The 71116-nt window shown below is 44.7% G+C and overlaps 5 protein-coding genes across 6 annotated transcripts; 2 read left to right on the forward strand and 3 right to left on the reverse strand.

Moving 5' to 3' along the window:
- Positions 1–1782: 1782 nt before the first annotated feature.
- irf10 (interferon regulatory factor 10) lies at positions 1783–6943 on the reverse strand (the record flags this gene model as incomplete). The annotated part of the gene is made up of 8 exons (XM_079273927.1): positions 1783–2151; positions 3061–3179; positions 3358–3744; positions 3833–3937; positions 4462–4519; positions 4999–5072; positions 5222–5417; positions 6779–6943. 8 exons carry the CDS (start codon positions 6941–6943, stop codon positions 2047–2049), a joined length of 1209 nt encoding a protein of 402 aa, XP_079130053.1. The 3' UTR covers positions 1783–2046.
- Positions 6944–8913: 1970 nt separating this feature from the next.
- bmp7b (bone morphogenetic protein 7b) lies at positions 8914–28683 on the reverse strand. The gene is made up of 7 exons (XM_079272802.1): positions 27989–28683; positions 15420–15612; positions 13577–13725; positions 11754–11957; positions 10620–10696; positions 9902–10012; positions 8914–9595 (listed from the first exon to the last, which is right to left on the reverse strand). The coding sequence occupies exons 1-7, from the start codon at positions 28386–28388 to the stop codon at positions 9446–9448; spliced, it is 1284 nt and encodes a 427-aa protein (XP_079128928.1). The 5' UTR covers positions 28389–28683; the 3' UTR covers positions 8914–9445.
- Positions 28684–35503: 6820 nt separating this feature from the next.
- LOC306781185 (5-aminolevulinate synthase, non-specific, mitochondrial-like) lies at positions 35504–46012 on the forward strand (the record flags this gene model as incomplete). Its single annotated transcript, XM_079273928.1, has 23 exons — positions 35504–35541; positions 35980–36093; positions 36725–36813; positions 37153–37219; positions 37334–37442; positions 37762–37848; positions 37959–37995; positions 38152–38261; positions 38335–38434; positions 38790–38827; positions 39162–39238; positions 39599–39710; positions 40165–40283; positions 42890–43095; positions 43174–43380; positions 43545–43676; positions 43770–43989; positions 44084–44268; positions 44411–44590; positions 44724–44888; positions 44975–45243; positions 45353–45515; positions 45852–46012. The coding sequence occupies 23 exons, from the start codon at positions 35504–35506 to the stop codon at positions 46010–46012; spliced, it is 2985 nt and encodes a 994-aa protein (XP_079130054.1).
- Positions 46013–49478: 3466 nt separating this feature from the next.
- LOC306781369 (dual specificity protein phosphatase 7-like) lies at positions 49479–53370 on the forward strand. 2 transcript variants are annotated; one of them, XM_079274196.1, is made up of 3 exons: positions 49479–50182; positions 50721–51149; positions 51708–53370. In XM_079274196.1, the coding sequence occupies exons 1-3, from the start codon at positions 49813–49815 to the stop codon at positions 52016–52018; spliced, it is 1110 nt and encodes a 369-aa protein (XP_079130322.1). In that variant the 5' UTR covers positions 49479–49812; the 3' UTR covers positions 52019–53370. The 2 variants fall into 2 exon arrangements, with proteins under 2 accessions (XP_079130322.1, XP_079130323.1); XM_079274197.1 differs by having other exon boundaries at positions 50721–51072; positions 51708–52032.
- Positions 53371–60630: 7260 nt separating this feature from the next.
- On the reverse strand, positions 60631–64241 carry tnnc1a (troponin C type 1a (slow)). The gene is made up of 6 exons (XM_079273266.1): positions 64133–64241; positions 62841–62871; positions 62513–62659; positions 62101–62215; positions 61464–61600; positions 60631–61293 (listed from the first exon to the last, which is right to left on the reverse strand). The coding sequence occupies exons 1-6, from the start codon at positions 64154–64156 to the stop codon at positions 61262–61264; spliced, it is 486 nt and encodes a 161-aa protein (XP_079129392.1). The 5' UTR covers positions 64157–64241; the 3' UTR covers positions 60631–61261.
- Between the last annotated feature and the right edge of the window lie 6875 nt (positions 64242–71116).

The raw sequence follows: 71116 nt of genomic DNA on the forward strand, positions 1-71116 counted from the left end.
ACATGCCGGTTCAGAACAGCTGCGGTGTTGCTGCTTGCAGCTTTCTGAAGAACCGCTCAACACCAACAACCTTCCATTGCTCCTGAGCAATCCAGCTACCATGACAGAGTTGCGTCACACACCTAAGGCAACTCACGGTCAGAAACAACAGTGAAATACACTCTGGTTCACAGGAGGAAACACCAGGGCCAGATTTTGCCAAGAGGCGAGATAAGCAACTGCCTGGAGCTCCCAACTAAAAGGCCCCCAACAGCAATAGATGTGCTATATTTATATGAAGTGTTGAAATATGTCACTATTCTAACTCATTATACTCCAATATAACTTACAAAATACAGTCTACTGCTTAGTGTATACTTCTACTTCAACATTACTACATTTACCTTTCATGTCACTGGATCATGACTCTAAAAACACAACAAATAAAATATGATGCATTATTATTTATTAAATCATTGTACATTGTGCCTAATGTCACTTTCACATGTATCCAAACATCTGGTATTGTGAGTTTGTATGAAGTAAAACTATAACACATTTCCAGTTGGAGACAAAGGGCGAAAGGTAATGACGTCAGTCTGGGAACACCAAATCCCGGAAAAACACACCCAAAATCGCGGTTACTCGCGGTGAGAGACATCGGTGAAATGGAGCCTTCGCTTAGCGGAGGTCATTTCCAAACAGTCCAAGTCGCTTGCTTTGATTTAACCGCCGCGATTTTCAAAGTAGAGCACTAATTTAAGTGGCGGAGGTATTTTTGCAGGCGGTAACGTCAGAGCGTTAGTGTGCTGAGGAAATACAATCTGACAGGGAAAAAAACAACACAAGTATCAGTTTACTCACGGTCACACCGGTGAAATACACTCTGGTTTGATGCTGCAGTTCATCCACCGTCTGTGTGAAGTATCCTGCAGCAACAGGGGACTAGTTTGTTTGGGCCCGTTGCAGGTGACATGTTGGACTCATTCTGGTCCAGGATCATTGTTGCCAGATCAGACTGACAGCTGTTTGGCCAATCACAACTTTAAAAACCCGCCCAATTTAATAAAAAGAAAGAAAGAAAAACAGCCCAAATCATAACGGTGCCGGAAATCCGTGTCAAACTGAAAACCATTCATCAGAAGCAGACAAAGCTTCATCTCTGCATCAAATAACCAAAGATAAAATGTGAGATAAATAGACTATAGCAGCCCACAAAGAGTGCAAACAAATCCACAAAGTCCCATGATTAATGATGATGATGTCATGTTAAGCAGGTCTTCATTTATCCCGAATGACGATTTAATGCAACTCCTGTCCATCAAGTATCTCCCGAATTAAATAATGTGAGTGACTGGACAAGAGGTTTACTGCATTGATCTGTTTTTTTTTACCATAAAATGACAGCTTGTTTGGTGATATTATTTTCACAATATAAAGAAAATGGCAAATGTTAACAAAACCAGCCCTAATTCAAAACTAGTCCATTTGGGGGGGGGGAAACCAGCCCAATCTGGCAACACCGTCCAGGAGTCAGGTACCCTGAAGTCCCGCCCCCTCCCCCCCCCCCCCCCCCTGCTGCTACACAGATCACTGTTCGCTTGTTTAATCAAACTTTATTCACATTGAATGAGTCAAAATTGAACCAAATTCATCAAGGCACTCCCTCGGGGTCACCAGCGATGAACCCAAGTGTGAAGTGGTTCAATCAGATGAGCGGGGTCTCCTGAGGACAATCCTGCACACACTTACATTTGGCCCACACGCTATATATAGACAGATGTTTTCAGCATGTTTTATTGGGTTAAAGAAGAGTTTTGCTTTAAGAACAGCTAATACCTATTGCCATTATTGTGGACAATATGTAATGTCCCTTTATGCATCACGAATAGGTCTACAATGCAACACCTCCGTTGTTTCGTCATCATGTATACATTTTCCACTGATGATGCTCTGTATTGTTTGCTCAGCTCTGAGGATGTCTCTCATGGAAAAAAGGGATGGAACTCCAGTCATCCACTTGTACATTGTTCATGGCGGCCCAGGTGCCAGGAAGCTTTCCCTGTCCTACATCTTCTCTCTCTCTGTGTTGGAGGTGAGAATCGGCCGCTTCTCCTCAATCTCTCCGAAGTTGAACCTCTGCAGCAGCTCTTCTGCAAACAAGGGCACCACCTGGCCAACGGGACACACAGCGTGGTACACCATCAGTAGGATTACGCGGACCTCTGCTGGTGTTTGGAAATACTACAGCTGTGCTTCGCACTGACAGGGAGCATTCACACCGGAATAGGAAGCGTCCGACTGGATTGTTGCACGTCAATGACAGGCATGCACCGATCCGACTTTTGCAGCCCGGGCTTTCAGTATCTGTCGATACGGAGAACCGACCTGATACCGGTATTAAATGAATAAACTGCATTCCTCACTGCTTACAAGAGACTGGGATCCTTCTTTTATGTGAAAGGCAACATCGGGCTTGACTTAAACGTTGCTTTCTTAACTTTGTAAAACAAACTGTAACAAATAACTACATAGATATTAATTTACGGAATTGTAATTGATTGAAATGATGGTGTCCAATACCATATCGGCCTTTCGTCACCGACACGTAATCCGGCTATTTGAGTCAGACCGATATCTTTGATCAGTATCGGGTGCATCTCTAATCACAGAGTTGGCATGTTTTTCAACATGTTGTAAAAATCAAATAGAACTTTGTGAGTCCAAGTAAGTCAATCATTAAATTACACTGACACACTGTTCACACCACAACATTACAATGCAAGATCATTTAGAATTCAAATGAGAGAGAACGAAAGGGAAAACACACGCACATCCTTTTGCACGGGTAAATCCACAAAACTGTGATCGTAATTCCACAGAATAATCTGAACCCGATGAGGATCAAATTCACTTCAGAATGTTGAACATATAGTTTGATGGGATGAAACAGAAATTCTTTAGGGAGCGTTTAACAGAGAGTCAATCATCAATTTAAACATTGTTCATCTACAGCCAACATCTGCACATATGCGTTCAGGGTAAATATGGAAGAGGAAAGGAATAATGAAAGTTGCCCACCTTCGCCATGATCAGCTTCCTGGTTTTAGGCATGTTGGGGTCTGGATACTCCTCTCCGAAGCAGAGCTCAATCTCATAAGAAGGCGTCGGCCCCTTCCCCTGTAAACAGCTCTGGAGCTCTGTACGCAAACATTTCATGTTGGAATATTCTGATGCGATCACACAGACATATTCCCTCTTTGCATAGAGCAATAATGTGAGCAATAAAGCATCGCAAATAATCGGCCTCTCTTTGAATAAATCATATTTTGCTTTTTTTAGTGGCTGACATTTGTGTTCATGCATCCACAGCCTTACCATTGAGAAATGTGGGTATATCGAGCAGTTTGAAGGTCTTTTCTCGCTCTAGTTTGTTGGGCCGGTCGGCGTGTTGGGCCATGGGACCGCTCCAGTACACCCTGCCCTGGCAGAAGCGCTTGATGAACACCCCATCCGGGGCCACCCACAATAGCACACCCCTGTCCAGGTGACACATGAGGCGGCTCATCGCTTCAGCCATCCATGACGGCAGGGACACGGAGCCCGGGGAGGGGAAGGAGAGCTGCTGGGCGGTGCACGGCCCGTAGATCCGTTCGTTTCCCAAGGGGACGCGGCCCTGCAGGATGAAGCACCCTTCTGGGCTCCTGGTGGTCACCTTCAGCACCCTCTGGCCCTGGTACAACAACGTCACCTGCATACGAAAGTCTGCACGCACAAAAGGGAACTTGTGTTCAGGTTCGTACAGCGCAAAGGCCAGTGATTTCTTTTTCTGTGCATAATCCCGTAAGCTTACCTGATACAGTAAGCGTGGGGCTGAGGAAGGTTATAGTAGCGGGGCTCTGATTTAGAGTCTTTTTTCCTGTGAGCTCACAATACATGTGCTCCCTCATCGGATCATCTAAAGCAGAATAGAGACATTATTCAATCAGAACTTTATCCATACTGTTTCTTTGCTGGGACGGACGACAGGCTTGATTCCGAAACGCTGCATTTTATATTTTAAAAGAGAGTGCTTTGGAGTTTCCTTCTGATTTTCCTGTCGACATGTATCCTTATCCAAAGAGCACCTTAAACCACCTCTACTGAGTCCAGGAAGCAACAAACAAGCGTCTGCAGCCATGTTCGCAACACTCACATGTTTGAGGTAAATGGACAAATGCGACCAGGCTCTGTTTGGACCGCTCAAATGGGATCCAAATGTCAGGCCAAAACAAAACTACGCCCACGTGGGTGTTCCAGAGGCTCAGCCATCGCTTTAAGCCACTGAGGTGCTAACTTTTAGACGTGAGCGCTAATTGGCTCCTCCGGGTGTATCGACCGGGATGGTGACCCTTTGATGACTTGATCGTTTGACCTTCCTATTCTTTGGATCCTCCTTAAACATGCTGTAGAACGGGATCAGTGTGTGTGCGTAACACTCACCAGTGAATGGTTTTACTTCTTCTTTCCTTCTGTGAAATGATTCCTTTTGACAACGAAGCTACAAAAACAAAATGTCGGTTAGCACAGCATGGAGTTAAAAGTTGAAGTGTAAGGATCAGATCTTTTGTTTTTACAGGATTACACCAGTTTGATTTTCCCGCCACATCCCAAATGTTTTCTGCTGCAACAGTCTGAAGAAGTCATTTTGTGGACATGAATACAAAGTCCCTCAAAGCAATTACATAAAAAATACATTGTTGAACGCTCCACATGTCGGGTAGGGACTTTTTGGTGACTCATAGTGGCAGTATAAAAAAAAAAGACAAAAGTCAAGCAAATTTGACCAGAAGACACTGGCAATAAATGGTCCTCCGCTAACCTTTTCACTGCCATTTTCTTTGAGACGTGGAGACATAATGAGCCCTATTTATGACAGACTGATTGTTAGCATTGAGTCACTGTCAGTGTCAAGTATTCAGCAAGTTCCAAGTTATTTTAGTCAATTCATAGCATATTGGCTCTGTGTTTTTAACTTACCTGTGTGTCCAGAAAGGCAGGGCTCCTTGGAGACCTCAGATCCTGGATCACTTGATCTTTAGTCTGGGGAGACTCTGAGGAGAGCAACAAGTGAGAACACAAATAAGGGCAATTCAAAAAGGGGCCACTTTTTTACATCGGCAAAAAGTTGACAACGGAAAGCTCATTCTATAAATGCAACCTTCCGATATGAAAGGAAAGGAGCGTTTGTCTTCATGTCTACCTGCTGGCCTGGCTGGCCCGTTGTCCTGCTGGATGAGGTAGACTTTATAAGGCTCAGTGATGTCCAGCTGGTTGCGTTCAGGGACCTCCTGGAAGTCTGTGCTCTTGTTGAGTGCACAGCGGAGACGGGTCTTCCACATGGTGGGGTCGGCTTTATCCCTCCCCTCCCTGTACTTGCCCTTGTATACAGCCCAGGCCTGAATGTGAACATCGACAGTGACAGTTAAATTATTTAAATGAAATTATTAAAAACAAATATGATTTAATGAAAAAACTGGTGAAACACATATATTTCAACACGTGAACACTATTTTGTTGCAGAATATTTATTAGCAGTGTCTTTTCTTTAAAGGGTATATATATATATATATATATATATATATATATATATATATATATATATATATATATATATATATATATATATATATATATATATATTATATTGTTCTTTTATTGATTATCTTTAACTAAAGCTCCACCCAGAGCAGTGTGAACGCAGGAAATATTAGTCACCAATCTTTTTGTTATCATCTGTTCCTTAAATTAATTTAGATGAACGAGTTGGAAATCGAGTCATTTTTACTTGATACAACTTTAGCGAATGCTGATAAGTTCTGAAGTGGCTCCGATTCAGATGACTTAAAATGTGAGATGTATTGAAACAAAGTAATTTAAATGTACTTAATTCTAAGATATAAAATGTTAGTTTTACAGTATACTGAATACCTTTAAGTGAATTAAACCAGCAGACTCAAAAGTCTTTCGAGCACATTCGTCTTCTTTCTTTCATTCCCTCGCTCATCAGCTGAAGCTTGCCTGCCTCCCAGTGACAAGCGTTTAAAGTCAACACTCATGTGCTATGAACAGAAAGGTGCCAGTACATTTCTTTTGACAGTGTTTCTTCCAACTGGTTGTTCTTGGAATAGAATCCAAACACTTACGCAACACAGCCTTGAAAAACAGCATTGCAAGAAAGAGGCAACTCCTCATTATTAAGAAACAAGAAAACGGAACTTCTCCAATCAACACACAGTCCAACTGAAGTCTTTTTGAAAAAGAGTGAAATAATAATACTGTTAATAGTTAACAAATGAATTAAAAGTTATTGGACAGAGGCAAATACATGTTGGTGGGGCAGCAAGTAAAATTGTCTTTGGGTTTTTTTTTTAAACCTTTGCAAAAGATCAGGAATAAAATCAAATCTGTGTTTTGAATAGTGAGGCAGTTCATGTTGCTTCTGTGTGGGAGACTTAAAGGAGACAAATAGGCACTTCTGCTTAACAGGCCAGAGCATAATTACTTAGTAATATGCATTTAGCCTGTTTCCAAAGTAAGTAGCTCAACGTGGTACAATCATTTTTCATCAGTCAATTTACGTACTTGTTCTGGCCTAAAATAAATAAATACATTTAGCTAAAAAGGGGGAACAATTGGTTTTATCCAACCGCCTTTACAAATTTAGACTGGCGTTCTGGATCAATTCCTTTCTCATAATAAATTCAAAATGTACTTGACCCAAAACTTCCACGTTAGAGAACATGACGTGAGCGCAGACCTTAAAGAGAGCCGCGTCCTCCGTCTGTTTGTAGTCCTTCTTGGCTGCGTGCTTCCACGGAATCCTGAACATCGCCTTGCGCCCGTCTTCCCAGCACAGCCCCTCATATTTCCCACTCTCTATCTGAGCTACCAGCCACTCTTTCATGTGCATCTTAGCTTCCATCTTCGACACGGAGACCGGTGTGTCTGACAGGAACAAGAGAAACCTTTCAAATGTCAGAGATGCGTGTGGCTCGACGTTCCCACCTTGCAAGCGAAACAAATCAATTCTATATTTGATTCTGATGCTGCTCAAGCTTCGAACATGGGGTTCATCGCAGTGCTGTAAACTAATAATTCAAAGCGGTTTATGAAAAAACAATAAAAAAAATAGACAGACCTCAAACTTCAACGGAGAAGTCGCAACTCAATTTAAATGCGCTCTTGGAAGCGAAAGCGAAAGCTTTTGGCTTGTTCAATACTTTCAGTTTCCTTCAGCGAAAGTTAATATTTTCCAAGTAAGGTGCGTGTGCGTGTGTGTGTGTGGGGGGGGGGGGGGGGGGGGCAGGGAAACACTGTCCTTAAGGGTAAAGACGTCATGGATACATGACCAGGTTTTTGTTGTGTAGAGGAACATTTCATGAAGCATGTCTTCACCCTTTGTGCCTGTTGTTACAATGATCAGAAAACTCAGCCGCCTAAATATTTCTTATAATAAAGTGAAAGAGTGAATCAATACAAGTAGGCAGTTAACCTGTATAGCCCACAGCCTGCCAAGTGAAGTGAAGTTATGTTTTCTTTTGATTTGAAAATTCTATTTTCATTTCCTCCCTAAACGTGTCACACACACACACACACGCACACACACACAGTCATACTCATACCGAAACGCTCATGTGAAAATGAATGTGGGTGTGAGGGATTTTGTTTTCCCCTCCATGAACTCCTCCTCCTCCTCACAGGCTTTAGGGTGCCAACTGAAGGTGTATGCGTCTCTTCAGACACTGAGCAGGCGGACAACACAACTCCAAAGTTCAGCTCGATCAGAAATATCTATAAAAACAAATCTCTCAGTGGGACACTTGCTGTGAGTAGGTTTCCCCAGCAGAGGGCAGTGTAAACGTGTGTGACCTGATTTAATGTCAACAAAGCAACTTTGCACGAGAGGCAGAATGTGTTGTGAAATGAGTCATATTAACACGCTGTGCGGAGGAGGATGCAAACACATCCAGCTTGTTATGCAAATCCAGGACTCATCTAGCATCGGCTGGAGGACCCGATCAATTCGAGAACAGTGTCAACAATTCAAAATCATAAAGACAAAAGGATAATTAGCACAGGACTGTTGTGTTGGATTTGTACTGAGACCCTCAACGAGGGCTTTTGAAAAAATTAAATACATTCTGTCACGTCAACGGCAAAAATAACATAACTATAAATGGCTTTATAGTAGACAGGAAACACGGAAGCTGTGCTATACATTAAAATGCACGTGCAAACATCCACCCAGCCAAAGACGTAAAAACCCACATCCACCTCACAAGTGTTGAGAAAGTGCACGACCAGCGTGTCAAATTAATTCTGCTCTTCATCCAGATGAAACACCTCGAGGAGGCTTTGTTGCTTTTCTCCCCGTTTATTGTTGTACCAGTTCAGCAGTAAAACATGGTTGAGACATTGGAGCACACTGTAGAACACCTTAGCCAGCTCTCAATAAATAGACCTTTTAAATATGACAGATTGTGTTACAGCAGAGGAATATAAACCTGAAAATGTCTCGCACACAGAACAAGATGCTCTGTACAAAGCCCCCCCCCCTCTCTCTCTGATAGTTCAGCTGATTGTTGCTGTAGAAATGTGCGTCAGGTACATGGAACAGCGTCGACTGATGAAATGTGCAGACATTTGAAGGCGTCCAAGTTGTCGTAAATTGCCTCCCGCTTTCCGCGTGCAGCGTACGTGCACTCGTGAGGCAGAAAGAGGCGCATCGGGTTTGAACTCGACATTCGTGTCAAAGCAGTTTTCTGTCAACTTTGTTCTTCTCAGAGTTTGCGAGCACGACCGTGTGAAAGAAAACAGGCGGCGTTACATACGGGAGGAAACACGACCCCAAGTGACAGTCTATGAAATAAATACAGCTCTTGCTTTGTTTGGAAAAAAAAATAAAAAATATTTACACAGTATTTTACATAGAAGAAATTCAGAACATCCATCTGGGTCATAAAAAATATATATATATGTAATAAAATCTACAGTAAAAGAATCAACTACAATAACAATTATTGAGATAAACAAAAGATTGTTGACTGTGAATGAATATACAGTACAATCACTGCTTTTAATGTCTTGTATACACAGTAGAAAGCACAAACGTGTGTGTGTGTGTGTGTGTGTGTGTGTGTGTGTGTGCGTGTTTGTTTGTTTGTGTGTGCACTGGTGTCGGGGAGTTTTAATATCGTTTTACACGACATCGTGTCGACTTCAGGACAACCTTAAACGTGTAACGAGAGTCTCTCCCACACAGACGGTCTTGAACTCTCAGAGCGTCCATAAAACATACATGCACTACACTTTGTAATCCACTCTCAATGTTTCAAATGGTGCCTGACAGCAAGAGGAAGCCCTTTCTACTCGAGTGTGTGTGTGTGTGTGTGTGTGTGTGTCTCTATGTGAAGATGCTGACAGTCTAGTGGCAGCCACAAGCTCTGACCACCATGTTGCGGTATTTCTTGAGGATGACGTTGGAGCTGTCGTCGAAGTAGAGCACCGAGATGGCGTGGAGCTGTGTGGGCGCACAGCAGGGCTTAGGAACCGTCTCCGGGTTAATGAAATGAACCTGGGAAGAGCAGGGGTGGGGGGGGGGGGGGGAGTTAAAATGTTAAAATTCATCATTACACCACGAATCAATGTCGACAAACGGTTAAAAAGGATGCATCGCGTACACTGACTCAAAGGGAATAAAAGCCTTTAAGCTGTCATCCTGTGTCACATCACCGATGACAGTTTACTCTAAAATACAATCTGCGTCTGCTTGGGATCATTAAATGCAGAAGTTCCAACAGCGGCGACATTGTCTTGACAGTTGATGAGATGATGAGACTCTTTACATGACTGCTGGGGTTTTTTTTCTTTGGTTACTCACTAGGGTTTGCACAATGGCGTGGTTTGTGGCGTTCATGTAAGAGTTCAGCGGGAAGGCACACTCTCCCTCGCAGTAGTACGCCGCATAACCTTCTGGAGCGATGATCCAGTCCTGAGAGGGGGGGGGGCAGAGAGAAATTCAGTTTGGAGAACTGGGAAAGTGGTATTTTTTTTCATCCCCTGATGAGCCTTTTTCTAATGATAGATTATGTTGTAATTGGTCCTTTACTAAATTAAAAGCAGAGTACATTGTCAGCTGTTCATCAAATAATGAATTTAAAAGGTGCGAATACCAAATATTGTCATTCGTTTTTAATCTGCCCATTTCTTGGTTAATGGTCTGTACAATGTCAGGAGAATGTGGAACAATGCAAGTGGAAATATTTCAGTTGCTTGTTCTGGCTGACCAAAAGTCAAATTGACTCCCTTAGAAGACAAAGACAACCTGGGGCTTATTAAACCCTGAGCTTATTGCTCTGAGCGTACAGTTACCAGACACGAGAGCGCATCTTGTGTGGCAGCTGGACAGTGAGAGGACAGAGTTCAGTGAGCACATCCAGCTGGAAATAACACGCTTGGACTCTAGTATTATGTGGACTGATTCTAGTCCGCCATTTATCAGGTTTCTTGGATAAGACTTTGCAACCAGAAGTGACGGATTTAGGCTTCTGCTGGGGCGAGCGAATCTGGGCTACCTGGAAGAGGAGTGCTTTCCGTACCTGCCACCCCAAGTCTCTGAAGCTGACGTAGAGCTCATGCTTCTTACAGGCCTGCTTCTGATCAGTACTGCTGTTTTCTGAGGAAGAAGACAGAGGGGGATTTTTACTTCAACACGTGTGCTATTATCCATTCATCAGCTACAAGAGTGACAATTCTGTGGTCAGACCCCAATTAGAGATGATAAAGAACAGACCAAAGCACAGCCAATATCCACATATAAAACATCAACATTTAAACAACAGCTGAAGGAAATCACCTCCAGATACAGCAGCAGTTTGGTAATTGTTTCAAATGAACGGGCCACCCTGCTTAAAAGGTCACTCTGCTGGGCTTTGACTTTCCACTGGATGAAACAGATGTGCAACACAGAGTAGATTCGTCCCCTTTTTTTCATAACCCAAGTCTTTACTCATTCTCCCTTCTTTCTCTTCGCTCGTTTCAAACATTTCTTTTCCCCTTTACGCCCGTCCACGTGTTCAAAAAAACCCCGTCTGTTTTCTATCTGTCGGTATCTCTCGCTCGCTTCCTCTGGTGACCTCTGGGGCTCTGCGCTACATTAAGTTCCTGAGAGTGGTTCACGTTGGAAATGATCATGAGCAACTGGTTCTCGTCATCCAGTTAAAGAGCGCTGGTATCCAAAGTTCCAAACAGGCCCATTTGGCCCATGTGTTGTGGCCCCGGTTGCCCTACAGTGCAACGCAGATGTGTTCTTGCCATAAAAGCCTGCGCCGCCTCACCTCCACGCAGGGAACTTGGCCCCGACGGCTCTGTAATGCTCGTGCAAATAAACAAAGACAGCAGAGGGATTTCTGAAGCTCAGGCATTACAGTCTAATGTTTCAGCGCTTCACGTAAACACAGCCCTCTCACACCTCGGAAACAAAGCATGCATCACGTGTTTTGCAGTGCGAGGAATCGCATCAGGTCCAACTGCGTGCTGTTGTTGGCCCGGATGTGTTGCGTAATCGTGGATGCTTGCGTTTGCGTGCCAATGAGTTTGCACTGTAAGTTTCTCATGTGGACCGACCAGTCATCTTCACACAGTCAACGACAAACAGATTAAACACGAGCGTGAATCAGCGCTGGCCGTATATCCGACGCGCACACACACACACACACTCTTTGCGTGTTTACCTGCAACATTGGCCACTCTCAGTGCCTCTTGGTTCTTCGTCCCTTTGGAGCGGTTGGGGTTACGCTGCTTGGCCCCCCCTTGCGCTGAGCGGATGCTTCGCAGGTGCACCTCAGTGGCTTTGAAGAAGGCCACCATGAAGGGCTGTTTATTCTGAGGCCCACTGCGACCGATCAGCCCCGCCACACGAGGATTGATGCTCTCTCCTGCAGGGGGAGACAGAGAGATGCAGTTCAACAGGTGTTGGCGTCCCACACATCTTGATTTTAAGCATGGCACTGCGCTTGAAATCAAATAAACGTGTGCCCACTTGGCGTGTCCGCGTACATTTTGCATGTGTGTGGTCTTTCCGCTTTTTCCTCACGGCAACCACACTTCCTGTCTGTTTCACCAATGAGATTTCCCTCTGTGAATTCCTTTCCTTTTTTCCTCATCCCTTCTCCACCTCTGAAATGCCGGGAACTGTGGGTGCGTTTGTGTTTGTGCATGCTCGTGCATGCGCTCTCCAGCAGTGTCTATCTACCTCTCGCATTGAAGAATGTGTGCCTGATATGTGTGGTAACGTGTGGTAAATCAAGGCTTCTGGTCGCCTCCGGCAACGGGATGTCCCGTGTGCCTGTCTGTGCATGCTCACCCATAACCCTTCGTACAAACACACACACACACACTCGTGGATACAGCCTCTCCAACACTCCCCTCCCACAACACGAAAGCAATACAGTGTCTGTTTTAATCACCTGACATGTAACATCCTGCCATCCAGCGAGAGATAATATTCTCAAACGGGCTTTTGTACCTCACTGTTTGTTGATAAAGTTTTCCACTGACTAACAGCCCAAGCCTTGTGATGACAAACTCCAGCTGAGATGTTATCCTTAGGATAACGCAGCGTGTTTTCTGAAAGCCTGCTGATGATGCTGAGGGTGTCACGGAGGAAGACGGGGATGAATGGCTGATGATGAATGATGAGGAGCAGGGTTTGATTTATCTTTGCTTGCGGAATGAATCAACTGATTCTGGGGCCTTTCAGAGAACAGCCACGATGTCAGTGCATGTTGCATTATAATGCAGACCTTCAGGTTTGTTAAGACCTGCAAACCTCACATTTTCTTTGAGACTTTTTTCTTCTTTTTTTTTGCCGTTCTGAAGCCTCAAGTTCGGCATTTCGGCCGTCGCCATCTTGGTTTTTGGCAACCGGTGAACGGAAGTGACCATATTTGGACGATACGGAGGAGTGACACTGTGGTAGAGACGGCGTATATGGCTCTGGCAGCGACCTATCAATCACAAGGTAGCCACGCCCTAAAGCATACCCTGCTATTTCACTCCAAATTGGACCATAGTTTACCAAGTGAACATCATGCAGTATTGAAGAAGACTATTGAGACGATTGAGACGATAAACTCATGTTTGCAATGTTTCCTGGGGTAATAAATGAATTGACTAATCGGGTCATTTTCTCATGACCTTCTTTACAATAGGTCTTCTATTTCAGGCCAGAGGAGTCGCCATCTGACCGCGTATAGAAAGAATGCAAGTTTAAGGCACTTCAGCATTGTCTTCACTTTTCAGAACCAGAGGTTGCCGCATGGGCATAACTCCTGGTATTGAATCAGCAACTTTAATTCAAATTTAATGGTGGCCTACTTAATGGGGGAGAATTTCAATTCTGCAATTACTGACAAGATCTTTAATAAAAGACGACAAACAAATGCTTGTTATTTGAAAACGTTCTATTGTATATAAGCCGCCATCCATTCCAGCGTCAAGTCCTGTCACGCCAAAGAGCACCTTCCCATGTGCCAAGGGAATACCCTGATCTCACCCTTTGTGCTCTCCAGGGCAAGCTGTAGACCCAGGTTCCTGCCAGGGTTCAGGACCCAGTGGTTACTGGTGGCCGTCACGTCAAACACCAACCAGCCCTCCTCTGCTGCCCAGATCACCCGAGAGTCCAGCAGAAACAGGTCCGACTCTCTGGAGAAGGACACAGAAGAGAAGTTCACTTTTAAAGTCAGAGATGAACAGAAGTCAACAGGGATTATATGCACAATTAAAAAAGATAGGTTGAAGACATGTGACGGAGTGTAAAGCTAAGTGACCGGAGCGCAAAGTAATGGAGTGGAGAAAGGGAGTCGGAGGAGTGTGACGGAGTGAGACAAAGAGAGAGAGATGGAGTAAGCAAGAGAGCGAGGGAGGGAGGGCTCCAGATGGTGAGGCCCAGGGGAACACTTCATTTTCTTAATTGACAATAATGGCTTTATAAACGACGGGTCCTTTCATACACTACACACAGTCCATCACTGGCTGGAATTTTGTGGGAGAGCCACAAAGCCAAAGAGAGAGAGAGAGAGAGAGAGAGAGAGAGAGAGAGAGAGAGAGAGAGAGAGAGAGAGAGAGAGAGAGAGAGAGAGAGAGAGAGAGAGAGAGAGAGAGAGAGAGAGAGAAAGAAAGAAAGAAAGAGAACAACACAGCTGCGAAAGAGAGAAAATACTGTGTGAAAAGTAGCAAGTGAAATCGTGCATATCCAATTCAGTCCTATTGTCCGACACTGAACTCTGGATTTTCTACCCTTTTACCATCGGAGACTAAAATCCCTTGTTCTTCATGCGGCCATTCATGTATCCCGACCTATTTTCTGACTGGGCAGATAGTGTGTCACAGAGCTCTGGTTCATTCATGTACCCAGGCCCGTCTCTGGCAAAGGAATAAATGCCTGTGTTGTTCCCCCTGGACAAGAGAAACCTTCAGGACGGGTCGAGGAGAGCAGGACATGGGCCATTCCTGAGTTACATACACCTTCTGCACAGACCAGATTACAGACACATGGGCTCAGACCTCCTTCGATTGAAGACATTTCCAGATAAGGGCTACAATTTATGCTTATTTTAATCACTGATGAATATCTAGATTTTTTTAACAATGGTATTATTGTCTATAAAATATGAGCTGGGTTGTGGGTGGGCTGATGTGGGTTTGGGTCTTGGTAACGTGAAAGCGCTTACATGGTGACGTTTAGGCACATTATTATGTTTAGCATCTTAGTTGGGTTCAAGTCATAGACTGTATCGAAGAAGTGGACGTAGTCGTCGGGACGTATGTAGACTCGACTGTGGTTTTGAAGTCTGGACTGTGGATGAGTGACGTAGAAACGCTGTACACGGCTCTGGTAGCGGTAGCAACCTGTCAATCACAAGGTAGCCCCGCCCTAAAGCATACCCTGCTTTATGGTCTATTTGACGAGTGATTGAGACCATAAACTCATGTTTACAATGTTTGCTGAGGTAATAAATGAAGTGAAAAGTAGAGTAATTTTCTCATACATTTTTGAACAAGAGGAGACGCCCCCTGATGGCCATTAGAGAGAATGCAGGTTTAGGGCACTTAAAGTAAAGCATTGGCTTCACTTTTCAGATCCAGAGGTTGGCGCCTGATTCAAGCGTTAACACGCTAACATTTGCCAATTAGCACTGAACCGAAACTTACACTGAGACTGACGGGAATGTCATTAGCTTTGCAGGAATTTGGTCATAAATAAATTCAAGATAGTTCAAAGTGTATTCCAGAGAGTTATTGCTTAGAAACATAAAAAAAAGATCTTCATGTTGGTTTGCAATATTGAAATTGGACATGATTGACGGACAAACACAAACCCATATAGCCATGCTCACCTATCAGTGTGTTCCTCCAACACCTGGTAGATGCTGATGCGGAAGGTCTCGTTGTCAAAACGTTCGTGGATGAAGTCTTTATACATACGAAACTCAGTAGCAGTGACCGCCTCGCCCTCCGGGATCCGCGATAGGTCGAATCTGAACTCTCTGTGATGTCGCTGCACCGGCAGCAATTCCTTATCGTGCTCCACTGCAAGATGAAAAATAAAAAGTGAAACACCAAACCACAAAAAATGAGACGGATTGCATGTATGCAGAGAATGCAATCTCACATTTTCGACATATTATCCTCACAGTCCATCAACCACGGCTGTCAGCAAGGAGCTGATAAAGCTTGTCAGACTGTGGGTCAGTCCCAGACTAAAAACATCTATAGATGTGCAGTACACATGTTGGCTTATGATTGAAACATTCATGAGGACCGGCACTATGGAGCAATGCATGTGGCGCACACTGAGCCATGATAGAGAGATGCAGGTGGACTCTGACAGCTTTATGAGCCCCTCTCTTCCTCTCGTAGCCCCAGAGAGTCATCCAGTCTGCCCTTCATCTGGTTCTCATGAGTTGGGGGATCCATGTTTGGTGCACACCATCCCCGTCCCCTCCTCTCTCTCATCCGCACATCCCGGCTTTCTGAGCCCCCCCCCCCCTTTGCAGACGCAAGACGTGGCCCCCCTGACCCTGCTCCTCTCATGTCCCAGCAGGACATCCCAGGGGTCAGCGCCTTGTCTCTCAACATCTCCTGGCTGTTCCTTCACCTCCGTCTTCATCAACTGTCAGACAGACCGCCCGCACATATACAAACAGATACATACACACAAACACACTAAATCATTCATAGGTTTGCTCAAAAAACATGATAACACGACATCATCTACCCAGACCATCTGTGGCTTTTTGAGCTGGTGTTTCTTGTCTCGATTGTGTCCAACTTCTATAGGTTCGACGTGAAATTCCCTTCCTCCATTATTTGTACAGCACCAATCAAAACTAGACATCGCAAAGTGCTTTAAAAGGGAAAAACGATAGTACAGCGATCCAAATTATATTATTGCAAATTGAATCTTTTAAAAACATCACCCTAGGCCTTGGGGAAATGTGATTTTATTTTTTTTAAATATCATCTGATATTTGTTTACCTGACATTTATATATCCAAATGATTGATTACATGAAACAAGAAACACAGTCAACAGCCACACTCCCTCTGAGGCTGTAGGCACAGCGGTGCTTTGAGATAAATGCTCAAAATCAGCAAGCTAACGTGCTCACAATTAAAATGCCAACATGCTGATGCTTAGGTGGTATAACCTTCAACATGTTTTTACCATCTGGCTAATTAGCGCAAGACCTGATAATAAAGCTAGAAAAAAAGTTAAGGGATAGCCAACGTTACAACAGTTCATCCTACAGGGAACATTACTACTGGAAAAACTGAATGATTAGGATTCATCCTCTGGAGACCATGAATGTTTTTACATTTCATTGCTGTCGCGATACTTCTGTTGACAGACTGACTGACCAACAGACTGACAGAGCCATCCCTCGAGCCATGAGAATGATTGTTTACTGCGTAATACAGTAAAGACATGACTGTATGAGGACAGCCCCCGACCATCGACCATCCATTGCCACTCCACAAGTTCTTTATCGGAGTCGACTGTATCTGAACTCGGCAAGATCTTTGCCGAGCTATCGTCACACTAGTGCGCGCACACACGTTACAATTCCAAAGAATTTTCTGACCACAGCGTACCAGCTGTTGGTAATAGAAGTGTGCAATGATGTGAATGTTATGCGTGTTTCACTGCACTTTCAGTGCGTGTCATTTCTTTCACTGCACACCTGCCTCTTTGTCTTCCTCGGCCCCGTTTCCCTCTCTTCACTCTCGTGTAGTTTTCCCTGTGGACTCTCTCCCGTACACCCCCTTTCATTTGTGTCTCTATTAAACCCAGTTGCTGAAGGACATTGTACAAAAGGCAGCACTGAGAGACGATTGGCCCGAGCAGGAGTAAAGAAAGGATCTAGTTACTCTTCAATGAGGGACCGCTCTTCTGTCTGTTGGCTCTTAGCTTGAGGCTCCCACTGATGCATTGGACTGGTTTGAAAAGCTGTTCAACTCTGGAAACAATGGAGTTTGACCTCTACCAATCATTCTGTCCACAGTTGTCCCAAATCTGTGCTGTGGACCACTCCATCAATCACAGTTTTCATCAAATCCCCCTCCTTCTCAAATGTTGCCCTGAACAACATTGGACTTGAACACTTGTCCACTGGTTTCCAACCTTTTTCTTCCACCACACCAGGGACCTCTCCCTCCTCCTGCAGCTGAGCGCAGGTGCACTCCCTCTGGGGAGAAAGCCAGACCTGCCGCCCCTTCACTGTCAAAGCTCTTTATTTTTCGCTTGTGAGAACAGCTGGATGCCGCGGTGCAACTCCCACACTAACTATTCCTCTTGCATCGCTTTCCATTTCCACTCCTCATTGTATGAATTTCATCTCTACAGTTTGGGAGAAAAGGAAAGTGTGGCCCATAGAGTGTATCGCCTCTGTCTCTCTTTCTCTTACAGGACATTATAGCAGTATGGCAGTCATTAGATGAGGGGGAGAGGCACAGTCAAAGCCAAGCGGGTGCATTTATGACTTCCTCTGGGAGGATGTGAGTAGCCATCGCCCCACCTGTGTCGCGAACATGCGCACACCACAAACACGCCCTCTCATGGCTTATGAGCCCTTCATTCTGAGGAGACGGCGTCCGGATCGGTTGCTGCTCCTCACACACACACACACACACACACACACACACACACACACACACACACACACACACACACACACACACACACACACACACACACACACACACACACACACACACACACACACACACACACACACACACACACACACACAAACAGCTATCACAAAGTGTTTCCTGTGAAGCGAGAGGCCTTGTGCGTCACAGCGCGGTAACTCAATCATTATGGCTTTCTGTAATCCATAATTAGAGATGCAACACACACACACACACACATGCAAAAGAGACAAACACACCAACATGCAGACACACATGGAGCTGCTTTTATCATTTGGTCTGATGCCTGATTTGCTTTTTATACAAACTGCTGACAGTGCACAGTTAGCCCACATCATTTGAGTTGTGTGGGCCACACATGTGCACGGCAGCGCACATCAGAGATGTTGGGATGATGACGACCTCTCGGTCCTTTAAACCTGCAGTGCACCTGGTCTCCAGAGGGTTAGGGTGTGAACACTGCGTTAGCATCTTTCATGATTCACGCTTTAAGGCCTATGGCTTCCTCATCACGTACTTCACTGCTGAGAGTCTCTGCCTGCGAACAAATCTGATCTTTTTCCAGAAAATAATCAACAAACATTTGAGGTTCACTATTTTACAGCCATTTTTTTTTCATTAACTGTATATTATACATATTTTTTAGTGATCAAAATCCATCTCAACATGTCTGTTTTGTATATTATACTACTTACAAGTATTGTTATTGTAGCCAAAGCATGATAGAGCTTATTTCTCTTGCCAAAAAAAACAATATATATATATAGTGGGTGACGAGTTCCTTGATTTTCATGATTACGCCACCGCAGTTTGTTGTTCACCATTCTACTGCTGTAAAAACCCGCTAACGCACCAAATATGCAGCTGAAAATGGTCCCCAAAAAATACACGATTTACTTCTGTTTGAGTAACATTTGCTAAAATACTGTAATTCTCATTTGTGTAGGGAAATCATCTGGCCTTTTAAAAAAAAAAGCTAAATCTATTCTTTGATGAGAACAAATGCAGCATGAGGCCACTGACAAGCTGAGGATTTCAGAAAGTATTCAGAGACACACAAACACACTGTTGGTTTTAGTTTTATGGAACTTACAAAAATATAACCCTCCTGTAACTCCCTTTTCTCTCTACTTGTATCTCCCTCTCTTCCTCCTCCCATCCCACCTTCAGTTCTCTTGAGATAACTGTGCAACCATTATCTGCACCTCATTCCGCATCCCTGTAGAGCCTATTAACTCCAACAGCACACCTGATTCACAAACCAGAAACTAGAAAAGCAATAAGTCAAATCGGGGTCAGATCATTGCATTTGGAAGTAAATGAAGCGTATGTAACACTACATAAAGTCATGCAAAATTGATTGATGCACCATAATAATCTGTCTTCCTTTCAACAGTGTTTTAAGCACAGTGTTGGGAACAAGTAGAAGTCATAGTTTCCATAAGCTAAATGGAGAGTGGGGAAGAAAAACGGAGTGCACGGAAGGAGCAGAGTGCTCAAGATGTTTGTCCTACAAAGAGTACACACAGTAGGGCGATTACCACGTTAGGAAACATCCTGCCCACTGGCGACTACTGATGACATCATGGCTGTGTGATGGATTTGTGCTGCTGCAATTTCAGACTTGTGGTCAAACAAAACTTTTCGGGGTTTTCTAGCTTGAGGGCCAATGAGAGGCCTGAGGTTATCCTCTGAGCAGCTTTGGTGACCTCTCTCTCTCGCTCTCCCTCTCCCAGCAGCCATCAAACATGCTCGCCCTCTGCACCCGTAAACTGTAGTGCTGGGCATCATGGACCAGAGATTTATACTGGATACGCAACAGCCTGGAACTCACAGGAATGTGTCCGGCTGTAGAGCCTCCACCTCAGTCCTTGACAGAGCAACCAGCGCAGCAGCTGTGCTGAAGTGTTGATCCATCCAAACCCCAAATGACCTTACTGCTACCTAGCCATGCAGAATCATGTCACTGTAGGAAATACGCGTAGTCGCTTTCTGGCAGAGACTTCGATAAGAAGAGCGACGCCACTCTCATACCAATCAGCTGGTTAGCTTAGCTTAGCACAAAGCCCGACTCTGTCAAAATCTGCCTACCAGCACCTCCAAAGCTTACTAATAAACAAGTCATATCTTGTTTGTTTAATCCGTGCAGAACAGTGTAAAAACGATTTGCAGGGTGTTTATGGGCTGAACTTGCCAGGCAGTGGAGACTCCAATAAGCCAAACCCGAATAACACAACACCCTATAAAGAAACCCAAACTGTACAAATTAAAACAAATGAAACATGACGTGTTAATCTGTGAACTTTAGAGATGCTGGCAAGCTAATTGTGTTTCCTAGCGATCCATTCAGGCAAGTTATCTGGCTGCTGGCTTCATATTTCACGAACAGACAAGAGAAGATTACCAATATTCACGTCTAACTCGAGGCTTCTTTGACATCATTCGTGGTACGTTTTATGTTTTTTAATGTATGGGATGAACCTCTTCTTTACTGTAAGCCAAAGTGGTGAGTCTGAAGAGCCCATTCTACGGTGATTGAAGGTCCTGCAGGGCAAATTGAGTCATCTCCGAGATTGGAAACTTCTACTTCATCATGTTCCCTTGAGAGGGCTGTCAGGGGAGACTTCGCTTTAGTGAAAGGCAACCGGTGACAACAAAGAAGACCACATCCTAAATCTTCAGCGGTCATTGTTCTGTGGCGCGGTAGAATGTGTTGAGAGAAAGGGATGAAGGGGTGTGGACAGATCTGTGCCAAGCAGCGAGGCATCTCTCTGTGCTCATGCCACAGTAACCATCTGCACTTCCTCTTAACTAAAGGATAAAACAACTCGTGGAACCACAGCCGTTCCGTTTCCCCCTCTCACTCTTCCCCTTGTTTTTTTATGTTCTTTAATTTTGTGGCTACAGGGGCCACACCCTCCTCGACCAGCCAAGCCGCCTCTTATTATAGACCTCAGGAACATTCACATACAATACGCACATCGGCACAAAGAGAAACACACATTTCCCGGTGTCGACATTAAACTTTTTATACAATTTCCTCCTGCATCCCAGAATGGCATCATGGGCACACACGACGGCCACATTGGCACCCTGATTTTTAACAGCTTGTTGTTTATTTTTGTTTAATTACAGCCTGTTTCTTTTCTTTTTAAATAAACAATATAGCTGTGGAGGAAACACAAGAGGAAACACAGCTGTACGCTTGCCTAAATAAACAGACAACTGCCACATGCAGTTCATATTCAACGCTGCACAGACGCAGAATTTCATCACTTATTAAAATCACTTAGTTGTTGCTCAACTTTTACAAGCTTTGGTTTGGCTGTTGGAACCTGTTGAGGAATCTGGTCAGTGTTACGGGCTTCCGCCAACGCAATCTTCCGCTAGGACGACTAACACACATCACACAGTGCAGCTGGTGGCTGGGCAGGGTAAGTGGCACTAAATTAGTGTTTTACCACGCACAAACACACACATAACGAATGCTCTGAAGTACATTACGTTCCCACAAGGACAAGGAATAAACACAGAAATGCACTCGCTTTAAAGAAATAAGTGGCATACATTCCTGATCCATCTTTCCTCTCTCCTTTCCTGCTTCTCTCCTCTCCCCTATGCCCTTTCAGTGCCCCAATACCAAGCACAAAGTGCTGTATTTGTTTTTGCAGCAGTGGAGCCGTTGGTCCCAGGATCTCTGGCTGCGCTCTGGCCCACATCTGCTCTCTGGGCTTCACTGCTTGGTACCCGCCGTCACAGAAGTGCAGGGGAGTCTTATGGGCTGCCGGTCACTGATAAGGCAAGGCCAAAGTAACCCAGATGAAAGAGAAGTGGCTAAACGGGTGGGAATATTATTCATTCTGTTATCTCACAGCTGACTTTAAAGTATCAATGCTCTCTCTATGCATTCTGCAGCGGTCGCATACTGTCTAAAGGACAAATGATGTGAGTTTAACACCAAATTCCAGCTACGTTTGGAGACAGACAGAAACGAAATAAAAAGGAAGAGCAGGAGAGTGAAATCATTAGAAAAACTGAAGCGAGCCCAACATTCCTGGCAGCGAAGGAGCTCCGTCCATCACAAAGCTGGAACGCTCGCATGCTTAGTACATCTGGGCCTTTTGACCACTTGCCACATTGTCAAGTCCCACCCGCAGAGTGTTTCATCATCCCTCACAGCAAGGGCCTTAGCCTGGCCAAGAGCACAGAGGCTCCGCTATGTACATCCAGACGTCATTCTGGACTCCTGGGTTCAACAGGTGAGTCTGAGAGACAATGAAGGGAAGAAAGAAACCAGCGTTTTCCTGGATCTCTTCGGCTGAGGACTTTGTAAAGCTGCCTGAAGCTTAAGAGAGATTCTTTGTCTCCATTTGTGCTATTTATTTCCAGCCCAGACTTCAGCGTAATACATCAAACTGTGGAGAGCATTAAGAGAAATCACCTGACAGGAAGGCTAACTGTTACATTCCTCTGCTTTTGCTCACTCCATGTCCAGCCGAAGGCAATAAAACATGCACTCAATAACACTAATTAGCTCCAGAAGCATTCCTCTTGGGCAAAACAAAAGAGCGTGTGCGTTTCACTCCACATATGAGCAGGCGCACATACACATGCATGTGCTTTGGGTTCACTAGGAGTGTATACAGAAGCGATTATATAAATCTACAGTGTCAAGGACAGGCTGCACACAGTGGAATGACTGGCCTTCAACACTACTCGTGTTTTGATTTGCTCTTCCTCATGTGATGAGAACTCTAACATAGTCGGGGAAGCAGCTTCTAGTTTAAGACACAGAGAACGAGACGGACAAGTCCACCAGCTCAACGATGGACAAAAGAGTGTGCGAGTGGCTTTATGGGAGAGGGAAGGAGTGAGGAATGAAGTAGAGAGGAAGGACAAGCTGTGTTTTTGGGTTCAGAACAAAATGTGTGTGTGTGTGTGTGTGTGAGAGAGAGGTGGGGAGTGGAAAAACACACAAAAGAACTTGAGAAAGTGTTGAAATGTTTTATGTCTGGAAGCACGGGAGGTTCAAACCCCTGGAGGTTGAGGGCCTGAGCAGGAGGTTGGAGACTAAACACCACACAACACCACTGGGACCGCACGATAACTAACTAATTAAAACTGGGAGGCCGGTGCTGATAATCAATACTGTTTGTTCAGGAGGGTAGGGAGGGGAATTTGGTATCAGATGGTCCTGCGTGTGGGACGGATTGGAGACAGGGCCAGACGCTGATGGTGGAGGTCGAGATGAGTTGGAGTTTCTCTGCACAGCTGCTTTGGCCTGCAGCGAGAGGGAAACATCTGCATTTGCCTCAGCACCACGTGAACAGGAATGCGAGGAGCACCAGAGAGAATGGTGGGGAGGGAATGAACGGGAGATACGAGAATCAAGCTGCGTGCCTCTAGCGTGACTGCAGTGTGACAACTGCGTTCAGAGCACTGCGAGTGTGTGTGTGAGCCGGTGACACAACGCTGCCAAAGCCTCGAATAAATTCAAACTAAACATTACAGCTCAGGTCTCCGTCTCCTTCCTGTCAACGCGTTCTGTAGAGCAGAGACAACTGGCAGACAAGCTGTGTGGCGGCTCCTATACGGGAGCAGACGGAGGGGCCGTGAACGGTGGAGGGCCAGGTGGTGCCCTGTCAGGTCACCAAGGTAACGCAGAGGATAATTACCTGCTAGTGCACTGAGTCACGCAGCCAAGTCTGCTCTGATACCTCTCCCTTCTCCGATCACAGCCTCAACTCAACAGTTGAATAAGGGCAAAGCTTCGACACGACACAACGCTGGAACTATAAATTGGTCACCATGTGCAACATCGTGGCTCCAATTTGGTGAGAGAGCGACCATAATGTTGCATTCTGCAACAGTGAGAGACAGAGAGCTGAGGAGCTTCGTTTGTGCGCTGCTTTTCAACTCTGTTTAGTGAAATGCATCACATCTGGTGCAGATTAACAGCAGCAACACAGCAATTAAATGCACCCGGGTAGCGCACTTTTCTTTTTTCTTTCAATGGCTTGATATTTTTTTCAACACTTTTAATTTACAACATTGTGATGGCAATTGCACACTGAACGCGACCAAACTCTAATTATGTAGGTTTGAAATTACAGCCTTGAACCTTTAAAAAGTCTGATGATATTCTATATGTTCTCTTTTTGTCAACAAATTATTCCGGATCAGAAACGGTTTATTGCCAAGTAAGCTTTACTTGGTGTTTGCTGCATGACAATAAACACAGAGCAACAGTATAAAGACAAAATAACAACATAAAAAATGACAATAGAATATGATAAACAAACAAACAATATAAGAGTATGTTATTAAAGTGTGGAATGTCTAATTAAAGTGATTTATTTCCTTTATTTCAGTAGAAACAAATGGTATTTGGGCTGAATGCCAGAGATTAAGAGTACTAAGTGACAGGCAATATAATAATATACATAATGTACACGCAATATGTATATTGTTGCTTTCTTATCCTTTAACTTAGAACAATATCATTATAAGATCGCTGAAGATGAATGAGCCATATACTTAATTAAGGACCAGCCCAATAGGTACACACACACACACACACACACACACACACACACACACACACACACACACACACACACACACACACACACACACACACACACACACACACACACACACACACACACACCTCAAGCTACGTTAATCTGTGCCAGACTGCATGAGTACAGACAAAGTGAGGAAGCGGTGACTAACACATCTCCTGCTCACATTTTACTGTAAAAGACTACAAACCCCTCCTCCCACACACACACACACACACACACACACACACACAGGTGTCGACGCTGCTACCGTTTCAGTCATCCAGGATATAGCAGGAAATAGCAGACGTCCAAGTCACCGCCGTGTCCTGTGGTCTGCGAGGTGTAAATGGGAATTTCAGGTTGGGCGTTGTGAGTGTCTGTGCGTGCTCCTGGATGGTGGCTGGCCTGAGAGAGAGTTTAACTTGAACTGAACTGAACTGTAGTGCAGCACTGGCAAAAGAAGTGGCCAAAAACCATGGAAGCTGTGGTTTGTTAAAGAGGAAATGCCTTAATTCACAGTGGCTGAGGGCTAATGCTGCCAGAGACCACTGGGACTACATTAAATATCGTTACAAGAAGGATGCGTATGTGTGTGTGAGCATAGATGTGTGTGCAGACAGACAGATTTTTTATAAATGTGGCAAGTGACATGTTAAAATGCCCCCTTTCATGATTTTATCTTCGTCTTTTTAAAAATACTTTTCTGTCGCCAACTTGCGGGCCAGGGAATGTGCGTGTTGCGTTCACTTGCTGGCGTGTCATCACAGCACGTCCGGCACACACCCAGTGCCACAGCTGACTTGTGTTTCGTGTATAGCAGCGAACATTGTGAATGTATGCTGGAAGCCATTTACACAGCTGGGCTTTTAAACTGAGGTGACTCAGTGAGAGGACGTCGCTGGTCTGGGGTCTGTCCCAAAGCCCCACGCCCGCCTCAGCTGGCAGCAGGACTGGAGTCTGCAACACTCAACAAAGTGTAGCAGTGGCACTCAGGAAGGACGAGGAAGATTAAAAATATTAATATCAAGTGTGGTGGACCGAGATATATTCTTTGAGTTAGTTTACAATCTATCACTGTGGCTTTATGATGCATCTACAGAAAACATCAAATATATTGTCATGGTATTCAGCCTTATATGCAATTACAAGTGCTAGAAAGCAGGCCTCTCAGGAAGCAGCAACCAGTGGACAAAGTCTGAGTAATGCACCTTGGCACGGCAGTTATGGAGACATGCAGAGCTTTTGAGGGACAGCTTTTAAATAAAAGCCACACTCAGTTTGCTCTCAGACGACCTAAATAAGAAAACAAACCCGCAATGAGCAAATGTGGAGAGGAAGGAATTTTGGAAAGGAAACAAGTCAATCCATTCGATAGCCATTGCTGACTTCTCTGTGTCTCTCTCTCTCTCTCCTGTGAAGGGCAATGAAACAGAGTATCTGCTGTTTTGAATCAAGCTGCCTGGACACACATTTGATGAGAAACCTAACAATGAACCCTACTGACAGATGCAACACGTGGCAGATAGTGCACACACAATTCAATGACAAAATGCCCACTTTACATCTAAATCAGTGATGCATTTTTAAAACACTGCACGTGTGCCATTATGAGGAAGCCTCAGCCTGGACAGGACAAGTGCCATCAGTAATTACATTCGCCACAAGACTCGACAGGAAAAAAGCTCTGTGACTTTTCTTTTCATGATCCATCTAATATATGAAATGAAATGTTCTCTCCAGCTGATGTGACCCATCTTTCCTCTCATCATCCTTGCAAAAAGAAAGTTGACCGAGTCCCAACCATCTGTCGTCTGTCTTTCTCTCTTTCAAAAGCTCCCCGCTTGCTTGTCAGCTTACTGTGGCCCCGGCCCTCGACTTTGCGAGTCTCTGTGGTCAAATCCATCTGTGTCACAGTCAGAAATAGTCAGAAATAGTCACAATGCAGCAGCTCCCGCAGTAATTACACAGTGCAGTGAGTGGAGGAACCGGTGTCACCTCCCTCCCTCTAGCCAAGACACTCCAACAACAATCTTTCCAGGATTGAACGCAAACTTCAAACTCCTCGGAGAATTTCACCAAACACTTAAAACGCAGAATACCTGCTCAGAATTGCATTTGCTATTTTCTCTGCCAAAATATAGCAGAGGTTAATACACTAAAATGAAACAGCTACTTATCTGGAACATAAGTGGGGCAACGATGTGTTTATCCATCTATAAATCTGACACCGCCTGCTAATGTTGGGATTATTTTGCTCTTAACAACCTCTGATTGTTACCGGCAGCAATAAATTCAGATTGTTTGATTTCAATAAACATAATGAGATAAGCACATTGGTTCCGGGAACAACATTTAACAGCCAATAACGAAACAAAACCATTCAATGTGAGTGATGTGCCTCTCACGGCCCAACAGTGGACAATGTGACCAACTCAACTACCTTTGCAGCGTCATTGACTTGCATTATTTTGGTCTTCTGAATGTCTAAAGGGATGTCTCCAGATTAGAGTGGAGGGGAGGACCCAGTGCACTTTGAATCCATTCTGCTGTTGACTTACTCATTCTTCAGATAACACATTGACATGTTAGCTGCTGGCTGGTTCATCATCTGCAGCACCTGGACATTAGCTGGTTGCACAGCTGTTTAACAGAGACGGACACTGGAATGTGACACTCTTGGCATTATTATTATGTTGTAAAGGTGGTTGTTGCTCTGGTCTCCTGTGTGTGCATGTATGAGAAAAACACAAGTGGAAGTAACAAGATAAAAACCAACAACTATCACCTTTGACTCATAGATATCCTTTGACAGAATGATATGTCCTAAAGACCAGCAGTGTGTTTACTGCAAGTATTGCTCTCAAGTTGTTGCCATGGCCTGCAGCGATGTAGCAACACATTTAACAACAGCTACAGAAACCCTCAGACCAACAATGTAAAAACAGTGTGTGTCCATAAGAAAATCATTCATATTTCTATTTTAGGGACCTCTAATGTCTCTGTCAAAAAGAATCACCGAATGATTAAAAATACAGTTTAGTGGGGTATTTTGTTACAATAAAAATATTATTATTAAAATGTTTCATGATAATTAAGACTGACTGGACTGAGTGGTGCATAACAGTGACTTTAGTATTTTTCATCCTGTAAAACGTTCAGTTTTTGGTGAGAGAAGAAGAAGCCTACCCAAATTGACAAAGCTCATGACCATGTCTGCGTCGTTCAAGAAGTTGTTGTCTTGCATGCTGGCTATCGGGGGCCCCTGGGTGGTGAAGACGGGCTTGTAGGGATAGGAGTATCTGTCCTCGTCCCCCTCTGTGGACATGGCGTTGTACAAGTCCAACATAAACATCGGGGCAGCGTTGTGCTTTCCGTGGAGGTGGGGTCGCGGCCGGTGCGGCAGCCCCAGGATCGACAGGATCTCCCGCTGCATCTCTCTGCGCTCCTGGCTCTTCAGCCGACGGTGGATGAAACTGGAGTGGAACTCGTTATCCAACGTAAAGTTCGTAAAAGCGGTGTCCGCGAGGACACAGTAGCTCCAAACCAAGAGCAAAGCGGGAGCACGTCTATCTAGAATCGGTGCCATGGTACTCGCCGTGCGTAATTGCGCTCAGTTCTGTTCGCCGAGACTCTGGGGGAAAAATGGATATTGAACTTGTAGCAACAGGCGGCCTGTGTTCAATATCCAACGTCAGGTACGGACCCTCATGTTGAGGGGAGTGCTCCCAAATGAAACATCAACTTCACTTCAAAAGTCCTTTTGTTGATCGGTTTTCTGGGCAGAAATATGCTCGCGCGGACTTCTGTCCTCATCCGCAGCCTGCGGCCAACAGCTACCAACTGTAGTGCAGCGTGCAACTGCAGAGATGAGGCTGCGGGCAGACGCGTTTCACCGGGAGAGACACGGACAAGTTGTTAGGAGGCGCTGTGAGCTGGGAGGAGCAGGAGAGAGAGGGGAGAGAGAGAGAGAGAGAGAGAGAGAGAGAGAGTGAGAGTGAGAGTGAGAGTGAGAGTGAGAGAGAGAGTGAGAGAGAGAGAGAGAGAGAGAGAGAGAGAGAGAGAGAGAAAGAGAGAGAGAGAAAGAGAGAGAGAGAGAGAGAGAGAGAGAGAGAGAGAGAGAGAGAGAGAGAGAGAGAGAGAGAGAGAGGGAGGGAGAGAGAGAGAGAGAGAGTGTGTGTGTGTGTGTGTGTTGTGGTTTCTAATGGGGACAGGGCGAAGTTGGCCTTTGTTACCAGTTGAGAAAGACTCGTGGCTGTACAATACAAAAAAAGGATCAGGAAGGGATTTGTATCATGATGCTCCAGTTTATGATAAAAGCATATTTCGTCATTCCTTTCCCACAATTCCTAGGGCCTGCGTATTTGTGTGGATTCAATAATGACAGATGTCTCGGCCTTTCAGTGTTGGTGTGCTTACGTAAAATAACTACATATGCGTGAGTAATTATTTGCCTGTGTGGGTGAGTATACTTCATTACTGTGGGAGAGGTTGCAACATGCAAGTTGCAACCTCGCTGCCCTCAGCGATCTGCAGGTGCACTCTCTGAATACCTTGGTTCACGGTAAAAGTCGGCCGTCTTTTGATGTCAAAGGGGCAGTATTACAGCCTCGCAACGGCCATTTCACGCTGCATTTTTTTGCAGATATCCAAGCTTCCTATCTCTACTGCTGGAGCAGGAAGTTTGTGACAAAGGCAGCGGTGCGCAGACAGAGAGCAGGGGTGCAGATGTTTGGCAGCTGCTTCATCCCTCCATCTGCCCCTCCTGGCCCCAGCACCTCTTAAACACCACACTTTAATGGAACGCTCCTGACCCTGTTGGGGTGACGCGGGCGGAGGGATTTTCAGATGCACTGCTTACAGACCTCCTAAAAGATTTTCACTGCGCAGGGAGTGGAGTTTTAAAAGCCTCTGTAGTTGAGATGTTTTAGGGCTGTACGGCTTGCCAGGTGATTTTTGCGACAATAAAATGAAGACTTCAATGGCACAGCAAGAGAGGCTGCCAGACGACTGAAGCGATGATTGCAAACAGAGGAAGGGAACGGAGGCAGAGCATGTCTTGGGGTCTTCTACACTTAGCGCACCTTCCTGCCCATTTAATGTGGTTGTTCTAGCCTTCAAAGGCCTTACACTCCTCTTTTTTTCCCCAATGACAATTCAACATGGCTTACAGCCTGAAAGCTTACATGGCCTGCCACGTCTCATTCTGTATATCTAACCCTGTATTTGCTTTTAAATGGAATTTCAGTAGTAGCCTGTAACATATAAACATTTCTATCCGGTGCCCCAGATAGAATCAGCTAATGGCCGCAGGTGTTTACATTACAGCAGTTTCCGACAGGGGACTTGAAAAGGTCCTGGTTTCAGTTATAACTATACATCTCCCCCTCTAACTCTCGCTGTCGTACACTCATTCTCCTGCTCCCTCACGCTTGCTGTAAGGGTGAGAGAGCACTCCCCCCCACCCCCACCCCCCGGTGGTCCTGCAACAACCACAAGCACTTGGCTCAGTTTGTGCCCAGAGAGGGGCTGACGATCCTGGGGCAGAATAATAGGAACAGACCCCCCTTTGTTTGGGCCTCCATGGGCCTGATGACAGTCACAGTAAACAGTGGGCACAGGCTGAGGCCAGGCTGGGTGAGCTGAGGGGCCTTCGACAAGGAAAACTAAAGCAGAAAATCTGAACAAATGGCGTTTGAACCGTCAGTCGACGACACACACGGCAAAAAAAACAAAACGTGATTTCTCTCAAGTATTTCACACTAAACTCAATATTTTGTCCGAGTTACAGACAACCACTGACGTATTTAGACGTGCAGTGATACACACTGTCAAGACGATTAAGTGGTAAAATAAAACATATGGCTGGACTGGCAATGGCTGCCCGGCAAATTATGAGAGTTGAGGGCAGAACTGTGGAGAATTGGACAGCTGGATAACCATGAAGTGTTACACACAAGGGCTTACAAAGGTGAGCTCACAAAACTTTTACGTGTCATATTTATGGTCGGTTGCGTCTTCCTGTGCTCTGTAGGCTGTATTTCTATCTTAAATTTAGCTCAAATTCAGCATTTTGCCCCGGGGATTTTGAGTGCACACATACACTCTTTCCCACAATGACCGAAGACAATCGGCACAAATACACACCTCCCCACTCCAACAGGTTGGCGCACGATACTAAGCTCCACAGGAGACCACACAGCAGAGCAGCGAAACCCCCTCTTTCAACAAGAGCACAAGATAACACTTTTCATCTCCACATAATATCCTTCTCTCTTTCTCTTCCACGGTGAGAGCTGGTGCCTTTTCCCGCTGCCTGCTTATCTCTATTTAGGAGCTCAAAGCACGCGGTCAGAGGTCAGATTAATATTTATTTCATGTGTTGCCTCAGAGAGCAGCAGGCAGCAGTCCTTTGAAGGCCTGTGTACGCAGGGGGGGGATAAGGTTCCGTGGAGGGGGGTCTGACCAAGCAGACCCACAGACGGTACAGTAAAACTTTCTTTCGGGTAAACTGACCCTCAAATGAAGCAGTGTGGGGTCGGGGTGCAAGGACAAGAGAGGGTGGAAGCACATCCCCCCCCTACCCTGTCTGCCTGTCCTCTCCGCCCATGTCTACATTTTTGGTGTAACCCCACTGTGTGCACTGCACAAACCAGCGGCCTGTTAAAACAGCCAAACCAGGTGGAGCTGAGCTATTGCAAATGTCCCCCTTCTGGTGTCTCACACTTCCAGAGGCCTCGTGAACATATGAGACGCAGCTGTGAGACAGGCAGAAGAAAGAGAGGGGGTGGGAATATGAAACTGCTTCAAAATAGTTCACTTTGCGAATTCCATTTAGGTTTGGGGTCTGATAGCATTTCACACAATGTGGATCCATTATTGAACTATTGAATCCATGTGCTCTCCCCTTATCAAATCGATTCAGCATTTACTCAAGTTACACATCACTTCCTCTAAAGAACTAAAAACTCAAGTTTTGCCAGGTAGATTACTTGTTTAGCGATATAACTGTTTGTTCACGCTCAGTACTGACGACACAAAGAAGAGGAAATAGATAAAAGAAAAGAGTTATTTGTTAGACTCTGAACTACAACTAAGATTCAGACGCAAATACAAATTGGAAATTGCAAATGAAACTCAATGCCGTTCCCTTTCTCCTTTTCTGCATTGTTGGTTTGGCATTACTACAAATGAGTTCACATGACATACAGAGATTTTCTGCTGAGGAATACACCATTCTCTTATTTGAAATGCTGCACCTTGTAATCCTCCCTGCCATCACTCAGTATCTACTTTGGCCTGTATCCGGTACGTCCTGTCACACCTGCGTCTGTCTGCAGGCGGATATGGCACAAGGGAACACCGGAGACGCTTGTGTCTGATTCGTAGCTCTCAGCAGTCCAGCCAGACCCATCAGTCATAGTTGGTGTGACTGACAGTCAGAGATACCGTTTTAGCTAAGCCTACCAAAATGCCTGGCTTAGTAAAGCTTATCCATCGCAGGATGTTATCACTCAAGGCGTTCTGTCACTTGTGTCATCGGCACAGAGTCCAGGCTTGACACTGAGCTGGTCTCTTCACCTAGCCACATGCTTATCAGCATCCATTACTGAGGTGTGAGGGCCTGATAAAGGTCTACCCAGGTCCATGCAGCTCACGGCAGAGGTCCCGTTTAGATTTGACTCTTTGACTCTTGCTCTCACCACTCTCGGCTGTGCTGCTCTGTCAATCAGAGAGGACCCTGGGTGATCAGTCAGCTCCTCTTTAGTGGATGCAGGCCTGAGGAGCCATTAGAGAGGAGGCGGAATACCCAGACTGGCCCAGGCCAAGAGCTGATGAGAAACAGAGGAGCTGGAGAGCCCGAGGAAGAAAGTGGAAGTGGGGAGGAGGGCCGAGGAGCAGGAGGTGGATGTGCTGAACTATGTGTATTGTGAAGGGAGGGCAGCTCTGTTTTCTATTTGTGAGGATTAGGTTGACAGATCTGTATTTAGTTTCTTTGGGCCTCTAGCTGCAGCTAATCCCCCTCACCTGCAGCGGGTGCCCCCACTCTCTTTCCTCTGACCCTGCAGCCCCCTACGCTTCCCCCTCCTGCCCAGCACAAACACTCGTCCCGAGACAAGCACATGACTCGTTGCACTCTGTCTCCTCAGGTTAGGGCCTCACACTCGACACAAATCTCTCCCGGCCCAAAGGAACAGCAGGGGTCTCAGTCTTTCTGGAACAGAAGAAAAGGGACCCCCACAAACTTCCACATGTTACGATTTCTTTTTTTTTCAGCTTGGGTGAGGGGTTGTCCTTCATCACTTAGAGATAGCAATTACTCAGAAATTAAGAGCCATTACTACGGAAGCAGCTTGTCAAAGCCACTCAGGGGAAAGGGGAACCTTTGGTAAAGCTGCACATTAGGAAATATTCAGGGTCAGGTCAGGGGCACAGACCTCTTCTCTTTAGATCCTGGCTCCCACACACTCTGGCCGGGCCTTCACACTGTGAAAGAAAGACGGCAGTGGCTCCGCAAACACACACAGCATGCCTGCCAGCAATTCTTGAAGGTGGGGTCTGGATGACCGAATAGTTTTAGAATCTAAAGCACATTTCTCTGTTCAAACAACAGATTGACATGACTGCAACATAATGCAACAAAGAGCCTGAAACAGGTTTTGAAAGGTTGTCGATGAAGCAATATGTGCATTCCCTCGAGGCGTCGTATTCATGTAACGTCATTGACATGTTTGGAGCTTAGAACAGCTGTCAGTCAATTACTGTCTGATGTAGTGAACTTAACTGCTCGAATACAGAATGAGCTACACTTACAGCATCTAACTGACACAGCACTGTCTTTACACACAGCCATCATCAAAAATATATATAAAAATTGCTTCCATGTGGCTCACAGACTTAGTCATATTTAGTGTCTCTGACGACGATGTCAATTACCTCCCATCCACCCTATTGCAAACCACCACACACACACACACACACACACAAAAACAGAAACATACAGTAGAAACACTTTCGGACAAGTAGTAGCAAGCTCACAAGAAGGGTCTCATTACCGAGTGCCACAGAGGGTGCTAAAGGGAATTTTTCTTAACACCACCAGCAATAGGTTTACTACCAATGAGGTACTAACTGACCCACACACATTCGTCCTCTTAACAATGGACGAAGGTTGCAAATACGCACTGACCTTCAGCTTGAAGAGGAAGCCTGGTGGCTGCTTGCGGTCTTTTACAGGCTGCTATGCGCCTGTAACGACATCCGTCGACCTAAAACCTCAACACACAAATCCATAGAGGAGAAGATCTAAGATGTAAAGAAGACAACAAGGGAACTGGTTTGATTTGGAAGAAGCAGCGTCATGCACATCACAAACGCTGAATGATTGTTTGCAGAAAGTGCACATTTGCACCAATACCACAAGGTGAAAAACAACTTTACTGCAAGGGTGCAAGTGGTGTATATATAAACCCTGTACTTTGTGCCTTTCATGGAAGAAGTAATCAGATCCCTTCAGGCCAGGTGAAAAAGAGAACGAGAGAAAGAGAAAAGGTGGAGCTGAGCACATTACAAGGAAAAAAGCCCTGAAAGAAAGTACAGCTAAATGCTGCAAACCTACGGATATGAAAAAAACATTACTAATGCAGAACGTCATAATATCACAACTACACTTCCTGAGTTGACTTATGTTTTAAAGAAATGGCAAAATGGCATCAACACTTAATTGTATCCTTTGTGTGTGTGGCAATGAAATGTTTCTATAATATTTAAAATAAGGATCTGTGTGATCTTCTCTGCCAGGTGGAAGAACCAGTTACTCAGAGGTGCTTCATGAGGACCAATACAAGTGCAGTCAGAGCTCTGAGGAAACACCAGGTGCAAAAGAAAAGACACTTCAAAGGAGAACATATATAACTGTAGCCTTAATTATAGAGGAGCAATTGACCCTTGCAACTGAAGACACTTTTGACTATTTTGAGTGTTTTTTTTAAAAGCAGTTTTGGTGTTTACAAATGAAACAAAGAGACATGTTTACAGAAAAACATTTAAACTAAACAGGTTATAATGTGGTCTATTTTTGAATGTGTGGAGATTAGTTGGCCCTGGATCTTACTTCGGTCTAAATGTAGTAATTCCATCATGCAAAATAATCCATGACAAGTAAAAAAAAAGCCTTGCTTGCACATGCCAATAAGTATTTCTGTGCAAGATCTTTTAAAAATTGCAATTAGCTCTGAAATGTAGTCGAATAGATTCGCATTAAGTACTTACTTTCACCACTTCATGAATGAGAAGCACAAACAACTTGATTTTTCCCTTTGAAACCCACTCAAAAATACTAAATAAGCTACATTTATGCATATCATGTTGTGAATATCGTCTTACTGTGTAAAATAAACATGGTGTAAGTGAAGTTAATATATTTTTGTTCAGTTTTAATGGGGTTTTCATGTCCAAAACTATCTTACAATTGTGAATCCTTCCGGCTGAAAAACACAACTAATCAGCCAGCTGCGCATGCGCAAATCGCGCGCGATATCCACAATATCCCTACGCAGGAACATCGCGTATATAAATTCATATGACTTCTGTACATACACTCGTCTCGTCTTACGTAAAAAATACATGATGGCATACCGTGTAGCAGAGCTGTTTTCAGAAGTTGACAAGCTTCGTACTGAACTGCTGAACAATGTTGACGTAATGACAGATTGCCGGCGTAATGAGGAAGAAATCAGCCAGTAAGTTCCGGCTGTTAAACTAAAGTGATGTTAAACTGGGTTAGCTAACGTTAGCCGCTCAGCCGGGTACCCAGCAAGCTAGCCGGAGAAGTAACGTCAGCTAAGTAGCCTCCATTTTACTTAACTCAAGTACTGTAGCTACTCATCTACAGTTTCGACGTTATGTTTAAATACAAAAGCTTTTTAAAAAACATTTAAAAAATAGTTAAAATAATAATACGTTTGAATGATAAAAAATATCCTATCATATTCCGTGAATCCAAACTATATACAGTTTTCAAAGAAAAGTAAATTATCGGTATTTTATTCACTGGATTGCTCAAAAATAAACCCTCCTGCTTGATTGTTTTAACCAGCAAATTTTCCAGCAAATGAACTGTACAGTCTAAAAATATTTATCAATATTGCTGAAATATCGCACTGTATCTTTATTTCCAGGAGGGAAATTTTGACCCGCATCGAAAACGTAATCCTGGGAATAGTGACGAGTCTTTCCAAAGACGAGGCCCCTGTCCTGGCACTGCCCAACAGATCCAGCTGGGCCAACATCAGGTAACTATTTAAACACGCTGCGGCATGAAAACATGTTCTACCCGCCTTGAAGACTGCACATCTGTCTAAGCCTTCTGACCTTTAATGGATGAACACACGTGTTGTGTAAATAAATCAATAAACATTTACCTATAGGCCACACAAGATGATCAGATTGCTGTTTAATACACACGTTGTAAGCAGACTGCACGGGCAACCAGGTGGTAGAAAAAACAAAATTAAACTTTGGATCAGAGAGATTGAAGTTGAAATAACTTCCTGCTGCTTTTAAAAGATGACAGCGTGATAAGGAATTGAAAAGCTCCGGCCTACACAAACACAAATTTACAAAGGGCTTTAATGCAACAAGGCTGCGGAGACCTGATGCTCAGAACAAAGCGGACTGTCTGGTCTTGTTTGGATCAAACCTTGCCGCAGCTTAAAGCACATTCTCAGCCCTTTCAAACGTGCGAATCCCCAAAAGGTTTTCACCCTCAGGGTGTGGGGGATTTTAGATGGCTCACAGGTGGGGGGGTGGGTGGGGGGGGGTGGGTGGGGGGGGGGGGCGGATTTTCAAAGCTCTCAAAGTAAATGTAGCATACACAGTTTGTGTCGATTTCTTTGATGGCTTCACGTTTTCTTCCCACTTGAGCTTTGACAGTGCCGTCGGGCTTCAGATGAGCTCAGGAAGTTCCGTCACCACCATTAGGAGCGACCGTCCGTCGTCCGTCGCTAAATTTGGTGAGAAGCTATACGCACACCTCCGTTACGTTTTCTCTTTTCTGTGTTTGACAACCGACATTCCTTTTCACCAAAAAGGGCTTTACAGTTATACTGTACTTCATGTGGCTTTCATTTCGTTTTCATTGTGAACACATTCCTAAACTGCACACACGGCAGTAAAAGTCAGACTTAGTTTTAGGTGACAAAGTGGCAGAGAACGGTATCTGTTGAAAGAGGCTTTTAGGGATCGGTTTACCACATGCACATCCTAATTAAGAACAGACTGGAGTCCTTTTTAAAGACGTGATAAGTGAATAAAGTGTTTATAATCATTGATTTTGTTTTCTCTCTTTGAAGCGCAAATTGTCAAGATCTTCCTGGTCGTCTACAAACTTGTGCAGAGCAACTCGTTTGCAACCAAAAGGTTATTTATTTGTCGTCAGTTCACATTTTATACGAACACGAAAGCTCGATAAAATCCATGTTCTGTTTCGTTGAATTATTGGTGGATTTAAAGACGTATGTTTTGTTTCCACAGAGACATCTACTACAACAACACACAGCTGTTTGGCTCACAGAAGACTGTTGATAGCATCGTGGATGATATTTCCTGCATGCTGAAGGTTCCTCGCAGATCACTACATGTGGTAAGCGTGTGTGTCCTCGTTAGTGTGAGAGACGGTGCGCTGTGTGAAAACACACACACGCCTCAGACATTAAAACCGTGGAGCTAAATTCCTTTGGATATGCTTTTATTAGTTCAAGTCCCGCAGATGAAATCGGTTTCGTGCCGTTTTTTCTTCTGCTTCTTATCTTAGGAAACACCTGTGTGTGTGTGTGTGTGTGTGTGTGTGTGGGGGGGGGGGTTCTTTGATCAAACAGAAATTGAATTAAAGTTGAATTCAAAGAGGCAGTGTTAATAAGAGCCAGCTTTAACTTGTGTGTGTGTAACTTTTATGTCACCAGTTGGCCACGTCAAAGGGCTTCATCTCAGGGGATCTGTGTTATTTGGAAGAGGACGGCACGAGGATCGACTGCCGCTCCGGCTCGGCTGTAAGTTCCATGCAACAACTGAAACAGTCTTTATGTTACTGCACTGAGTACTACAAGGCTTATGACAGAAAATAATACGTTTAGGCATCTTTCACTACGTTTTGTTTCAGGCTGTTGCAGTTTCATCAAACATTCGTGGGATTAGAAGTATCCTTTGTGATTTGTCTGAGGGTTTCGCGGTGTATCGTCACTAGATACCTCTGAGAATGTCATATGTATTTCGTGTATGTCGAGTATATTTCTGTGTGGAGCGGACGCTACATACTTGCAGGGTCTGGGGTTCTTTTCCTTTATCGTTTACAGATATCGTATCGTCTGCAAAGTTCATCATGATAGTTGAGAAGGACGCAACGTTCCAGAGACTACTGGACGACGACTTCGGCACAAAGATGTCTCCTTGCATCATGATCACGGTGCGTTTCCTTTTTTAAAAAGCCCATTGTGAATGTTTCGAATGCTTAACGGGTGTGTTTTGTGTGGTTTTAGGGTAAAGGCGTGCCAGACGTGAACAGCAGGTTGATGGTGAGAAAGCTCTGGGACGCGCTGCACATCCCCGTCTTCGCTCTGGTGGACGCCGACCCGCACGGTACTCATCCTGCAAACCAGTTTTACCTCTCGCGCATACTTCCACATGTTTAACAACACTCGGACTGTCCTTTCATCTCCACACACACACACACAGCTAGGCCAGCAGATGTTAGCACCTGTCCGCTACGTCATGGTGCCTCGTCTGACTGTTCTTTCCGTTGGCGTGATCTCGTCCTGGCAGGACGGCTCACTTTCCATCGGCCTCCGTACCTCTAACCCTTTCCCCATGGCATGGCGAGACACATGTGTCATGCTTTACTTTGTTCTAAGCTCTGTTACACATTTCGGAGGATAATTGCTCTGGTATGCTGGTGATTGCAGCGTGTCTGTGTCTCTCCCTCTGATTTTCTCAGGGATCGAGATCATGTGTATCTACAAGTACGGCTCAGTGGTGAGTCCTGCCCTGCCACTTATTCCAATACTGTATATTATCCAATGTGGCCTGTTCAGTGTCTCACTGTTAGCAATGTGTAATTATGCCCCTCTAAGTAAAAACTCATCCATCTGAGAATATTGAAACTGACTTATGGAGTAAAACGTTGACTGATCTTGTGTCTCTGTTGTCTGTGATGTTTGTGTAATCATCCTTGTGTCCATTAACGTCATTGTGAACATGTGTTGGGCCTAACCACACAGTGGGCACGGTGCTGATTACTGTGTTTATTTGAGATACATTATGTGTGTGAGCATTTTTTGGCATCAGTGTGTGTGTGTTTTTTCCACAGTCCATGTCGTTTGAGGCCCACAGTCTGACCGTCCCCAGCGTTATGTGGCTAGGGCTCCTCCCCTCTGACCTCCAGAGGTTTGGACTCAACATTCGCTACTTCCTACTTCCTCCTCCTGCCTCTAATTGGGATTATATTCTGGGGACATCTGGATTGTTTGTTTTGGTTTCTGTTGCTGTCGCCCTCACTTTTCTTCTTCCCTCTAGGAACTGCATCCGAGAGCATATTGAGTTTTAAGTATACGTCCCCTCGAACAGATTTAGGCCAAAAGGGGCTTTTTGACATACATTTAATTGTAGTCTGCACTTTTTTTCCCCCTCCCTAAACATACACATAACTCAATGAGAGTCTGAAAGGACGACATCCATCAACCGAACTGCCTCCTGCCATTTTCAGGAAATCAATGTTATTATGCGTAGTAAAAATTCATTCTTCAGGCTGCGGGTTCCCGAGGATGCCCTGATCCCCCTCACCGACAGAGATGAGAGCAAACTCCACAGCCTCCTCCAAAGGCCATACGTAACCAGCAAACCCGACTGGCAGAGAGAGGTGAGACAGGAAGCTGCTTTAGAATTGACTGAAGTGGCGATTAAACTGGTTGTAAGGCTGAAAGAAAATAAAGTTTTTATCTAATTGTATGAACATAGTCGAGTGTTATCCTATTTAGATATGGGAGTAGTTCTCATGTCTGAATAAATAAGTTTCCCACAACCTTTACCTACCGCCTACTTGGAGAAAATGTTGGTCTGAAACAACCTTTTCTTCAAAAGGAAACGAAGTGTTCTTACTCAGAGGTTTAATACAGTTGTAACGTCTTTGCTCGTGTGACACACAGCGCAGGAATGCGCGTGAGAGGACTCTCAGCTCGCTGGTACCGACGATGCAGAGGAGCCACTCTGTTGTTGGAGTGGCTCTCGGAGATAAACGCCTGATGATTTATGGGCGTGCTTGCACGGCCTCCTCCGTCATGCTCCTTGACGCTGCGTGTTTGCTCTCGTCCCAGATGGAACTGATGCAGCAGAGTAAGGTCAAGGCTGAAATGCAGTCACTGGCAGCCATAGCCCCCGACTTCCTCACCAGCATCTACCTGCCCAACAAGCTGCGCTACGGGGGCTGGGTATGAGCGCGATGCTGCCACCTAGTGGAATAACGAGGGAACTGAAGACATCTTCCATTGAACCGTCCTGCCTGCCCTCGTCAGATGGAAGTTGTTTTGTAATTGTGAAATGTCTCATCCTATCATTAAAACCCTGTAACCCCTTTGACAAGTCGGAACCGGTTTGTGGTTTTCCTGTTCTTGTTGGCCTTGTTTATATTCCCCGAGATGTTTGGACCTGCTGTTGCAACGCTCCCCAACACACTATGTGAATCGGTTTTCATTCATGGAGTTCATTATTTTACAATTGTTTCAGCATTGTATTGCATGATTTACAACCACCGAACACCGCAGAGTCATGTTGGTGCAAAGACGACATGTGAGCAGATGAGAAGGATGATTCAGTGGTTTTGGAGTAACTGAGGCGGATCGTTTAATTAATGCACAACATATATAAGCTCATGCTACTGTTCTTTTTATTCAATCTGACCTCCAGCAGGTGGCGGCATTGTTCATTTTATGTTTGCACGCTTCCTCTTAACATTTACTTTAACCTTTGCAGGACAGATATCCACACACGGGTAGATCACAATGATTAGTAATAAAAATGGTGCTGAAAATATTTATAAATAAATAATTTACTAAAATGTTAAAGCTTACAACACTTCTTTTTACAATCGACACTTGAAATGATTAAGGCACTTGCAAATGACAAGGTGCAAATATTAACCATATTTTAACTTTTTAAGATCAGAGTTTAAGTAAATAAAGGGGAAACGTGGGTTGAGGGCCCCAAAAAAACGAATGAGATTTTTTTTAAATTGCCCATTACTAGTGGTTCAGATTAAGTAAGAAGTAAAAAGTCACAATTTGACAAGTTGTATGCATAATAGCCCTAAAATATCCCCACTCAGGACTGTAAGAGGGGTGGGCTGAACCAAGTACTGTGATTAACTGCGGAGGGGCAGTGTGCAGAAGAGCCCACTTCAGTTGTGATTTATCGTAGACATGGACTGGTGGTAGGACAGGAGAGGCTGGCTCCCAGTCAATGCTGGTTTTATCTAAACAGAAACGTACCATGTATTATTAATATACACTCGATGAAATACATAAGGAGAAAATATATGGCTATCTTATAACTGACAAGAATTAACACAATGTACAATCATCTGAATTTAACACAAACAACAAAGTACTTCAAATGTAAATGTACTGGGAATAAAAAAAAACTCACATTTTCACTCAAGAGAAACAATGGTTGCCAGTGGAGTTGACTGCAGGCTCACACCTGAACTCAATCCTTTATATATAAGGTCTGATCCCGCCAGGCTCCTCCCACTTCCTGCTCCTCCTCAGACAGCTCCGCCTCCAGACTACAGTTATTATGTCATTGATGCACGTGATCAGTACTTTAAAGAGTTGGTCGAAGTTGATCTCATTTCCTCAACGTGAGAGAAGAATCGCCTTTGGGAAACTGTCGAGGAAGACAAGAACTCCATTTAAATTATAAAAGGTAAACCAGGTGGGTTATTATAAGAACTGCATGAGGGAATATTACAGGGATGGTTTACAGGCCATGTGGTCCAGTCTGAAGTCCAGTGGCTTCAAGATAGGAACTGTTTTTGCCTGCCATCAATTGAACTTTGACTTGACAAGCTTTTATTGATCAAAACTGATTCAACAAAATGTGGTATTTAATTCCTCAATCTTTCTGTTGAAGTTTTTGCTTCAGACTACGAATCTTTACCAAAAGCCTCTGGAGAAATGTATTTTTTGTTTTTAAATGGTTAAAAGCAACTGGATACTGTGAGATCACTTGAGCACTGTGTATATTATTATTATTATATTATTATGCATTATGTACCTCTGTAAATGGCATGTTTTAGCTGTTGTGTGCAGTTAATTATGGGTTGCAATCTATCTAGAACTTAGATCTGTTGTCCTTTTATTGGTAATTAAAAATATGATTTTGTTTTTAGGTCCAGGTCAGTTTCCTCCAAAGCTGTTTATTTCTAGAAACAAAGTATTTATGAATTGGTAACAATAATAACAATACAGAAAAGAGACTGTAATGCAGAGCGTCTTGTTCGACGTTGCGGATCTTATGAGATCCAGCCTCTGTTCCTGACATAAACAGGATGGCGGGGGCTCAAGTCTGCTGCAGTTCATGTGTGTTTCATCGTCTCCTTCGTTGCCAGACAGGTCCTCGAGAAGCCTTCCCTTTTCCACTTGTCAAGGACAGCTGGCTACAGAGCAGAATGGATTAAAATATAACATTGCTTTCCAGTCTCACTGGTCACAGATTAGTGTGGAATCAGTCATGTTTCGCAAGACATTTTTCATCAGTTACGTCCGGGTGGACTGGGATGTGTTCAGGTAAAAAACAATAACTATGGGAGCAGTTTTGGTAGGAAATATTCCTAAATCTTACCTGATCAGTTGTCACATTTTTGAGGAAGATCTTTTAACCACACTGCCCGTGCTATGTCTTTATTCACAATGTTAGCAGGTTGCATTCCAATGTATTTGAACATTATGGAATAAACAGTTTGCAATGGATGTCTCTTCCCACAGGAAAACCATCTTGACATATTTTTTAACGCTTCTCCTTTTTTTTCTCCCTCTCATTCAGGTCAAGAGGATCTCATATGGACGCAGTGATCCGCCGGTGCCCTTTCCTCACCGCTGTGCCCGGTGTTTTCCTGCAGCTGGCTGGGAAGTCATGGCTGGTGAGCTATGCCCAGAAGTGCCCCGTGATGATGGACTTGGCCTCCAGACCTCCGGCCAGAGCTCTGTCCTCTTCAGCGTCTGCGTCCAAAGGCACTCCAACAAATGATGGTAAGGCACCCTATATATTGATTAACTGTTAAATGAATTGAATAAATGCAGATTTTTTTAGTATTATTTTGTAGACAGATTTTAGAAATGTATTCCTGTCTTCTGTAGATCAAAAGCATGCAGTCAAGTTGCCCCCGGGTCACGTTACGCCACCTGCTGGCCAGGCCGTAGGCTCCAAATGCCCGTTCCTGGCTGCAGAAATGGTGCAGAACAACAACAGGGTAGTAAGGGAGGCCAGTGTGGAGCTGCAGGAGGACGTCCAGGAAATGCACTCTGCGCGCACAGGTAAGCAACTTGTAATTGGATACTCGTACAGTAGATCAGTTATGTAAGTTGTGAAAGGTCCGTGTTTGGAGTGTACACACTCGAGTGACATGTAATAGTCATAGGAAATGAATGGCATGCATTGATTTGGAGATCATTAATAGTTTGCATCTTTCTTAAAACAGGGAAGAAAGACGTGGATTTATCGGTTATGGATCTTATGGAGGCAGACGAAGCCAACACAGGGCCACCAAAAAGCCTTTTTAGACCCATGTCTTCCAAAGTGTCTCACCTGCTCAAGGACAATCTGCCCGAGGGTAAGAAAGACAACTTCTTCTTAATGTACAATCATTTCTTCACAGTCAAAGAGATTTGCTTTAACAACCCTCCTCCTGCTTTCCCTCCTTCAGTCGTCACCTTCCAGTACGACAAGTACTTTGAAAGGAAGATCGAAAGCAAGAAGACAGATCACACGTACAGGGTTTTTAAGACGGTGAACCGGAGTGCCTCCTCCTTCCCCATGGCAGACGACTACTCGGAGTCCCTTCACGTGAAGAGAGACGTGTCCGTGTGGTGCAGCAACGACTACCTCGGCATGAGCCGTCACCCCAAAGTCACCCAGACAATCATGTGAGTGGGCTCACAGAGTCAGCCCTGATGAGGTACGAGAATAAACTCGTTGTAAAACTCGAATATAAGAAACTCTTTGGTATTTTTATTCAAGGGAGACTTTACGAAAGCACGGCGCCGGTGCTGGTGGCACACGGAATATTTCGGGGACGAGCAAATTCCACGTGGAACTTGAGCACGAGCTCGCTGACCTGCACAACAAGGATGCCGCGCTGCTGTTCACTTCCTGCTTTGTAGCCAATGACTCCACGTTGTTTACTCTGGCAAAAATGCTGCCAGGTACATTCAACTGAGCTTGGAAAATGTTACAACATGTGACCTAAAGTTCCATGCCTTTTGCTACGATACAACAATTCTATTTGATGACATATTTTCTTTATTCATCGGTGGAAGAGTATTTAACATTTGTTTACTCGTCTAGGCTGTGAAATCTACTCTGACGCCGGCAACCATGCCTCAATGATCCAGGGTATAAGGAACAGTGGGGTCAAGAAGTTTGTCTTCCGTCACAATGACGTCAACCACCTGCAAGAGCTGCTGGAGAAGTCTGACCCTTCCACTCCAAAGATCGTCGCCTTTGAGACGGTGCATTCAATGGACGGTGAGTACACAGCCCTCCATGCAAGTGTCAGTTAAATAGGACATTTAAAAATATTTAAAAACAACAGATAAAACAGGTTTTTGTACTTTTATTTTTATGATAAGTGATCGAATAAACGCGGTGTCTTCTACAGGAGCTGTGTGCCCACTAGAAGAGATGTGCGACATTGCCCACAAGTTTGGTGCCATTACCTTTGTGGACGAAGTTCACGCCGTGGGTTTGTACGGACCCAGAGGAGGCGGGATCGGGGACAGAGACAGAGTCATGCACAAGATGGACATCATCTCTGGAACCCTTGGTGAGTAGAACTAACGAAGGGCGGGAAACCCATAGCAGCACCCTGACATATGTGCCTCTCTGACTTGTTGTGGGTTTCCCTCCCAGGTAAGGCATTTGGCTGCGTGGGCGGCTACATCGCCAGCACCAGCGCCCTGGTGGACACCATGCGCTCCTACGCCGCGGGCTTCATCTTCACCACCTCCTTGCCCCCCATGCTGCTGGCAGGGGCGAAGGACTCCATCAAGGTCCTGAAAAGTGAGGAGGGCCAAGTGCTCCGGAGGAAACACCAGAGGAGCGTCAAGCTGCTGCGGCAGATGCTGATGGACTCGGGCCTTCCGGTGGTCCACTGCCCGAGCCACATTATACCTGTCCGGGTAATGGAAATTAATCATTTATCCAATTAGTGCCTGTGCAGGAATTCAAGTCTATTTAATTGCATAACTTCAAAATGTGAATCTGACATGTGATGCATCTGTTTGGCAGGTGGCTGATGCAGAGAAGAACAATAAGATCTGCGACATCATGATGTCTCGGTACAACATCTACGTGCAGGCGATCAACTACCCCACTGTGGCCAAAGGGGAGGAGCTGCTGCGCATCGCTCCCACACCACACCACACTCCCCAGATGATGTTCTTCTTTGTTGGTATGTCCACTTTAATGCCTGTCTCATCAATAAAAAAATCTGTTGCGCTGAGCAGTCGTAGGTGTATTTAAATTACGTGATGAATGAAAGATTCTCAATTGGAAGAAGAACAAAATGTCTTTAATATACTCAGGAATTCACCTCGTCAATAGCAAAGTATAGTCTCACGGTCTCACTCAAAGGAAAAAGTTTAGGTGAATATTGCAAGTCTGTACTTGTAGTTTATAACCGCCTTATTTTTATACTTTTTTATGCTTTTATTTATACCTTATACCCATAATTTATGTCAAAGATTGTTGTGTCCTCAGCTGTTTGCTCTCTGCTCCGTCTCCACAGACCGGCTGGTGAAGACGTGGAAGGAGGTGGGCATGGAGCTGAGGCCTCACTCCTCAGCAGAGTGTGACTTGTGCCGGCAGCCTCTTCACTTGGAGCTGATGAGTGAGAGGGAGAAGTCCTACTTCACAGGCCTCAGTCACACGATATCAGCAGTGGCTTGAAATCACTTTAAACACTGAAATCCCACCAAGCCCCGCCTCCTATAGCATTCAAGCTATTTATTGTATTCACATTAAACTTATCACTGTGTAAGAAAATGTCCTGTGGCACCAAATAAATGTGTGGGTTAAGTGCTGATTGACTTTTGTGTGTTCACTTTTGAATGTATTGATTATGACTGCAAAAGTTTGATGAACACATATATTTGAACATTGGTTAACTAACTAACTCTTATTGGTTGTTAAAGTACTTGAATAGCATTTATGCTGCCTTTCTGAAGAAAATAATTACCCCTTTTCACCTTAGAGTGCTATTGTTTTACTGATTTGCTGCTAATGTGCACATTATGTGTTACGCAAAGATCTAATCTGAACATTGCATGCTAGAATAAGCTTTAATTATGAAGTGAATGAGATAACGGATTGGCATGAAATATCACACACTCACTCTAAACCAGTGCACATGTATTTCTGAAATCGCGAATGCAACCACGCCTTACACACAGTTTTATCATTTAACATTCATCCAGACGCACAGGATGTTTTCTGCACACACACGTAGGGATGCAGCGTGACTGATATCGGATTTCAGACGGATACTGAGTCAAACAGCTTGGGTATCTGTGACAAGGAGGCCGATGAATTTTGTTAAATTCTATGTATACATTACGTACTGGAAGTTTAATATTTGACCAGTTTGTTGCTGCATTAAAAAACAGAATGTTGCTGGTGCATCATTTATTATTTCAATAATAAATAACAATTCTGTGTTTTTTTTTATCTCCGTGTATTTATTTGTTCCACTTTGTTTGACAAAGTGAGGAAAGCAATGTTTACGTTAAGCCCGATGTTGCTTTACGCATAAAAGAATGATCCACTTCCACGCAGCTAGGCTTTCAGTTTATGAACTAAACCCTGGTATCTGATCGGTAGTCCATCGCCATCTCTATCGGGAGTGGAAAAGTCAACCCTATAGCCCTAGAAGGTGATGGAGAAGCATGTGGTCTCGGGTGGTGTGGGGTACATGTTATCATCTTACTTCTAAAGTAATGATTGTATTGAGTAGTTCTATCATAAACAACATGTTGGATAAATGCCACAGTAATTCTTTCAGAACCTTGTGGTTTCCATGTATAATCAGCTTAAGCGCAGATTTGTGGGCATCCGGTTGTTCATTCATGAAATGCATTTCATGGCATTCTTGGTTTCCGCCACACGGAGGCATCCTGGCTCTCCTGTTCAGAGCTGTGAGGCCTGTGAGGCCAGACGCCTCCTTCCCCCCTTTGCAGATGACTCATAGCTGGTGCAGCAGCTTTTACCAGGAACCACTGTATCAATCGAGAACAGGATATTGTGTTTCCCATCTATGCAGCGAGGGAGATCATATTGGTTGTAATAAAAATGCAGCAAGTACACTTCTGTGCACATCGCAGCAGCGTCGCAGACATTACAGATGCATTTTAAATGAAATGTCAGATTTATCTGTCTTCGCTGTCGCAGCCTGGTTACTTTATGTCGCTTCTCATACAAGATAGCATTTGTATTTTTATTGATGTTAGACACCTTCTATCACCTCTGATCTTCATGTTAAAATAACTCCAATGATGATAATAATGATAAAATGAGTCCAATAAGAAGCCCTTTGCTCCCACATGCAGAGAAACATCAATGGAGAGGAAGCTCTCCCTGCTGCATGTGACAGGGATGTGTTCATATGTCTGTCCAGTATATATATATATATATATATATATATATATATATATATATATATATATATATATGTATATATACACAGTATATGTGTGAAAAAAAGCCCTCGAAGCAGCACTCGACAATGCAAAACCTGGGATTCTGTAAATCAAAGACCACATTCAAACCAAACTCTCTGTGTGATTCAGATCGTTTGGATTGCATTATGTAACCAAGGTGTACAGGTGGGAGTGGAGCAGTCAGGTGATCACCACCTCTATCATGCCAGTGATATAGTTCTGCTCCAGGATATGAATCAACGCTCCAGTTATTCGAGCTGTGTGGATGAGGTTGAGACATATTATGCAGCGGGTCATACCCAACAGCATCATTTGCTTATTGTATTTAATAAACAAGGTCATGTTTACGCCTAAAATAACTCCTGCTTCACGTGCAGTGAATCCAGTAAATCTAGAAAAAATTCCAGAAGGATGTTGTTGGCAGGAAGTAGTCCTTTGTGCGTCGTCCGACCTCATTGCCACACATTAATTCCTTCATCCATCACTGTCGATGCAGGCTGCTCAGCTCGTTGTTGTAAAACATCTGAGGACAGGTCCAATAACTCTTAGAACTTTATGGATGAGAGTTTTATGGAACAGCAGCGGTGTAAGAGGACAGGTATGCGTGTGTGTGTGTGAGTGTGTGTTTGTGTGTGTGTGTGTGTGTGTGTGTGTGTGTGTGTGTGTGTGTGTGTGTGTGTGTGTGTGTGTGTGTGTTGGTTATCAAAGACAGGTGCTGAGAAGGTGGTGTGGTGTCTGTTCTTGTGCCTTGTTATGGTTGAGAGCATTTGTGTGCAGGTTTAGCTCTATTCCTCATTTGCTGTTAATCCCCCCCCCACACACACACACACACACACACACACACACACACACACTCACGTGCAGACAGATGAGCTGCATGGCCGGATTCCCACCACACGCGTCCACCTCTCCCTGTCTTATATCTCCACATTCACCCTCTCGCTTGCATCAGGATACACATCAGTAGCCAACCATGGGGGCGGTGTGGTCGCATTGTGAGGAAAGGCCCTCGTGCACAGCGACACCGTGTAATATAGCGTGGGAAAATAAAGAAAGAGGTGATGAAAAATAGAGGAAGTGAGCAATTTCGAGGGTGTGTCTGATCTGATAACGACTACAGGTGAAATATCACAACTTACTTTTGTGGAGAAATGATCTGCTGCTCTTCAGAACAATGCTTCACCAATCCGCACGTGTTGCTGCATACTAAATAATGAATGAATAGTGATTTCATTGTAAATAATGTATTGCTTTGATAATAAATGAATAGTTGTTGTAGAATTACTAGTATTGCTATGGGAAGTTACATAACTGTACAGGCATAAAATATAGTATGCCACAGGATTTCTATTATTAAATGGGTGTCACGAGAGCACTTAAAAAATGCTACACATGTAGGTCCGGAGAATTTGGTTTAATAACGCAATAATAACGCATATTAACCAATTCAGTCCAATTAAAGGATTTAGCCTCCTTAAAAGTCCGTTTGAACTTGCTATGATGTCACAAACACTGGTTTATGAATATGATTAATTAATTGACACAACTGCGATTGGCAGAATGATTCCATTGAGACCAAACTTTTTTTTGTGATAGTTCTGCTATGACTTTAAATCATAAGGAATAAACTCCTCCCTCTCGAGGAGCTCCACTGTCAAGTTAAAAAAGAAAACCCTCCCATGCATCGGAATGGTGAAGCGAGGATGTGCGTGGAGGACCCTGGTGCGATGCGGAGTAGTGGAAGTTGATGAAGGCGATTCCTGGCTCTACAACATCCACATCTGAACGCGTGTCTCGTAAATGAAAGTGTCATATGAGGTCTCCGTTAGCCCGGGAGCAGGTCGGGCTCACTGACTGATGGAAATAGAGAAGAGGAAAAAAAGGGTAAATCTCTTCGCTCACGCAGAAGCGCCATGCACCGGCGGAGCGACGCTTAACGCTTCTTCTCTTTATTTATCTCGGGTGGAATGTAGTTTGGGTGGACCATGTAGTAAGTGTTTGTGCTTTGCGCGTTAGTATGATATTGAGTCCGATATGTCTAATGTGACGCCGAGTAGAAGCGTGGAATGGCTGCAACTCGAGTTCGAGTCCGGGGCCACTTCTCTGCTGCTGCTGGACTGCCGCTCGCACGAGCTGTACGAGTCGTCCCACATAGAGACCGCCATAAACCTGGCCATACCGGGGCTGATGCTCCGGAGGTTCAAGAAGGGCAACATACCGATCCGGACCATCATCCCCAACCACGAGGATAAGGAGAAGTTCATAAGACGGTGCAAGACGGACACGGTGCTCCTGTACGACGAGTGCACCGTGGACTGGCAGGACAGCGGAGCTCCAGCCTCCGTTTTGTGTCTACTTCTCCAAAAACTGTGGGAAGACGGCTGCACGGCGTGTTACCTGGAAGGTAAACCGTTTCACCGTCTAATTAAAAACACACTTATTAAATTATATATTTTTTATTCAACGGGAAGAGGTTTTCAACTTTTCAAATACCGACTTTTGAATCTTAAGAACGAGACAGTAGCGTTTATTTTTTTTGTTAATCTCGATTGTTGTTGCAATCTAACATTTCAAACGTTGACGTCACTTCAGCGCCGACGTTCGTCCCGCGCGCTGTGGGGCTTTTGCGGTTTGAAGGCTGTTCCTAAAGTTTGTGTCACTGAGATTCTCAATTAAAATTCCAAAATGGCTGCGCCATGTTTTGCTCTAGCAGGAACAGGCATGCATTTCATGAATGGTTTATTTATTTTGGGGGGGGGGGGGGGGGGGGTGCGGGCTCGAGCTCCTTCTTGACAGCTCTGCATCAATAATGCCTTTTTTTTGCCATTGTAAATATGATTAAAATAATAATATTCTAAAAATAATAGAAGGTGTTGCGTTCATTTAGAAAATAATTAAACTCCATTGTTGTGTGACTTTGTTAACTTCTGGCTTTTGTCCAGGTGGATTTGTGAAGTTTCACACAGAGTACCCAGAGCACTGTGAGACCCTCCTGGACAGCTCCTGTCCCAGCTCCTCTCCTCCGCTGTCTGTCCTGGGTTTGGGAAACCTCCGGATCAGCTCCGATTGTTCCGACGGGGAGTCGGATCGGGAGCCGGGCAGCGCCACCGAGTCCGAGGAGAGCCCCGTCCCCAGCAACCAGCCGGCCTTCCCCGTCCAGATCCTCCCCTACCTTTACCTGGGCTGCGCCAAAGACTCCACCAACCTAGACGTGCTGGGCCAGTACAACATCAAGTACATCCTGAACGTCACGCCCAATCTGCCCAACATGTTCGAGCACGACGGCCACTTCAGGTACAAACAGATCCCCATTTCGGACCACTGGAGTCAGAACCTGTCCCAGTTCTTCCCAGAGGCCATATCCTTTATAGGTGAGTAGGTCAATAACTTTGTTAAACTTAAAACAGACACATGTGCCAGACATGTATGCGTTTACGTGTTGTTGTTTTGTACGAATCAGGTCATTGCTTCTTAATTATGTTTAATAACAAAGGATCTGTGGGGCAGGTGGGAGTTTTTCTATTCCTAGGCAAATGGTGGTTTCCACCGCGAGACACATTAAACGTTCCCTCTCCAACCACATGTGTTAGCTGTTGTACGACACCATCTCGTCTTTGATGCAGAGCAACGACACATTCATCTTGAAACTGATGTGTTTTGGTGGTGACGCAACATGACGTTTTCAATTTCACTTTCGATTCGCCGTCGCTTGCCCCGGGTGCTCCCTGAAACCAGAATGAGGAAGGACATGTTGTCTTCCCTCCCTGGGGTTGTGTGTTTCACAAGTTGTGTTGTTTGCCAATGTGTGTAATTACCGGTGCGCCACCATTATTGTGCCATAGCTTGATGTCAAGAGTCAGAGTCACGTTGATAGCTACAGAAATGTTATTAACTTTCGTCTGACGGTAGATTTCCCCTTCGTCTTACAGACGAAGCTCGGTCCAAGCAGTGTGGCATCCTGGTCCACTGCCTGGCCGGCATCAGCCGCTCGGTCACGGTCACCGTGGCGTACCTGATGCAGAGACTCAACCTCTCGCTCAACGACGCCTACGACTTCGTCAAGAGGAAGAAGTCCAACATTTCCCCCAACTTCAACTTCATGGGTCAGCTCCTGGACTTTGAGAGGACACTGGGGCTGCGCAGTCCCTGCGACAACCGCTCCACCAGCGAGGAGCAGCTCTTCTTCACCACACCGACCAATCACAACGTCTTCCAGCTGGACACGCTGGAGTCAACATGAGTGTCAATTGAATGGCCTTTTTTTCTTCTCTTTTTTGTCATTTCCTGTGGTGTCTCTGAGGTTTTTCTGAGCTTGTCAGATGCCTAAATAGTTGCCACAAGCAGTAAGTCAGTCACAGCAGTTGTGAACCAAAAAAGGAACGAGGTTGATCTGTTAAAGGAACAGAGGACCCGATCCATTCGATCCAGCCTGCCTTCATTTCTAACACACGGATGACTTTGGCCATCCACCACGCATAGCATTAATCAGTGGTCGCGTGCGACCGTAACAGCAGGACATTTCATAACGTTTCGATTAAAACTAGGATTGTTGTTTGACTGTTACTTGTTATTCACCAGCTGTGAAGTGGATGTCAATGATGCGATTGTTGCCTTGATGGTCTAAAAGGAGTCTTTGGCCAATCCGAGTGTTTTTCCTGGGGACCAATCTGGAGGTGTTTTGATGGTACTCTAGCTGAGAGAAGTAAGCTACCGCAGCGATCCGGCTTTGAAATATTGTCCAGTCGTCCTTCTGATGACTGGTTGCAGCTCACCTGCAGCAGAATGGAGTCGCCACGGAAAGTATCTTCTCTCGTGTTTTCAACACTGACGTCTGGTAAACATCACGACGTTGAATACGTTTGTAAGATCCAGTTTAAAACATGTTATTTTCCATAAACGCCCCCCCCCTGTACATTCTATTTCTTATAACTGCGTTATTTGCATGTGGTTATGTTCTACCAGGACCCTTGCTTTGTAACCGTGAGGTCATATTTCCTGTTGTTGTCGAGGCCTTGACCCGAATACAACATGGAATTGAACTGTATGTCAGTTACTACCAGGTCGAGGTGTGTAACACTGGCTTTTGCCGCCATCGAGAGGAACAAAAACATGTGAGTAATCGGTGTCTAAAGGAATGGATGTTTATTTTGTACTCCTTCGGTCTGCAGCTACTCCCGTCCGATGACACGACATGTAATCATCTGTCCTCTGTTGCCAGTCTGGTCTCAGAACAAACGAGTGAGTTTGATGTGTGAGAGCGAATGAAAGGAAACGAGTTTGGAAAAAAATGTGTTCTTACCTCAAAGAGAGACATTTTCAGGGATTTTTTTTAAAATATATATATACAAGTCATCTGTATCTCGTCACGGCCTCTTAAAGTGCATCCGAGGGCTGTTTCGTTTTGGTATGTTTGTAAAGATGTACATAACATGTGGTTGCCATGGGGGGAGGGGGACATTTTCTTAAAATCATGAAGGATGCGAAAGTGACCCTGTTTTGACCCTTATGTACAGTGTATGTAAAGCTAAATGTCCAAGACATTCTGTACAAGTTTATACAACAAATATATTGTATATTTTTACTTGAAAACGCTTTGTTTGTGTGCAGAGTTTTTATTTTTTGCTGAAAGTTGGTATCAGACTGTCATAAAACTAAAGAAAAAGGTTGAGTGAGGACCTCAGACTCGTGGCTCTGGTCTTGTCCAGGCCACGAGGCTCCTGTCGCGGTCAGATGTCCGTTGTCTCTGTCCGCGTGTCCGTTGTCTCTGTCCGCGCCGATGCCTGACTTCCTGTTTCCCCACAGGCTCTCTTGACACAGAGACAAAGTGACAGGGCCGGATCTTTCAATACCACAGTGCAGACACGCCCACTACCAGCCAGTCGAGCAGCGCTTCGAGGAAGTGGACTCAGCATGTGCTCCACCACAGATACTTCCGACTTAACATGATAAATGGTACATTATTATAGAGTATGGGATATGAGACAGTATAAGGCGTAGTGTGGTGATAGTAGTACAATATAGTACAGCAATACAACTATATAATAATATATGAGATAAAACATGATATAATGTCTAGCATAGCAGACAGCTATATATAATATAATATTCTATGATATGAATGTGTTAATAGTAAGGAGAGGTATATAATCAGTCCAGCAGGTTGGCATCGAGTTTTTTGGTTTGGATAATTCTATAAATCCAGCATACTCTAGCTCGTTTATCAAGATTACCAACCCTAGCTTTAAGAAGGAAGCACTGAAGATGATATTGTATTATTATATTCAATCTACAAGTTTTCATTTTCATAAAAGCCAGGCAAAACAAGACTCACAAGCTGAAATATATCAACATTTCCAAAGCTGCTGGGAGAAATATGTGTTCTCCTTCTGAGTGTCATGTCAGATTCATGCGTGGCTCCCGCTCGGTTGAATTCTCTGCTGGTTTGGTGTTGTTTCTACCTCGTCCGGGAGATTCATGAACATGTTCTTCACCAGACGACAGAAACGTGATGCAGTGAATTCCCTTCCCTGAAGAAATTATTTTGTGAACTGCAGCCAAGCTTTCTAAAGTTGGGAAAGAAAAAAACAAATAGGTGGTGGGAAATGTTCTGTAGCTGATCTGTGCAGCAGATCATGGTCCAATAACTGTCCCTCTGGGATTTGATGAGTGAAATACGGCACTAAAACACTTTGACTTCCAGCTTCGGGGCTGAGATGACTGAGAATATCTGCAGCGGGCTGAAAACTGAAATTCTCAGCTTTTCACATCAGTAAATACAACACATGAAGGGACTTGCAACACCTCGCCGTGGTGGTAATTAAAGCCGCTGAGTGATGGGTTTTCCAGCATGACTGAACCCGGCTAGCCACATACCTGCAGGGCGAGCCTGTGATCAGGACTGAGAGGACACCCGGGACGAGGAAGAGGCCGTGGGTCGCTGCAGTGCACGGCAGATAAGAGCACGCTGCCGAGGGATGGTTAGATGGGAGTGAGAGCCATGAATCAGAGAGGCCCTATGCATCAACAGTACACTGACAGTCAATTTTTTATTGCTGAGTTAAGCATAGCCTTCTTTTTTAGTATTCTGTCATTATAAATCATTTTGTGTCCTGATGCCAACTTCAAAAGGCAACGTGTGCGGTCCGAACAGCTCCTGTTCTTCCATCGGAAACTCACGCCTGCTCGTGTGAACAGAAATTACAGAGAAATTACTGTGAAATGCAGCAGAGAACTTTTTCAGTAAAACCTTTGATGAGGAAAAAAAAAGATAATTTCCACGTATAGAAATGTGTGTGTGTGTGTGTGTGTGTGTGTGTGTGTGTGTGTGTGTGTGTGTGTGTGTGTGTGTGTGTGTGATGCACAAGCCCTTCTTTTTTTTTTTGGCTGTCACAATGTGTTTTGTGTGACAGGAGTATTTTTGTCCCGTTGTGATCACACACACGAAGGGAAGCAGAGGATAACACAGTGCTGACTCAGCATCGCCGGGGAAGCAGATGTGCATGAGGCTGACAGGATTTTAGTTTTGGGGTGGGTGTCTGTTTGCAAGCATGGTGTATTTGTGTGTGTGTGTGTGTGTGTGTGTGTGTGTGTGTGTGTGTGTGTGTGTGTGTGTGTGTGTGTGTGTGTGTTGTAGAGGCTGAGCAGAAGCTGACAGATGAGGACCAACTCACCTTGTCGTCTCAGTAGAATTGAGTAGTGTTTTGTATTTCTGTACAGTAATAGTTCTAATTGTTCCACCGTTATCCTATGAATGTGAGGGAAAAGTCATCTGAATAACTTGCCATCTTTACTGCTGGATTTGGACTCCTGTGGTCTCACTCGGTTTGTTTACAGCAGATGTTCAGGGGCCGAGGAGAATAATCCCAATCTTGGTATTTTGCCATCATGGGACTGAAGAGGAGGTGACATCACGGACGGCATGCTGTCCTCTGAGTCCTGCTGTCTTTATTTCTGAGACAGGACACCAGACAGAGAGAGACACGAGACATATTGAATCCTTTCAAAGCCTGCATCGGTTAACGGTTGCACTGAAACACAGACGTTCCCTTTAGCCACGGTTCCACGGAGCTATGTATAACTGTATCGGAATGGCACGCATTATCGTGCCAGTGATTTCAACCCCTGTTGTTGGAACCCTTGACTCACATCGAAGCCATTTGCAACGCTTCCTACTTCCCCATGTTTGTAATGGAAGAAGCAAAGAGTCAAAGCCAGACGGGCTCTCGTAGACTGCAGAGAGGAAGATGGAGCAAAGCTCAACTGTGCGGTTCGTCACCATACTGTAAACTTCGACATCACCACAACTAATTATTTCTTCAGTAAGCATATTTGCAGTGCTGTCACTGGTGATGATTGAGACTTCTGCTGTTACGACATCCACCAAGTGACGCGACAGGAAGCATCTTATCTCTCCAGGAACAAGCTATACTATCTTCCTAAAACAAGCCCTCACAACCCTCCGAGCCAACTTTTGTGAGACTTCAATCTTTTCTGAGAGACATGTATGTCATCTGACAGGGGGGGGGGGGGCGAAGAAAAACTGTGAGTTTTGGCAAGGAGGATACTGGGAACACATGGAATACTTGCAGCCATCTGTTAGCACCAGAAGTCTCTCATTCCGTGGCCAACCTCGCCATCCGGTGATGTACAGTACAGCCCTGCGCTCACCGAGCACAAGAACAAGGTGATGTTTGTGAGCAGTTTCATCCGTGGAAAAAGGGGGAATGAAAGGGAACATTCCTCGTGTGTTGCTAGACCCAACACAAAGGAAAGGTCATCCGTCTATCATGTGCTCCTTTGCTTGGGAAGCTAAACGGAGGAGGCCTCGGTGGGAGCTAGTCTTGCCGTCTGGTATGCCATTCACACAAGGCCATATGTTGCTCACAGGACAGGATTGCTGAGTGAGCCAAAGATCACGTCTGTGCTTCGACAACATTAGTGACCAACATAGTGATGTCATGGCGCGGGGGGGGGGCGGCAGGAGTTTCCAAGAGTCTGTCGCTTAAGACGAACAAATTACCGCTCAAGACATCTCTTATTTCTCCAGCTGGACATTTATACTTTAGAGTAAAGCAATGAAGTGCTGTACTTAAAGTGGCCATAATATATCTTTTTTATAAAAACAACGGAACAGATTACTGTGTGAAATCTGAAAGGGGAGTCGCCTGCTGTGACGAACCCACAGAGAAGTAGCACTTGAGTCCACAGTTCCCCTTTACAGCTCATTTGTTTTAATGCACAACTTCTACTTGTTGTGTTTTATAGTTTCAACATTGTAGTATTGCTACTTTTAAGTATGCAATGTAAATACGTCTTTCACCACTTTACACACACACACACGCACACACACACACTAGTTCCATTTTTGAAAGTGGTAAAAATAGATAAACCCTTCAGTGGTACATTAAAACGAAACAATCGCTGTTATTCATGGGAATCAATGAATAGTTATTGTGGAATTTGAGAACTCTGCGTCTTGTAGTCTCGCTGTTCTGTGGGCCGTTATGGCCGAGCGGTCCGGAAACAGTGCTTCAGTGTTCTCAGCACCAGAAGTGGGATGGAGCATCGTGATACTTCTGTCTGTTCGAGTGTGATCTGCAGTCCTTCCACTCTCTCTTTGTCTAAAGCGTTCCACTTCCTCATTGTGTATTTACGGCAACAAAAACAACCGACCAGTTGCTCTCCAGAAGCTGTATTTATTGAGAATAAGATTATTTATAATAAATCCATGATTGTTTTTGTTTTGTTTTGTTTTTTAAAGAAGCAGATAGCGGCACAAAATAATGCTTTTACCCGTAAAACATCGAACTTAACAAATCATTCAGAATAACAGCTGACAATGAATCTTGAGATTTCGGGAGCACATATACTCCTTTATTTCACGCGAATGTGAACGGTGAATGAGACATTTCCAGAGACATATCCGGCGCTGGACAACTTCCAACACCATGTGATGTGGCGAAGCCAGAAAAACAGGAATCCTCTAAAACCAAAAAGCCTGCTGGCTTCAATACGAGGTCTGCGTGCGTGGGCCGCAGAAAGATGGTGTGAGCAGTCAACGCATTCCAAACTCTGAACCGTGTCCGGGGTATTCCTCGCTCTTACGTCTATAAATCATACTGAGCTGGCAAAAAGGTTATGAAGACCTCCCACTGTTGGTGTGACTTACTAACACAGCTTCAGGACAATTTCATGGTGCATCATAACTCTTGTGTGAATGGGGGATTTATAAATCAATAAACCAGTGTGTGTGTGTGTGTAGGTGTGTAGGTGTGTGCGTGTGTTCTACACACAGCTCCATATCTGACTCACTCTTAGCCAATGGAATAACCCGTTTTACCCAACACACACACACCTACACACACACAGATAGAATAAAACTGAATGAAGCCAGTTGCATAACACTGATAGCTTACTATTACCGATGCAAATCCCCTCTATCGCAGCCTCTTTCAGGGGTCAGTGTTACGGGGTCGCGAGTGTTACACACAAAGAGGAAATAGGTTTCATGGCGGCTTACGTGTCCCTGAACTCCACATTACCAAAGGTGGCTCATAACCGCTGTGTGTGTGTGTTAATAACAGCAGGCATGAGTCATCATGCCCCTTCTTACGTAACTGCGTCACTTCCCCACCCAACTTGCTGCCAGTGCGCCACACCCCAGATTCATTCACACTCTGCTCAGCTGCTGCCCAGCCTCCCATTGATGGTGGGGAAAGCACCGCTCGGCTCGGCTAAAGCTTATTAAGGACACGGGCAACAGAGCAGTGAGATAAAAAGAAACACGTCAAATTTGAACATCTTTTCACCTCATGTTATCACTCAATGCAGTGGTTTTTTTGGGGGTCTGTGCCCGTGGACTGGAGATGGTGCATTGGATTCAGTGTTATATTTGTCAGACTGCTGAGATTGGTGTGGCAGAGCAGCTGTGCGTCACTGCTGATTGGGGTTTAAAATCCCATCAGTCACACAGACAATGAGGACTGGATGGAGCGAGCAGGATCCTCGGGGAAACAGAGATGGAGGGAGGTGGGGAGGCCTTTGGACGCCGTCATCAGTCAGGCCACCGCCTTCACTGGCTCACACAAAACACAGTCCATCTCATTCCACACAGCGGGAACGTAGAAAAGATCAGTTACGATCCAAAAAACGACGGATGCTTTTTTTTTTTTTAGAAATTATACATATTCATTTTGGAAATGGACTCAAATTAACCCTCCGAATCCTCCCATCATTCAGTATGGGTTTGGATTTTGTTTTCAAATAATGGTCTATTTATGGTTGTTATTAAAATATCATTCCAACAACTTCTTTTTCCTCCTTACTGGATCTATCCGTGTGTTTTCATAGGCTGGCAAGTGAGCATCGTCTGTTTTTGGAAAGCGTGTAGCTGTGCCATGAAATCTCCTCGTCCTCTGGGTCCTGGCACTGAGCCAAACAAACAGACACAACCGTGTTTTCCTGCTGACATCAAGTGGCCACAGTGCGAACTGCAGCCTGTTCGCCTGGGAATTAAGTTTAACATGGCGAACAGAAAATGTCAGGATCAATGTGAATATATTTTTATTTTTTGTTCCTCTGAATATGACACTAAAGTTCACGTGTATTCATTTTAGAATGAAATGGGTGCCGGTATGAAATGAATCTTTCCACTCCAGATATTTCTATATGTACCAACACGTGTCAGAATTAAAGCTGTTTTAACAATAGAACTGTGGTCCTCTTTGTCGTTAAATAGCATTCTTAATATGGACAAAGGCATCCGATCGACTGCTGTGGGTCAATCCAGATCCCCTCACATGGGCACTAACATGATTAGACACAAATAGCTCCTGTCTCAATAGACTGTGTAACTAAACACGTACACGGCAACCATGGGAATAGTTCACATGCCGCAGACAAGAGCGACTATAGAACACAAATTACACAGACACATCAGCATTTCGGACAGACGGTGCCGTTTCACACAGAAGTTTCTTGTTTTGATATCACGTCAGCGGTATTTCAGGCCTCCTTTGCTGTGTGTGCAGCAGGGAAGGGCAACAAGCATGTGATCGGCCTGCAACATCCAAAGAGCAGCGAGGCGAATCAGGAACGAGATTGTAAACAAAGTGTTTGCTTCTCGATAACAACTGCCGACAAGCACCGACCTAAGGACAGAATAACATGTCTGCAACAAGCCAACTCTATTCTTAAAGGGACAGTTCAGAGCCACAAAATAGTTACTTTTCCTCTTACCTGTAGTGCTGTTCATCAATTTAGATTGTTTCATGAGTTGCCTCGGAGATATGGACTGTAGAGATGTCGACTTTCTCTGCTAATATAATGGGACGAGGTGGCACACAGCTCGTGGTGCTCAAAGCGCCAAAAAAGCTAATTAGAAAAACTCAACAGCAATGTCTCTTACTAGAAATCAAGACCCGGTTACTCAAGATAATCCACAGACCTGGTTTTGAAAAGTTTCATGTAGGAAGTATGGTTTAAAGAAAATAGTTCCGATATGAAATTTTAAGGTGTGTGGATTATCTTGGGTTACAATTTCTGGAAAGAGACGTTGCTGTTAAGTTTTTTTGAATGTATTTTGTTCTTTTTGCACCACAAGCTGAGTATATAGTCCCATTCTATTAGAGAGAAGGCAGACATCTCTACGACGATATCTCCACAACTAAGCTCCTCACAACAAAACAATCTGGATTGATGAATATCACTACAGGTAAGAGGAAGAATATGTATTTTAAATATGTATTTTGGGGTAAACTTTCCCTTTACAGTAAATTAGAGGATTCAAACAAAATGAAAAAATGACAGCATGACAGCTCTGACAAATGCATCTTGTTTATTACATGAGCGCAAATTCCAAACTGACTTTTCGTGTAGAAATATGCAGGTGTTGCAGGGGGCCTGAGAGGGGCATAAAGAGTCCTGAGGGTCTCTTAAACATACCGAAACGTACACTATGTGCACATCAGAACATGCACAGTATACAAACTGGATCCAGTACATTGCTCGAGTATGATTAGTCAACCGAAGCCTGGTGTAAAACTATGTTAACTCATGAATGTGTTCTGCTTTGTGCACACATACATGTTCTGTCCAGCTAAACAACACCAGCCTCTCATTTGTAAACTGCCTGTGGCGCTTTCAGAGATAAGATTTAGTCGGAAACAAACACAAAGTTGATAGTTCGAGCAGCCAATCGGGTACACTATGTGGCCTCTATAGAAAACATAAGTAATTTGGATACATTTACACAAATTCTGTATACACGGGCACCAAAAAGTAGTTACAAACTGTATTTACAACGATGCAAGAGATGGTAGAAAAATACATCAACATTCAGCTACAGTATTCGACTGAATCTTGCAAAGTTGTTCCATTGTTTCTATCAGCGGCATTTCCAAATCAGCTTCCACTTTTCCACAGATGACCGTGGAGTCACAGAGAAAATACAAAAATAACACTCTGGCTCTTCTCTTGTTCAGGATTACTCCACTCCTTTCATGAACTCCAAGAACTCTGTGGAATTAAGGGAAGACATGGTTAGCAAATAGCTTCTGCGCCCCAAAGCAAGATGCTTTTATCAAGTAAATGTTTTCTTTGGCGTGTGTTTTGGTGGGATGAGCGTCGGAGCATTTGCTCTACAGAACCGTTTCACCCCTCACCACTTGACATTTCAAACTCCTCACCATCGTAGTCAATTTTGCCGTCGTTGTTCTTGTCCCCGTCTTTCATCAGCTCCTCGATGTCGTCCTCGGTAATTGCCTCTCCTGTAGATTCCAGCATCATTTTCAGCTCGTCCAGGTCAATGTAACCATCTGCGTTCCTGCAAAAATCAAAAGGGAGTGAAATATATTAATGCACATCACAAAACCTGAGTTACGCTTCACAGATGGCAGTGGAGGAGGTGGCGTGTTTGTGTGTGACATGTGACTGATCATATCTTTAAGTGTTTGGGAACTGTCATTGTTAGAGATAGGGGGAGAGAGAGAGAGAGAGAGAGAGAGAGAGAGAGAGAAAAAAAAAAAGTTCGTTCTTTGATGCTGAGGCGAGGTGTCTGGCTCACATGGAGTGGGTGTTTGAAATATTCTGTGCTGTCAAAAAGGATTACGGAGCAAACAGCATGCCGTACGCTGCGGAGAAGCCGCCTGGCATTTTGTCAGTACTCATAATTGCACACGAGGAGCATACTTTGCTGGAGATACTCCATGAGGAATTCCATCACCAGTCTGTGGTGATTTTTTTTTTTTAACTCTGTCAAGTTTACAGCATCTTAAGCTTTTAAAATTCAATGGGGCAAACTTGCAACGGGTTTTAAAAACTCACTTGTCGAACATGCGAAACAGCTCCGCCAGTTCCTCCTCTGACTTCCCTTTGCTGTCGTCCTTCATGCATCTCACCATCATGACCAGGAACTCGTCAAAGTCCACCGTGCCACTCCCTGGACACAAACAATGCACTTTTTATGTTTCATCATTACAGCACATAGATAATTCAAGTTAACTTGTGCTTCATCTGATACGCATTTCCCTTTAATTCAGCCCGACACGTCTTGCTGTGTGTAAGACCCTTGACAATCGTTTGACATGAAGAGCTCAGAGGGTTTGAACCGAAGCCTGTCTGCGCCGCATGATTGTGCAATGATGGACCTGCCGGCTGCTCCGTGGAGACGGAGGTCAGCGGCAATCAACCATCATTTAGTTTGTTGTGCCGTTAGCGCCGGGGTGTTTTGATTTACCGTCTTCGTCCACCTCGTCAATCATCTCCTGCAGCTCCTCCGGTGTGGGGTTCTGGCCTAGCATCCTCATCACCTTCCCCAGCTCCTTGGTGCTGATGCAGCCGTCCTCCGCATCTTGTACGAAGATGTCAAAGGCGGCCTTGAACTCTGCAACGCACAGGACATGATACGAATGCGATGGACAGGGTGAGCCACACGTTTGCAAACCGCTGTCAACATTATTCAGATGAATGAATTCATATTTGGAAAAGAAGTGACTTTCTGATGTATTCTTCAAGAGATTTACATTTACATGTGTACAGACTGAGATATTTTGTAGTTTACGCACCATTTTTCTGTTCGTCTGTCAGCTGCTCAACCTGCAAGAAGTAAAAAGTATAAGTCGTGAATGCTTTGGTACCAATGTGGGCAATCAGTATATTCTGTACATTCTCAGAAACTGTCTATTTAAATGTCTTACTCATCCATTTCGTACCAATGCTCAAAAATACTGTTGCACTTCTTATGGAAATCAGTTAAGATATCTGAACTAGATTATCTGTTTTGGTGACTTTTCAGTCAACAAAGGCTACATCTTTGACCCACACACCGGGCCATTCTTGACAGAACCTATATGTCATGTGAGAGCCAGTAAGAGGAGGAGTTAAAAATAAACAGACAGCATCAGGAACCACAGATAAAGGACACAATACACAGTGCTTTAAATTAGCATAGCTGTGGATCTGGCCCAACAATGGAACAGTAATCCTGGAAAAGCTACCACGAATGAGAGAGGGAGACAGCTGCTTATGTAAGAGTTATTGTTTGTCGTCTGCTATAAATTAAACACAAACACATGCAGACACTCATACACACATGGTTGTGATATATGAAAAAAAAGAATTCCATCAAAACAAACAATTGTACATTCCTGTGTGCGCTCCCTTTACTGTCTCAGCTGCACCCCTCACTCTGGGTTGTGAGGGACGGGACAGCCGGCTGACCGTCCGGGCGGAGATGGATGGACAGACAGCCGCAGCCACACGGCTTTCGGGCTCACAGATAATGCTGGAATTCAGTCGCGGGGGGTTTATCTAAACCTGAAGCCCTTCTCTGGCACCAGAGGACCACGGGCGCGAACGCATCTGAGCAACCGGCCAAAATTAGCCATGTGAAGGGGGGGGGGACCGTTCCATTTGAAGTCATGAATGAAGCGGCACGACGCGGACCAGCGACCTGTCCTGCCAGTGACCTCCTGAGTGGCTCCTATCAGCTCTGATAGGTGCTGAAGTAGGAGAACATCTAGAGACGTATATGGTGTCGGGGCTCCTCTGACATCAGCTGGTGATGGAGGCGATGTGCTGCGCAAGCAGGAATTTGTCAAGTAACGTCAGATGAGCAAAGTGATGGGGGACTTTTGCATACGACACATATACAAGTGCCAGAATATTCCATGCAACGACCACTTAAACAGGACGGCGTAAAAGACTTAAGTCACTGATAACAAATGTTAGAGATTAGGGTTTGAGATGCAAAACAACATCACCCTCATACCAAATTTAGTTCACACACACAGATTAATTTTTTTGGGGAGCATCCAACAAACTAAAATCAGAGGAAGCCAGTCGTGAGAGGACGTACCGCTGCCTTGTAGATGTCGTTCATGTTGGCGGCTCGTCTGCTGCCTGTCGCGACGGCGTCCTGGCACAGAGGAAGGAGTTTCTGTCCAGCTCAGGGCAGGACACCGGCCTCATCCTGGGAGGGTTTTATAGCAGGAGCCCCCCCCCCCCCCCCCCACCACCACCACCCCGGACCCCAGCCTCCCCTCTGTTTTGTGCCTCGGCGTGTGTCCACGAGCGTGTGTTTGTGTGTCATTTGGCCAATCTGTCACAATCACCCGGCTCAGATAAAAATGCAGCAGCTCTTAGGGGGCATACTTTGGATTGGAATGAAGTGAGGGGGGCCTGGTGAAGCCTAATCTCCAGGGAGGGAGCTATAGAGACACTCAACATTCCTCCAGACCTGGACCAGAGACACAGAGGGCTCTGGAGGGTGTGTGTGCGTGCGTGTGTGTGTCTGACGCGGGGGTAGCAGAGAAGGTACGAGGGTGGAGGCCAGGATAGACTACAGCCAGCTGACCGTGAAAGGAGGAGCGAGAAGGAGGGCAAATCTGTGGAGTGAAAGATCGACTTTTCATGGCAGACATTTTGACTCATCTCACAGTGAATAGCACAGGGGTAAGTAATAACATTAATGATGGTTCCATTCCATTTAAGGCTCCTAACGAGCCATGCCAGCGCCCGACACTGGACCTGGAGCACCTAAATGGAATGCCGCCATAGTTTATGTTATTTGTTACACATGTGCTTTTACTGCCGTCACACGTTGACATATCTTCCGGGAAAATTGACTTTTAGGTAAATCACCTTTTTTTGCAGCTCACGGGGTATTCTCGTGTTGTTGTCTGGAGAGAAAGAGACAAAAAAAGAAGATAAAAATAAAGGACCCACTCACCCAAATAAAAAAAATCACATTCTGTCACTCACCTCCAGGGTTTTCGCCTCAACCCCAATACAATAGAAGTGAATCAGATTTAGATTTAGATTTTTAATTCTTAAGCCTTCACGTGCAACACAGATGTAGTCAGCAGAGGGTGCTGTTCACTTTGTATCGACTAAATTAAATTGTTGCGCAAGCCTGCCTGAGGATATACGATTTATCAACAGTGGGGTAGGTGAGAAATCTGGGTCAAACAAACCAAACACTTGCAGACACATTTAAATTGAATTGTACACAGTGCAAGACTTTGCAGCATTCCCCCCCCCCCCTTCATGTTCTTTTGAAACAAGGCCATCTCAATCACTTGACTGTGTGATTCACGCACGTGCTCTCACAAAAAGCTCTTTCTCTCACACACACACACACACACACGCACACAGAGCATGCTGTGGCAGGCATTCTCAGTGACGAGTGATCATGCTGGTTTATAATGGGATGCTAATGGGGACTGGCACAGTTTACAAGCATCATACAGTCACTCGGAGAGACACGGGGAGAGAGGGAGAGAGCTCACACTGAACAACATGTCCTACTCTTACACAGACACAGATCTCCTGACAAAGACCTCACATCAGTGCACATCAGTCACACGCAAAGGTGGAGCCTCATGGGAAATAGACAGGCGGTGAGGAGAGGAGGGGATGTAAGGTATAGCGGGGGGGCAAGAGGCAAAATGAGGTTTTGTCCCGTTTTTCCGTGTGTGCTCGCTCACTCATTCGTCAAAAAAAAATCCGTAAACGAAAACACACTGCGCTGTACAACGCTGCGGGAAATCAGAGCAGGAATGAAACGTCATCAGTGGCACCGGCTCCATCAGCTGAAACCCAAAGCATACTGATGAGTCCACATGGTCAGCCAGACAGATTCATTTGGAGAGCTGCGTGCAGTCTGGTGGGTGCCAAGAGCGATGAGCAGCTCTCTGCAGGGGGCACTAGATTCTAATGTAAAGCTCCCACCGGAGTGTGTGCGTGCGCGCACACACACACACACACACACACACACACACATGCACACCCCCACAGTCGCATGCTGTAGTACCGAAGGCTGGCACACGCACCAAAGAAAGCATATGTAGTGCCGTTTCATTGGAGCTCTCCACCAATTTCCTCTTACAGAGCGAGGCTGACGAAAGAGCCAGCCATCTCCTCCACACGGCGTAATCAGACAGCGCATCTCAAATCCACACTTCACCGCACACCGCTTTTTGAGGGGTTGCCATAGAAACTCTGCTGGGTAGAAGCGGGCAGAAAATGAGAGGAGATGAACGGGGCTATTTCCCCCCCTCCTCCACCTCCCTCTCTGCCACCACATTTTGTCCTCAAAGCGACTGTATTATTTTCTATTCATTGCCTCTTATGCTCATACATGCTCACATTGAAATTGCTTGAACATATGGGGGTCACAATTACAAACAGTGTTTGTTTGTGCTGCAGAACCATTCATGCAAATTTACTAAATCCACAAGTCCGAATGATTACACTCCATGTCTCGGGCTGAATGCTGCAATACACTGCTTTCAGTTATTTTATACTTGCATCCAACCAGGTTATGTGAAACGTTTTGAAGTTGCACAGGCATGCACATTGTGCACGTGATTCCTACTTCACGTGATAATAGTTTATCTGACTGGTTTGTCATTTAAAAAGCTGAATTTCCACCATCAACCCACAATCTGTTCCTGCAGAAAACGTTATAGATTCCAAGTGTGCAACGGTGTCAAAATGCCCGAGGCGTAACATCTCATTCTGGCAATACTGAATCAGCTGGACTACATTTGTGAAGATCTACTACTAGCATACATCATGTCAATTTGAATACTCGTGTGATATAATGATTGGGTTGACGTGCAGCTGAGCTTAGAGGTCCTCCTCCTCCTCCTCCTCCTCCTCCTCCTTCTCACCTCTGTGGTTGCCGAGGGGAGCTGAGCCTGTCAGTCTTTCTTCCTCTCTATTCTTTCCTCCCTTCCTCTCTCCATCCATTTCTCTCTGCCTCCTTTCATTGATGACCAACCTGTCAGCAGCTCCTGTTGTGGCAGGCTGTGAATGCTCTGCATGGGACTGAATGATGCACAGTGTTTTTTTTTTCACCACCACCGTGAAAGCACCTCTGCCTGTCCAGTGAGTGCTTCATCAGAGGCCCAATCTCTGATCGGTGACAATGTCTAACCCAAATTGAGGGATTTATCTTTCGAGATGAGGGAGATAGTCTTTACTTTGCTTCACTGCGTTCAGTGGTTCCTTTCTGAAACTCTTTGCGCCGAGGCACTCGGCGTTACGCAGTGTCCCTTACATCAGAGCTCAAATGAGCCAGTGGCCACATTAGCTCCAGCGCCGATAGAGCCACGCACTAGCTCTCTGCCAGGGGGCAGCGTTTCCAGTCCACTGGACCACCAAGTCGCCTACCACCCCGTCTCCCTGACCCCTCGCCCCTCCAACCTCTATAATAGTGCGAGACACCCAGAAAAGATTTCCTCTCAGATATACGGCGGAAGAAGTTCCCTTCGAGCAAGAGACAAAATGTGTTTCTTTTGCGAAGGAAGCGTCGAGATTCTGTCTCGAGATTTATCATCGAACACGCTTTGCTGTGTGGATGTGTCATGTGAAATACAGGACAACTCACTGGAAACACTGGAAGTCACATTGTCTGTGCATAAAGGTCTCTCTGCATACATGAATTTGACCCAAAGGTACCGTCACAATGTAGGATAACATATTTAGACATTTCTTTGTCTGTGAATGACTTTTTGGTAAAAAAAAAAGCAAACATATATTTGTTCACGAATAGTCTATATAACATATAAAACATGAAATGCGACCCTATTTGGTGAAATACGAATGCTTTATGTTAATTTCTGCATTTTGTCACCAAATGTTCAAGCTAGTTCCTCACAGCAAAGAGTTCAGTCGGGTATTTTTCTGCATATTGAGTTTTAATCAAATAATCTGCGAGACCCCAAACACTGAGGATGCAAAGCAAATGTCAACCAAACACAATTAAGGGTTAACGGTATGCAGCGAGTAGAATATATGAATACAGTAACTTGGATTTTTAAGCCCATATAAATGTAGCCTACAAGAGTAAAAATTCTCCCTGCGTGCACACACACACCCATTTTGGATTTGTCACTGCCTTCTCCTCTTCCCTGCAAATAGCAGCTCTCTGAAATGGAATCTGCAGGCCCTCAGGGTTTCTGACAATGCTTCAGACATTCCTTAGTAAAACGAACAGCGGTATAACTTCAGCAATACCACATTTGAAAAAGTTTGCTCTGTCGAGAGCGCATTGGGAGAAAGCAGGTCATAATTCCAACGGTCGTCACCTAACTTTTAGATTACCGGTTTCCTTGCTGAGCTAAATAGCACACATTCTTTCTGGAATTGTCTGCAGAATGGTAATGAAAATCACTGGCTTTCATAGCAGTCATAAAACACAATACAGTAACTACCAACATTATTATTGTAAATGGCCCGTTACCATTGAATACATTAAATATAAACAAATGTGAAAATATTCATCCAAACGTATGAAAATCATCAGTGAACGGTGCATCCACGTCTATTGGAAAATGCATGGCAGTGGACCACTCGCAAAGTAACCTCTGCCAGGAAGGTCGTGCATTTAGTCGCATGTGCGCATGTGAGCGAGTGAGTGAATGTGCACCTCTGTGTCTGTCCAAGGCCAAGCTTTCATTCTGCTTCAGCAAACTGAACAGTTATGGCTGCATACTCAAGGAGCTCTCATGGTTGCTGTGACTCACACGGTCTCAAAACACCTTTTACTGCCTGTCTTATACTGCTGCCTGCTGTCTCCTCAATCACGGCAACCCAGCTGAGGCTGTGGTGTGTTTTGGCTCATAGCTAATGTAATGCATAGTATAGCATAACACACACTGATGTACCTCGCCGCAACTTGGTCAGTACATTTTAGTTTTTGGAAAGATTGTATGACGTGTCTTGTTCAAGTATGCATGTTTTCCAGAGGATGTATTCTATTGGCATTGAGGACCCCCTGACTTTTCCTCCAGTGCCACCAGGAGATCACAGTTTTCACTGAGAGCGTGTTAGCATGCTGCCTTTAGAAGTTAACTCAAAGCATCACTGTGCCTTAGTACAGTGCCTGACAGAGCAGATAGCATGACTGTAGACTCTTGTTTTCATAAGCGGGCTACTGTATTTCTGTCCTGGTAACATGCAAAACTGCCAACTAGTGCAACATTGGTACCGAGAGGAAACATGTCAGACTGTGAGAGCTGCTACAACTGAAGATCCAAATATTCCCCAAAGATTCAAAGTGATGAAGAGTCGTGGACTCCAGCAGAACCTTGGTTGGTGTCTTATTGTATTAATGCACGCGTTGCTCGTTTAATTTAACAAGTCAAACTACGAGGGAAAAAACACCCCGTCATGGGAATTTGGACGATTCCATCCTTGCCCTCTGTGAGATATGGGTCCAGAAGTACAGTTTTTATTTGTTATACAATTCATGGAACTGTCTGGGGATGAATGCCCTCCAGAGGCTCATTCATGAGATAAATGGGCCTGAAATTCATTGTTCCTGCAGACAGTCTGTGTCTCCCTTTGTACGTCTCACTCTCTCTCCTGCTTTTATGTGCAAACACACTCACACAAACTGTCAAAAACACACACTAACATACACGCACATCCCCTAATGCCCTCCTGTTCGTCGGCATTATTCGGGGTTGCAGTACGCTCGGGCCAAAAGACAGAAAAAAAAACACCTTTGCATCTGTCTGTGTAGCTGAAGTCCAGCCTAGGGCTTACTCGGCTTCAGTGAAGGGTGCTGTGATTTGACAAGGCCAGTGACAGGAGGCACTGTAAATATCCGGCTGTCACGTGACTCACTTATTGGCCTCAAGGAACCAACGAAAGGTCAGCATTTCCTGATGCCATTGCCAACAACGAAATGAAGTGACTTCAGCTCTTGCTCACGCATCTGTCCCATTTTAGGAGATGGATACATTGGAGGTGTTGCATCACACTGCTCATGCACTGCAATGATCATTCACGTTTCTACCGGAAGACACAAGCAAGCACACACACACACACACATATTAGGTTCATTATACAAGCTCATCTGCCATCTCTAGATGTGTGTATATCCGTACGCCATCACATACACCATCGGGCATGTGGCACGCAATCACAACCTCTGGGTTTGTCCTCATGCATGTCATGTCTGACAGTGACAGCAGTGTATTATCACGTCTCCACAGCTTCGCTCAGAAAGCAAATTGCGATCCATGTTCTTTATCCCAACGCAGTGCAAAAGGCTAAATAGCATAATTTCGCCACATAAAATATACTGGAAGTCGCTGCTGCTCGAAATTAAATTTGAACGCATGCCTCCGAGTGCTAATGCATTTGCACTTATGTGCAAAAGGCACCAAAACTTTTCTGCTCTAATTAGAGACCACAACAATGTTATGAACAAGGAGACGAAAAAAAAAGATACAAAATAGGATGCTATTTACATGAAAAGAAGCACAGAACAGTCAAGGATGACGTAATCTGGAAGGAAAAGCAAAGCTGAGAAAGGGAGCTATGAGTAGTCTGGGTTTTAAAGCGAAGAGAAAATAGATGCTGACAAATGTCCAAAAACCCTGAAACGCTGGAATGCCCCCAGTGGAAAAGCCCCTAATAGAAAATCTGTCCATGTGCTAAAACACCCATCACGCTGATTAATTGGGCAACTTTATATCAATTTTCCAGTCCGCTACTGGTCTATGCCTGTGGTAAATCTGATGCTTTCAAAATAAAATGCGGTTTACTTTACACAGTTTACAGTGCCATGGGAAGACATGGGAGCTCATGGAGGAAATGAGTGATACAACTAGTAGCGACTGCACACAAGCAAGACTGGTAAGGCATGGGTCTCCCCTGTGGAGGCTGAGGGGAGACAAATCTAACAGCCAGCGTCTCTGAAATAATTAATTAATAATCATTAACATTTCTTGATGGAAAGTCAAAGAACTGTAAAAAGTAGGGATGTGAGATTACCTCACTGGGTACTCCTCGACGACTGGAAAATAAATGTGGCCTGGCTGTC

Source organism: Melanostigma gelatinosum, assembly GCF_949748355.1.
Source record: "Melanostigma gelatinosum genome assembly, chromosome: 8".
Taxonomy (NCBI): domain Eukaryota; kingdom Metazoa; phylum Chordata; class Actinopteri; order Perciformes; family Zoarcidae; genus Melanostigma; species Melanostigma gelatinosum.

Coding starts and splice junctions, on each gene's coding strand:
- LOC306781369 (XM_079274196.1), top strand. CDS start 49,813: ATGTCTAATGTGACGCCGAGTAGAAGCGTGGAATGGCTGCAACTCGAG. Junction 50,183..50,720: donor CACGGCGTGTTACCTGGAAG/GTAAACCGTTTC, acceptor GCTTTTGTCCAG/GTGGATTTGTGAAGTTTCAC. Junction 51,150..51,707: donor AGAGGCCATATCCTTTATAG/GTGAGTAGGTCA, acceptor TTCGTCTTACAG/ACGAAGCTCGGTCCAAGCAG.
- bmp7b (XM_079272802.1), bottom strand. CDS start 28,388: ATGGCACCGATTCTAGATAGACGTGCTCCCGCTTTGCTCTTGGTTTGG. Junction 11,958..13,576: donor TGCCCTGGAGAGCACAAAGG/GTGAGATCAGGG, acceptor CTCCCCCTGCAG/GAGAGAGCATCAATCCTCGT. Junction 10,697..11,753: donor GAGAGTGGCCAATGTTGCAG/GTAAACACGCAA, acceptor CTTCTTCCTCAG/AAAACAGCAGTACTGATCAG.
- tnnc1a (XM_079273266.1), bottom strand. CDS start 64,156: ATGAACGACATCTACAAGGCAGCG. Junction 62,216..62,512: donor TGACGAGGTGGACGAAGACG/GTAAATCAAAAC, acceptor GTTTGTGTCCAG/GGAGTGGCACGGTGGACTTT. Junction 61,294..61,463: donor CGGCAAAATTGACTACGATG/GTGAGGAGTTTG, acceptor TTAATTCCACAG/AGTTCTTGGAGTTCATGAAA.